This window comes from Eleutherodactylus coqui, chromosome 5 (genome assembly GCF_035609145.1).
Source record: "Eleutherodactylus coqui strain aEleCoq1 chromosome 5, aEleCoq1.hap1, whole genome shotgun sequence".
In the NCBI taxonomy this organism is placed as follows: domain Eukaryota; kingdom Metazoa; phylum Chordata; class Amphibia; order Anura; family Eleutherodactylidae; genus Eleutherodactylus; species Eleutherodactylus coqui.
The window spans coordinates 139,407,213-139,471,737 of record NC_089841.1 but is presented as its reverse complement, the minus strand read 5'-3'; the positions used below and the strand labels follow the sequence as shown (position 1 = coordinate 139,471,737).

Here is a 64,525-nt window from a genome sequence, read left to right as displayed (position 1 = left end):
TAAGCACAAAAACTTGTCAGCTCAAACCCACTGTCCAGACTGCAGGCGGCGTGTTATAGAGCAGGAGGGACTGAGCAGGCTGATATGTAGGTTTATGGGGAAAGATTCAGTTTAAGGGTGTATTCACACGGGCGCACGCGTTTTTCGGTCCATGAATATGCAGCATGTTCGTGGTCCAAATCTGCTGCTGCCTTGTATTTTTCTGCCCATCAGCAGTCTTTTTACACATGTGAATAAAATGCATGAAACCACATTTATTTTGTGCCTAAATACTCAGTGAATACACGGGTTTCCTGCATATTTACACACACACGGTGATTTAAATGGGCTATTACAAAACTACAAGTTATACTGAATCTTTCCCCATAACCTCCTCCTGCTCTATAACATGCCGCCTGCAGTTTGGACAATATATGAAGTCACACTACAGTGCTGGCCACTAGGGGTCTCCCTTCATTCAAATTTACTGTCAACTCTTGTTGTCAAGTGATGCCCTGTCTCTAGTAACCCAGAGCTGAAATTGCACTTTATCAAAAACAATCAAGCACCTAGAAGGAGTTGTCGTTTTGCTGCAAGACCCGGCATGCAGTTACATCTCAGGAAAATATGCAGATGATGAGTTGTGGTGTGATTTAGATGAACAGTCTTGCCACTTGAGGCCATAAAACTGGTTCCCCCCATCCTTGGCCTATAAAAAGGCTCTCAGGCTCCTTGTGTGTGGTGACCTCCTATTCCACTTGTGTAGAGCCTGTTGATCACTAGACGGCTCTACGACACAATTGAAGACATTTTGCCCAGTTAAGATTTTGAGAGGGGCGCGTTATTGTAATGTGAGAAGCTGGATGATTGTATTAACTCTGATCATCCGACAAGCACGAGCAGCTTCAACTGTTCCGTTATCTTCCATTCAGAGACAGGTGGCACCATCATTACAGGCCTCTGTGTGTGCTGGAACCATTTCCAGGTGCTTGGCTGAAGGACATTAGCTCTCATGATGCCCATTACATGTGTTGCCTTTGACACCCAACCATCAGCACATCTGTTTGCAGTGTTGTCATGAACAATGAAACTGGACTGCTACAAAGTGGAACCGGGTTGTCTTCAGCAATTAATCCAGGTTTAGTTTTGGCACTGACTACTGCCGTGTTCCTATCTATAGACCTAGGGGGGAGCGCCTCAATCCTGCCTTTGCTGTGGAGTGGCACACGGCCACCACTGCTGGTGTGATGGTCTAAGGGGCGATTGCATACAATAGTTGGTCACCCCTAGTAGTGGTACGAGGGACAATGACAGCTCAGTGATATGCTCTGGACATCCTGCAGCCACATGTGTTCCTCTCATGGCGGCTTCCAAGAGGCATTTACTATCAGAATAATGCTCAGCCGCACACAGCAAGGGTGTCACAGGAATGTCTCCATGACATTGTCACACTTCTGTGACCTGCCCGGTCACCAGATTCATCGCCCGTAGAACATGTATGGGACCTTCTGGGACTCCAACTTAGACATCCTGCGAGTTTACACGATCAAGACGTTCAGTTACAGCAAATGTGGAGCGATATGCCGCAAGATACCATACAGAACCTCTATACCTCCATGCCCAATCATATCACATCTTGTATCCAAGCTAGAGGCGGCCTAACAGGGTGCTAGAGCCTCCCTTCAAGTGTTCAGTTTTCTGCAATAAATTATCCCTTTGCTCTGATATTGTAAGCACTTACATCATTGTTACAATTGTACATATAAAGTTTCATTCAACTCTAACAACAACTTCTTGGTACGTGATTTTGTTTTTTTTTTTGACAATGAGTCATAAAGATGGTGGGAGACTTGTGTTGCTCATAGAAATTTTATGAAGAGAAAGGGGGTGAGAAGTAGAGACTTGCACAAACATGCCTGCTGCTGATGGTGAGTTATTTATTGTGCGACAGCCACTGAAACCGCATCCACACTGCTCAGTTCTTGTCTAGTGCCCTCTATGCCAACGTTATTCATGAACAATACAGCTCTGTGAATCAGCTCTGTTCTGTTAACAGTGGGAACTGAATTCTGTCATTGAATTGGTAACAGCTCTTTTAGTCTATTTATATGGGGGTTGAACAGTGGGTCACGGTCACTCAGACTATTCTCCCCTCCTCTTGCCTGCCTAAAGAGTGTTATTAGAACACACTTTTTAGCCTGTCTGGTGTTCTACCCTCCTCTCACTTCTCTCAGAAGCAGCAGGAGGGCAGAACAGTAAATGAAGAGCATTCCAGGAGCTAAGAGAGCTGGATTTTTTTTGGGGGGGGAAGGGGGGGGGGGGGGTCATATGATCCAAATGATCCTAGGCATGCTTTATCACCTACCCAGTAACTGATGGTAATGTCAGCATAATTTCAAGCTTATAGTTAATATCAGTTTTGGATTAAAAGGAGACCACCAATATGGCTATGACTACTGCACTAATGTCTGATTCACTAATGTGTAGCCTACATTACATTTTCACTGGAAATCATCTAACTGGTGATGTATTGCATATATTGGCTGCTACTTAATTGCTAAGTACTCCGCTGTATGCAGTGTATGTTTAGCCTTTCCCTCACACCCACGACAGCATCTATGAGAGGGCCCACCTCTCTCTGCACAGGAAATGGGAACCTCCTGGATATCTTTAAAGGCGGGAACACCCTTCACCCCCTCACTTCCTGTTTCCTGTCCATTGGACAGGTTGGAAAGGGCTGAGGTAGCTGCTTGCCTTTCTCTGCTCTTCCAAGGATTCCTCTAGCTCTCTAAAGGGGGTGGACTACAGGCCTTTCTCCCAAACTCAATGGCATGAGAGGTTACCTGTCCGGTGTGATTCTCAACAGGGAGCCACTGGGTAAGCCTGGAATCCTCCTCTTGCTCCCTAATGGATGCTGAGCTCCCCTGATCTGGAGGTCAGGAAGGGAAGATGCTTTTCTTCTGGACTCGGGGGATCTTTCTCCTGCAGGTGTGGGAGACTCCCTCAATGTGGTCTCCTGTTTTATCTTGCGCATCCATCAGCAGACTGAGTTCAGGTGTGTACTAATCTTTCTAAGAGGATCTCCAGTCAGTCCTTAGTGCAACAACCTTGCATAAGTAAGGGATTGGAATCCATCTTTGCCTTAACCCCACAAGAATGGAATTTATAAAGGATGGCTCTCTGTGCACTCAATATCCAGACTGGGGACCCGGTGTGCTTGTCTATGGCCTACAGCTGAATAGCTGCATAGCTTTGCCCGCGGGGCCTTGCCTATAGTTTCCGAGCTTGGCCAGTATAATCTTTGAGCTCTGGCTTGGCTTCCGGCTTTTGCCTGATGCCTCTATAGCCTTCAGGATTTTGCTTATGAACTCTTGCCTCTGGGCTCATCTGCTGATCTCTAGGCTTAGCCCGTGATCTTTAGAGGAAAAGTCCCTCTTTAGACCTCACCATACACTTTCAGTAATGTCCCGGGTAACCAATACCTTTTGGGTGACTGGGGTAAGAGTGTTCTGATAATTGCATATGAACAAACTGAGAAGAACACGAGGGGCAGTTTTAACAATATGGAAGTTACTTGGGGTAACACTAGATGAACGTTACCTCCCACAGAAAGTTTCCATAATAAACTTTTTTCTTCAGCCACATCTTTATGTGAAAGAGTAGTCGTTGAGTCATTAGAATACTGATAATTAGGATCAGTGTTTGGTACTTTGACTTTTGGGAATTCTAACGTGACAATCGATTTACATGAATCCTCTTACTTTTAGAGCTAGAACTAAAATCTCTGCTTCGGATTGTCCTAAGGTTATATCATCCCACATGCACTGTCTTGGTGTAATGTTCTATTCCTTTCTTGGAATCCTCCTTCTGGCGAGACACTAGGAACGATAAAAAAGCGAGTTCAATTATCTGGATGGCTGTGGTGGAGAAACCAGGGAGGACCAGTTGTATCCTGGGGACTACAAGCTGGCATATATTTCTATAGGGTTAGACTAACCATCTGGTGTTGTGGCACGGTTTCTGCATCAGCAGTAGAGTACCAATATTTTTCATCTATTAATCTGTAGGATAGCTTCCTGAGCCTCACTAGGACTTGATTAGTGGATTCTCCAATCCAATGGGCTATTAGCCATCAGCAGCATAGTACTTTAGGCTAGCAGCTCCTTAGTTATTTATCCAGTTTAGTCTATCATAGGTGCCATGAGTGTAAGGGAAACCATAAGATTACTTACCGTTAATCTGTTTTTCATGACAGCACTGCTAATTTTCCCCCTAATGTGGTATAAAAAAATGGGTGTAACATAAAATAGGGAATGGTCTCCAATAGTCCAGGGATCTTGCTACAGAACCGAGGAGGTGAAGGGTGTTTCTGCATTTAAAGCGTTCTGGGAGGTCCCTGTTTTCTCTCCGGAGGGAGGCGAGCTCTTATAGGCGCAGTCATGGGCTCATGGAAAACCGATTATCTGTAAGTAATCTTGTTTTTTGGATGCCCCTTTTATAGCAATCAGTTATTGGATTTATGAACTTTTTTTTTACATAAAACTTCTGATATTGTCCGACCCTACTGGAATCCTACCTGTGTGCTGGGACGCCCTCTCCTTTACACAGCAAACAACTTCTGACAGCAATTAAACAACCTAAATAATATTATGTCTTGTAAAGTGGTGTTTCTCCCTCCTTAAGTCATGACCTGCTAGAGGTACGCGAGAACTGCAGTTGATTACACCTGTGACCATTTCTGATGTACTGACAATAATTACATTACCTGTACAATACTAAGAAAATCCTGAAAACATGACCTTTTGGGGAGGGGGGGGGGGGGGTACATGAACACTGGACTTGAAGAAGAATTCTCTGTCCTATTGCCGTAGTGTTCAATTACACAATCCCTGAAACAGTAATGTGGCCTTCATCTATTTATACCAGGGAGAGAATTGCTTCCTTTTTGGGGCCTGTCCTGTCCTCTGGTACAAGTGTGGATTCTGCATAGCCAACAATAACCTTCTGATGCACAGCGACCATGTAGACAGAACATGCTACTCCACCCATTGTTTGAAATCTACTACACATAAAGCGCATCTTCCCATATGTTACATTGTGTTCTGTTGGCAAAATAGGTTGTAACCGTTAAGGCCCTTTTACACGTAAAGATAATCTTTAGGGGGCGTGGCCAAGCAGCCGAGGAGACGGGCCGCATGTAAGAGAAGCTCCCGGACAAGCCGACTTACCTGCCATCCTGAGCAAATCCTGAGGGCCCCAAACCCACCCAAACACCTCCTGAAGTAGAGGGAGAGCAGACGAAACCACCTGTAACACCGGCAGCAGACCCGCGACCGCTGCCGCCGTCATTTCCCCCGGCGGTCGGGACGCTCTCAAAAAGAGACCAGGGGAAGAAGCGGAGGAGACTCCCAGGCAGAGAAGACAGCGCTGAGACCTGGGTAGGGTGAACGGCAGTGCAGAGGGGAGAGTGGCTGAACCGGAGCCCCCACACAGCGCTGAGTGTAAGAGCTGCGCTCCTTCCCGCCACAAACTGCGGGGGGGCCGAGGGGGAAGCTGCACGTTTAAAACAGAAAGAGAAACTGCATACATACCCCTAAAAAGGGACATCTGCTGGCACCCTTACACTGCAGCCATCCCCAAAGCACACAGCCATTAACCCCTGATATATAAAGGGTGCAGCACAATCAATAGCCACCCCAGGGGGAAGAAGAGAGGGAGAAATAGAGCAAGGAACCTTCTGGTGTGAGCATTACACACCTAAACTAAAGGTGCTACTGAAGGCACAACAAGCACGAATAGGCAGCCACAGCAACCCATCAAGCTGTGAAACACCAGACAAAAGATACCATAATGCGCACGCTCCGAAGAGAACACACAGCAGAGCAGAACCGTTTATAGGCCCCCTACCGGGAATCCAACACCCTGCAGAGTCATCCACCATAAGGAAAACGAAACAGCACAAAGACCCATTATGGGACCCACTAGGCAGAGCTCGTCCGTTGACAAACTAAAAGTATTTGCTAGAGGGGAGACCAGCAAAGACTCTGGCCCTGAACCCGCCACAGCAGGAACATCAACGGCGAAAGACGCTAGCCCAGGCCCATCCGAGGGCACAGTCCAAACTCTACAACAGCTATCTGAGCAGCTTCTATCCGTAATACAGACATCTACGACCACGCTCACTGGGAAAATCGACGAAGTAAAAATGGACGTAAGCCTATTAAGGCAAGACCTTCAAAACCTGAGAGAACGAGTTAAAAGTACAGAAGACAGAATCTCTACACTGGATGACACCGTCCCTCCAATGTCTGCCGCAATACGTGACCTCACACAAAAAGCCGAATACTGGAGACAAAAAGCGGACGACCTCGAAAACCGCTCACGACGGAATAATTTGCGTATAGTGGGTCTACCAGAACGAGCAGAAGGACAGAGACCCGAAGAATTTATGGAAAGATGGCTCCGCGAACTTCTCCCTAATGCTGGTCTATCACAAGTCTTCGTGATCGAAAGAGCCCACCGGGTGCCTATGAGGCCGCCTATACCAGGAGCACCGCCTAGACCCTTGCTGGCAAAATTACTTAACTCACGAGACAGAGATATAATCCTACAAGCTGCCAGAAAAGGAGGCCCCCTGCGCTACGACAACGCTGCAATATCCATTTTTCCTGATTTCTCAGCAGACCTCCAAAAACAACGGGCTTCATTCACCGGAATTAAAAGGCAGCTACGAGACCTGAAACGTCCATACTCCATGATGTACCCGGCACGACTGCGGGTGATAGATGGAGATCGCACGCGTTTCTTCTCTACACCAACCGAAGCAGAAGAGTGGCTGGCTACCAGACGTCCACCAGAAGGACTGTAACGTCCTCACAGGCACCAGGACTTTAGTGTAAACAAGCAACAAAAGCTACCCCAATGCACGCTAGAAATTATACCCTAGTTGCACCCCGCCCATATACGAGACCGAGATATGGGACTAAGATCTCTACTCTACACTACTATTACCTGGCCTACCCCCTCCCCCGGAAATGATGGTGGATCACCCTCTCCCCCAGTATTAGTAACAACGCTAATAACTTCCTCCCCCTGTACTATCATATCTCCCCCTTCCTTTCCTGCTCCCTCTCACCCCCCCCCCTCTGGGGGAAAACATAACCTAATATCTATATAGAAAGACATCGAAATGGGAGTACCCAGGGAGGGAGGGAACCCTCTCCACCTCACGCCTGAAACTACAAAAGTTCTGTTGAAGCTGTGGGTACAGTGGTCCGCTCACTCATGTCACACATCCTACTCCAGGGGGGTGTCCCTGTTGATAAGGTCACTAAGATTGGAAGTAGAACAAATTAAGAGAGACCCAGAAGGTAGATACATTTTCGTAAGATCCAAAATCAATAACGACCCATATGTCCTCCTGTGCTGCTATAATCCTCCACCAGCACCACCACCACAGCTATCCTAGCAGATGGCATCCAATTTGCAGCATTCTCACCATACGCAACAATTATTTGTATGGGAGATATGAATTTGGTGATGGATCCCTTTATGGACAGATTCGGAGGTGGTGCTCGGAGGGAGGGGGACACGAGCAGGACTCGCCTGGCCTCTATTATCTCGGTGACGGGCTGGCTGGACCTATGGCGCGTATTTCGCCCACAAAGGCAGGAATTCACTTGCCACGCAGCCCACAACCATGCACTCAGCCGAATAGACTATATATTCGGGTCCCCTTCACTATTCTCCAAAATCAGCTCCATAGAGTTCCTGCCTTGAGGGATCTCGGATCATACACAATCCGCATGATCCTCAAAAACCAAGGTCTGACCAATATCAAGAGAATAAAAGTGCACCCATTCTGGCTTTCACTGCTCGGCCCCAATGACCGCATACCTGACCAGATCCAAATCTATTTTGAGGCGCACGAGGCGCATACAAGACAAAACGTTAGTGTGGGAGACATTTAAGTCCTATCTTAGAGGTTGCTTCAGATCCTCAATCTCCTTTATTAAAAAAAAGCCACTGCGCGAGGAGGAGAGCTCTTAGCAGAGCAATGCCAACTACTAGAGAGTTTATTGCTGACCCATCAGACATCAAAAGAGACAGATGGCTCCAAACTGGTAGAGATTACTTATTATATTTGAGAGAAAAAGCCCAGAGGAACCTCTTTTACACCCGACAATCCTTCTTTGAGCTGGGAAAGCAATCCAGCAAACTACTAGCCTTTATGGCCCGACAGGAGACTGCCCTCCCAACCCCCCCCCCCCCCCCATCCGTTCTGAGAATAAAATCAGCCCAAGGAGAAACACTCACAGACCCAAAAGAGATCCTAACTAGATTCTAACAATTCTACGACAACCTATACCAAACACGGACTGATTATTTACCAGAAGAACTGGAATCATACCTAACAGACATAACATTCCCAGTACTGCAGGACACCCATAAGTTCCTACTAGACTCCCCAATTACAGAAGAGGAGATTGAGGAAGCACTAAACGACATGACAAAAAACAAAACCCCGGGCACAGATGGCTTGCCGATAGAAGTCTATATGCAATACAAGAAAGAAATAATACCACACTTGCTTTCCTTATATGAACACATATTTGATAAAAACCAGCTCCCAGAATCAATGTTAGAAGCCAACATAGTTCTCATTTTAAAACCAGATAAAAACCCAGACGACTGTGGCTCATATAGGCCTATATCACTGTTAAATACAGACTATAAAATCCTTACGAAAATATTGGCCACCCGCCTAAACCAAGCTATAAAAGACATCATTCACCCCGACCAATCAGGCTTTATCCCTGGAATGTCTACATCAGACAATATTAGAAGGACACAAGTAATCACGCAGGTGGGGTGGAGGTCAGACTGGGCCCTGGCCTCACTAGACGCGGCCAAAGCATTCGACTCGGTCGAGTGGCCATATTTGATGGAGATCTTACGGAGGTTTGGGCTGGGAGACTCATTTATTAGGTGGATCTCTATACTCTATAAATCCCCGACCGCTAAAGTAGTGGTAAATGGCCTGGCCTCCACCTCCTTCCAACTACATAGGGGAACCCGACAGGGTTGCCCCCTTTCTCCCCTACTGTTTGCGATCGCAATAGAACCCCTGGCCCTGAAGATCCGACAGCATACCGCATACAGAGGCATCTTGATAGGACCCAGAGAGGACAGAATCGGGTTATAGGCGGACGACATAATACTGTATATGTCGGACCCCAAAAACACCCTCCCGTTAGCTATTTCCCTAATAGATGAATTTGGGAATTTTTCAGGACTACGTATAAACTGGCAGAAATCCGTTTTTATGCCTCTAAGAACAGAAGGATGGCAGATGGGAGACATATTTTGTAAGCTGCAAGTTACCCCCCAATTTAAATACCTAGGGATCTAGATTACCAGAGACCATACGCAAAGCCTGGACCTAAATATCACCCTCTTACTGACAACCCTACAACAAAAACTAAAATCCTGGAGCTCCCTGCCACTGTCTGTAGCAGGTAGAATTAACCTTATTAAAATGATAATACTCCCCAAGTACTTATACTGCCTAGAGCATGCAGAAACACCCATACCACAGAAATTTTTCAAAAAAACTAACTCCCTAATAATACCATTCATATGGGGGAACTCTAGAGCCAAACTTCGCATGGACACTCTACAACGGCCTAAAGAAATGGCAGGAATGGCGTTACCAGACTTCAAAATCTATTACCTAGCGGGACAAGTAAGATACATCCAACATTGGTTATCGGGCTCTCCTCTCCCAAACTCCGAGCACCACCTGATGTTCTTTCTCTCAGAGGCATCACTCTGGATCCTCCTAGAAAAACCGAGACTACTAACCAAGCAGATGCTCCCCATACATAGACTCGCAACCAATGTATGGCAGGCGTGCAAGCGTCTGACCAAACGGGAAGACACCCCCCTGGAGACCCCCCTATGGGACAAAAGAGAGTTACCACATCTGATAAATTTACCAGACAAACAATTTTGGGTAAACCTGGGGATCACTACTCTAGAACACTTATACGTTGATCAAGTATTGGTTTCCTTTGAACAACTACAGCAACTATACCAAATCCCAAGATCCGGTTTCTTCAGGTACCTACAACTCAGGCACGCCTTAACAGCACAATTCCCGGAGCCCAGACAGCCTTTCTCCCAATACCCATTAATAGGTATACTGCTCACCCAGGGACCCAAAGGCCTGATATTGGCACTATATACCCACCTACTTCGATCTAAGATCCCCGACATGCCCATGACAGTGGTAGAGAGATGGAAAAATCTCATCCCCACCCTTACTAATGAGGACTGGGAAACCGCAATGTCCACGTACACCGCGGTGTCACCAGCCGCAAATAACAAATTAACACAATTATATATACTACACCAATGTTACTTGACACCGACCAGACTCCACAAAATGCATAGGACACCTACAAACGAATGCCATCGGTGCAGAGCACCTAACGCAAACTTCAACCATCTAATATGGAACTGCCCAAATATTGTCACATACTGAGGAGAAGTTACTGAATTCTTAACTCAACTGATGGGCGTCCCGGTACCATACGACCCAGCGATATGCCTCCTGGGTATCTTGGATGAAGAACAGTGGCAATATCACGACAAAATATTTCTCACCAAGGTGCTATTTTATGCCCGTAAAACAGTGGCCCTGCGGTGGATGGATAGACGCCCCCCGACACTCTCAAAATGGCAGAATATAATCAACGCCATACTACCATATGAAAAAATAGTTTACAAAAACAGAAAGGGCCCTGAAAAGTTCAATAAGGTATGGGAAAGATGGTGTGGGTCGACAAACACAGTATTCATGCAAGACCGATTCCAAAGCCTGTTGAGAGCAACTGTACCTAGAATGAACCCGTAAAAACAAGTAAACATTACTGCCCTCTACTGAAACCACGAGCAAATGTACCGACAGAATGTTCTTAATATCTGCACATGTTAATGTAACGTATTTAGAAGCGACTGTATGACCACATGGAGCCTATGATGTAACTAAAGTTGTTTGTTCATATTTTGTATGGAATACATACTGTTCAATAAAACGAGTTTAAAAAAAAAAAAGATAATCGTTAAAACGACTAAAAGGTATAGCGATGTATTTGCATAAAGTGTTAATGGACATTAATGGCCAATAGCACTTTATCATCTTTATTTGCATGTAAAAGGACCTGCAGGAGTTGTTTGCAGACCCAGCCTGTGATTAAACACACTTCCAACTGTGTAAACATTCCCTTGTTCTTCTCATGTTACACTAGCCGCGGGAAGAACATCCTGCATTCTATTGAAAGATGAGTGAAACTCTTTTTATTGTATCCTTTTCAAAAACCAAGGAATTTAAACATTATTCACATACATTGTAATACAAAGTTTGTTAATCGGGTATCATCTACATCTCCAATACTTGAACCAGGTTAGACTCCAGTATTTTCGAAAATACGTTTCAATGTACTGTAAATGTATTACATTACGCTTCTCCAATATCATTGAAAATTGGTATTGTACTGTTTGATGTTTATATATGTAATAAGTAAAACTTGTCAACAACTGTGACAACAGACAACAAATCACAAAATAAAGGTGGATATTCAAGGTGTGTCTTCATGCATCTACTTTTGACACCCTACGCTTTAGGGCCTATTCACATGAGTGTATATCGACCGGATGTGAAAACGGCTGCTGATATACGCTACTGTATGATGTACGGGGACCCAGAGAGCCGGTGAAGGGCAGGCAAGGTTTGTCTACCCCTGCCCAATGGCAAGGGGAGGAGGACTAGTGTGCTGAGCTCCCGCCCCTTGCTACTGTTTGCAATAGGAGGGACAGAGCGGGGCTTAGCTCTGCCCCTCCCATTGCAAACAGCAGCAAGGGACGGAGAAGAGAAGGGGGCAGAGTTTAGCAGTCACGCTGCTAAACTCCCCCCACCTCCCTTCTCTAGCAGTTGTCATTCGCTCCCATAGGGGGTCAATGCAAATGCAGCTTCCGCTGCCGACATACATGCACCTGACCAGCTGCGGAGATACGCCCCTATGCACTGATGCATTGTAAACCCTACATTTTCGTGTACAGAAGGGCTGTAAATTCCTGCAATATTATACTACATTTTCCTCTAGCTGTCAGTCTTCAAGTGCAAGAGTGATTGTCTTTTTCAGAAAAGAACTGAATTTGTCCATTGCAACCAATTTCAGCACAGCTTTTGTAAACTGCTGATAAAAAATGAAAGCTGCACTGTGATTGGCTGCTATGGGCAGCAATGTAGTTTTGAAGCCCACAAGTTCTATCCAATTCATTTTCTTCAGTTAAAGTTTCCAACTTTTTCCCTTTGTTTGCTCAGAGTATGTGTGAAGAAATCAACGCAAGAACGTTTTGCACTGAAAATTCTCATTGATCGCCCCAAAGCTAGAAATGAGGTGAGTTGTTCAAGTCAGGCAGTGCTATGTACAGTACTTAATGGAGTCTGATGATTAAGGTTATTGTATTTCTATTGTTTTTGTATTTTTAGAATAGGATGTTTCTCCAGCTTTTTTAATACTATTTTACATTCTTGTGCTTTTTTTTAACAGCATTAATAGAGCAACCCAAATATTTGATTAAAACCTATCAATTTTATACAAGTATTTTATCTGAATGTGATAGACGAGAAATATTTAGTGCGGCTGTTGTATGGAAATTGATTAGTAAAGACTTCTGCAAATAAACTTGCTTGAACTGACAGATTCGGAGTAAGGGCTCCTTCTTGCAATGCAGAATTCTCGCAAGTGTGAAGGCACCCTATGGGTAAAGCGATGGTGAACGACCTGCATAGTGCAGCAATTAGGAAGGTCCCTGTGATAGTTCTAAATGGGCATCCAAATTAACTGCACCTGTAAATCACATGGAAGATTAGTGTGTTTTCTTTCATTGAAGATCACTTAAAGGGGTTGTCCCGTGATAGCGAGTGGTGTTAAGCACTTCTGTATGGCCATATTAATGCAGTTTGTAATATACATTGTGCCGGACAGAAGAGGGCAGACAGCGCAAGCGCGTCTAATCCCGGCGGAAGGCGGCTTCGGTCGGCGTCATGGAGACGGGGGACGCCAACACCGGAGGGGTAAGTGTATAACTTCTGTATGGCCAATATTTAATGCACAATGTATATTACAAACTGCATTAATATGGCCATACAGAAGTGCTTAACACCACTTGCTATCACGGGACAACCCCTTTAACACTTCCTGTTCTGCTGCTTTATTGCAGCTTATCCCCCGGACCTGCTCTCCAAGTGCTGATTTTTACCACATATTTATTGTAAAATGATGTACAGCATATTCTTTACCAACACACCGTGTAAACTGCTGCTGTAGATGCAGCCATAAGGCCTCGTTCACATGGGCGACAAAGCTGTGTGTTTTTGTAGCGTTGCTACAAAGCTACAAATCACATGTATGTGAAGCCCATGCTTCCCTATGGGGTACTTCAAACATGCAATATTATGTAGCATGCGACAACCTGACACACAAATCTTGTGGGTCCGGTCATATGTCCGCGACTCGTGAGGTTTTGTAGCCCATGTTTCCCTATGGAGCCTTCCTCTCTGTTGCATGAAAACGTGGTTTTCGTGCCGTGCAATGCAACTTTAATGGTAGGAAATCCTACTGACTAAGCCCTGGCTGCAGAAATTTTTTTTTTTTAAAATACACATACATCACCTCTCAAGCGCTCACCCGACGCCACAGCTTCTCCCCAGGTCCCGGCACTTTTTCTCTTCATCCTCTTCTGGCCGGGGATTGAAAGATCGCCGCCTTCTGGAAGCGCTGGCTGTGATTGGCTAACGCTTAGCCAGTCACAGCCAGCGCTCCATGAATGGCTGTGATTGGAAATAAAGCGATTTGTATGAGATTAGAAACCAGAAACTGGACCGCGCCTTTTCAAGAGCTGCAATACTAGATCAACTTCGTGCAGAAGCGTGGCGCTGATTCTGAAATAAAGCAGCCAGTGTTCTAATCTCTTAGAACCCCTTTGAACTAGGCAAGTCTTCGAATTTTGCTCCAAATTCAACTGTATACCAGCATTTCGTTAAAATGAGCAAGGGATGGACACAAGTTTAATATCAATAATGGCAAAAACAGCGTTTGGCATTTATAGCAGATCATTTGATAGATTTTATTTTGTTTTCATCCTCCAGTTTCAGGATAAAATTCTGTCCCTGGACTGGAGGGTGGAGAGGTATCTAACCTGTACTTTATCTTCTCTTCCTGACTCCAATGTTCTGCTGGTTCTGTGCTTGTTTTGAAAGCGGCCATGATGACTGCTGTCGTTTATCTAACAATATAAGGTAAAGTCCCCTGGTGCAAGCACCGAGCCATGACTGACTCCTAGGGTGATGGCACATTGTGACGTTTTCTTGGCAGACCGTGTTTGCGGGATGGTTTGTCACTGCCTCCCCCAGTCATCTTTACCCCCCAGCAAGCTGGGTACTCATTTTGCCGACCTCGGAAGGATAAAAGGCTGAGTCAACCTTGAAACGATATAACAGACACTGTGAATTGCTCTGTGATTGACCAGCACTGATCATGTGTTCAGCGTGGCCAATCACCGAGCAGCTAGTGTGTTGGTAGTCCTAACAATACCAATACACTATGGATGCGCTGGTAGATTAAAGATGGCATCTTGGCTGCCTAAAAATCAAGACTGGTGAAAGAAAGGGCCAAGAAGAGAAGATAAAATACAGGTGAGATCCTCCTCTGGTCCCTGGACAAAAGTTTGTTTTGAAACCAGAGGGTTGCTTTAAATACTGCAATTGCTATTTTTTTAAATCCTTTTTGTTAATTGGGGGAAAACCTTGGATATCGTACTTAGTGCAATTCTTTCTCTAATAACTGTATTTTTACATATGAAGGGAAGCTTTAGGTTGGTGATTTATTTTATCTGCCAATTGAGTTTCCAGATTCTCCAGCATGTGTTTGTAGTTATGCTTGCATGCTTTTGTTCCTTTTTGTAGTTCCATAGGTACATGTTTTTGGTTTGAAGACTGCAGTCATCATGAAGCAAACTAACTTATTCCTTTGTTTATTGCTGTGGATGCAGACTGGTGCTTGAATTAGCCTCTTTTTGGCTTTTTTTCCTTTTCATTGTTTGTACAGTTAACCGTCTTTGAGACAACCATCCAAAATTGCATTTAAAAAGTGGTCTTTTCAGAGAAGATCTCACTGGAAACCTGGTCTAGAAGAGGGAGTCGTATTCGAAGTGGTCTTTTGGAGAGGATTTTTTTTGTAACATGAAAGCCATAATGTCCAAGATTTGTCAGACTCTTAGGCTAACTTCACACCTTGATATCACACTCGCCAACATGTGCTTTCACTGCGAATGTGAGGCGTTTTTTATGTGAAAACCGCCGCACATCACTTTGGGAAAGTAGTGATCCGCCGCTGCAGAGTTTCTTCCCTTGTTTTCAATGGGGAAACCTCGTATCCTTTAACCTAGCACATTTCACGATGCTGCCGCTGGCCCATTGAAAACCATGGGAGATGAGATGCCTCCAAGATAGGACGTGCCGAGATTTGTTTCCCTCATTGCGAAAAAGAATGGGTTCGTATTCCTGCGAGCATTTCCGTGTCTCGCAACGTACAAATCTTGTGCGATTTTTCTCGCCCGTGTGAAGCCGGCCTAAAGGAGTGCATTTACCCTCAGCTGAGCTTTGGTTTGGTTGACAGCTCTTTCCTCAACTCCCCCATACATATGAATGCTTAGTTGGGCCAAGTGTTCATGTGTTTACCATAGGGAGAGTGCAGAAATCTGCAGCTTCTCTTAAAGGAACACAGAAAGATCAGACATTGAAATTGAGTGTGCCTAATCCTTTTCCCTGACCTCATCTGTCCAAGACGATTCGGGGAGGTCCTCATATATGTATGAGAGTCATCTGAAATCTGCAGGTTTAAACAACTTTTCACTAATCTGTATGGGGCCTTTACCCTTAAAGGTCAACAGACCAAAGGAATTGGCTGCAAAGCCTTGCAAGATATGTTTGACTGTAAACCTTCATAGCTGACCGTATACCATAGGTTTTTATTTGAATGTGTGGTAACAAGTTTGTCTTACTGCATGGCTTTGTGCATCTACCGGTATGTATTTACTGAAAATGGCAACATATCCTATTAGCAAAGCTTTTACTGATCATCTTCTATAGTGAAGAGGTTTCCCTCTCTTTAATGTCACTAGATGTTTGCTGTTTGTATGCAAATGTTCTGTATGTTTGCACAGCTCAGTGATGCACTGTGTGACCTAAACTGGCTTATCAACAGAAACTAGTGCTGCACACCAATAGGCTTTGGATCCGGTATACAGCTAAATACGTCATTGTTTCTTGTAAGGTGGACAGTCAGTTGTGTTAAATGAAAGCAGTTAGACATGTCCGAACATATTGGCTCCCATGCTTTCCTATTTACCTATAACATGTACCTTGGCAAAAGTGCAAATCATTAGCTACTCAGGGCTTACTTGCACTTTAATTTAAAAGGGGTTTTCCAGGGAAATACTATTTGGACCCTAGCCAAGTAGTTGATTGGCTGGGGTTCACTGCTGGGAATACAGAGCAGAAGCTGCTGCTCCAGCCTCTTTATAGTGGCCAGCACTTGTAATTGCAGGTACAGCTCATTTAAATCGGTGGGAGCTGTGCCCGCAGTTAGAAGTGTTGGCCGCTATATGGGTCAGAACAGCCACTTCGGACCCTGTGTGTAGTGGCGCTGACAGCGGTGGACCCTAGCCAATCAACTATCAATGACGTATTCTGAGGATAGTTCATCCATAGTATTTCTCTAAAAAACCCTTGGGATGGGGGGCAATTGGTTAACAAGTATAAAGCTGCCCATAGATGTTTCTTTCCCATCAGATTTCAAATCTATCCAATACTTTTTACTTATGCATAGAGTATGTTAGGCTTAAGGGAGACGACGTCCATCTAGTTCAGCCTGTTTCCACCCCCACCCCCCCACCCCCTTGTTGTTCCAGAGGAAGGCAAAAAAAAAAACAATGAGACAATATGAAATTAGAGTTGAGCAGTGCCAGAGGTGCACCTTATCTACCCCTGTTCCCACTTAGCATTGGTCTAATATTAATGGGGATCAGAGTTGATAAGTGTCGGCTAAAATAATTTTCTTTCAGGTATACCTTGAGTCCTGCTTGCCCATGTAATAACTGAGTAGACTGTGATATGGTTTATAGCACATTTTGAATGTGTATTTTTGTGAGCAGTAATCTAGTCCATCCTGCTGGGCATCGCTGTATGTACCGTCATTTATGTGTTTGCTGTAATGTTGTAAAATGTAATAACAGGGCAGAGGAAAATGGAATCATGTAATATCATTATTGTTGTTACTGCTATGTCTAGGTATCTTACATCCTATCTGATGCGTTATGCTGTAAACTGCATGTCTTAGCCGGCCATTATTCGCTTTTCTGCATGCTTCATCAAAATTGCTAGAGGCTGGAAATGCACCAAATTGATGCCCAACACTTTTCATTATAACTATGTTAATTTATCAACTAACACCGGTCCCCTTTTCTTTAAGGTACGACTACATATGTTGTGCGCATCACATCCAAACATTGTACAAATAATTGACGTTTATGCAAACAGTGTGCAGTTCCCCCACGAATCAACCCCCAGGTAAGACCAGGCAATTCTGTGCGATGGCGTTTTCCCCTTATGGCCTCAGTAACGTCTATGTATTCTGCATCTTGATTACATGTACTTTACTCTTTTGCAGAAATGTGACCTCCAATAGTTTGCCCTGTAACAAATGTAAGACCTCCAATAATAGGATGAACTAGTTCGGAAGGGTTTATCTTTGTTTTGTGTTGATTCTTAATTCCTTATGTGCTACTTTTTCTAGGTACTGGTACGACTACAATTGTGTAAATGATACAGTAACATTATGCCTTCAGTCAGCTTTGTAGTGCTGGAGAACGTGCCTGTTCTCTGACCTGTGTAGACATTAGAGGGTCAGCAGTTGTTGTCTTGGGGTAAGGCCATATGTGGTGGGATGTTTCCACCGCGGATCTCGCTGCAAAGTTCCATGCTGATTTCGATGTAGGTTGTGCAGATTTCACCCCTTCATCTCCTATCCTGTTGCAGCATTTCAGCATCATAAGGAGCATGCTGTGGACTTGCGAATCCACAATATGCTTGTTTTTTCCGCTACATGTAGATGGCGTTTCCAGAACTCCAACGCATGTATCCTGGAATTTGCTGCAGATTTCTGGTGCAGAATCCTCACCGCAAATCTGCACAAAGTATGTTACATCTGAACGCGCCCTCGGTCTCCACAAACCATTGTAGCAAAATACTGAGTTTAGTACTTTGCTAGTCACTAGCTGCTAGCTATATTTAGTGTCCCCTGTATTTAGAGCCTGCAAGCAGCTGGCTATGTGGGACACTTCTCATGAACTTTCAAGTGTCAGGGTTAACGTTGCAGTGTTTCTTAATGCAGCTGCACTGTTTTCAATCATTAATCGGAAGGCCAATCATAAGTCTTGACTTGCAGAACATTTGGTTCAAGCCCAGCCAGCTGAAACTATGCAGCAATGACCACTACATACAAAGGCATAAATATTAAAGGGAACCTGTCACCAGGCTCATGCTGTCTGAATCACGGGCAGCGTGAACCCAGGACAGGTATGTATGGTGCCCCCATGTAAGTGTTGGGCTTCCTGCACACGAACGGGTCAGATCCTGCATGCGGAGTTCGATCTGGTGCCCGGCCAGTGACCCCCAGCTTACCACTCCGCCGTCTTCCTCCTCTGCTGCGAAATGGGCCGCCGATGCACATGCGCAGTACAGAGAACACTGGGCTGTCGCTATGGCGATGGTCGCGGGAGCCGCGTCATTCTGCAATAACGATTCAATGGAAGCCGGCCGCGTGTAGCCGGCAGAAAATTGCACAAAATCGCTCATGGGCAGGAAATCGCATTTTGCCATAGCATGCTATGGGCTGGATTTGCTACTTAATCTGTCCATGTGCAGGAGGCCTTGCTACTTTTTTAAAGTTTCAGAATACCCTAAAACTATACATTTTATTAAATACAATTAAAACTGGGGTTTTAACAAAAAAAGACAAACCACATGTAGCGTACTGCTCAGACACCACGAGGTCCGGGCAACTTTTTCTTTATTTTGCCCAACCTAGTAGTGTCTCCACAATACGCTACATGTTGTTTGTCTTTGTTTTTGGTTCCAAACCACAGTTTGAATTGTATTCAATAAAATGTATAATTTTACAGTGTTCTGAAACTTTAAAAAAAACTTTATTTTGAAATGCTGAAGCATTTCAGAGTAAGGCTTCCTGCACACGGGCGGATTCCGCCTCCGGATTCTACACTGTTCTGTAACTTTATAATTGTATACTCCCTTTTACTTTCGGTGATTTTCCACTTTTAGAGTTTAACTCGGAACAGAGCTCTTTAGTCACAGAGGCGGGTTGCGCTGCCTCTCCCTGCCTGCATCATGTTGACTGACAGCTTTCTCCCTGCTGGTGTATAGGGAAGAAGCTGTCAATCTGCATAATGCGAGCAGGGAGAGGCAGCGCAACCCGCCTCTGACTCAGGAGCTTCATTCAGAGTGAAACTTTAAAAAATGTGTTTGTTCTGAAAGGACGCAGCGTTTCAGAATAACACTTACATGGGGGCAGAGTACATACCTGTCCTGTGCCCATGTTGGCCATGTTTTGGGCAGAATAAACTTGGTGACAGATTTCCTTTTTAAAGAAATGTGCTAGGCTACATACAATTAAGAATGAATGGCTATATTGTTTGCATAGTTCCATATTGAACCACTTCATTTCAGTGCATATTAATCACCTGTGAGCTATTGAATTACCAGGAGGGAGCGGTCAGGCATCTTCTAGAAAGTCTGTATTTTGACCAAAGATCCTCTTGTTTCCCATAGCTCTCACGATAGAAGTCAGATGTAGATGTTGCAGCTTATATTAATGATAGGACAGCCAGATGTTAGGTTAAAGATGGCGTTCTCAAACGGATGCTCCGACTGTTTAAACGGTAGCATTAGTGTCCTCCTCCGTGGGACTGCAAAGAATGGCAGGAAGGGTTATCACTGCTGGAAGAGAAGTGCCAGTGCTGTCAATCTGGGGCGCGACCTTCACCCAAACCAAACCAAATCTGTCAGCTAACGAATGGGGAGAGAAAGGCAAGGTTGCGCCTTCCGTTGACCAGCATCAGCATTAATTGCATACTCACTGATATTTGACCCGCTCTTTAAATTAACACTTTTGAACAGGGCACGGCTCCTAATTGTTATGGAGATGATGGAGGGGGGCGAGCTGTTTCACAGAATCAGCCAGCACCGGCACTTCACTGAGAAGCAAGCCAGCCAAGTAACAAAGCAGGCAAGTTCCAGAAGCTTCCACCAGCAGTCGTGCAACGAACCACTTAAGGGCTAAAGGCATATTAAAGCGACATAGGCTCTCACTTGACCTTATTGCCTGCTTTGTTATAATCAGATCACGTGATGCACGCTGCCACTGGCATAACTGTTTTGTTTCAGCCAGATTTGGTAATTCCTCCCTTTTTTTCTGGGGGTTACCATAAGCTTGTACTCTGCTCAAAGGACTGCGAGTCTATCATGGGCTAAATCATATGATCAACACAATAAATGGCCGTACTCTTGATTTCTGGTTGTTGATTTGCACATTGATAGAATTTTTATAGGTTAATATCATCTGAAAATTTGTAATCCTATTGAATGAAAAGTTTCAGTATTTCCCACTTCTCTCAGTGCAGATGTACAAGATTATAGCACATAAGCTTCCATATGATTCAGTTTTGGCTTCTCTAAGAAGCATTACTGCATTGTCATTAGTTCCTCGTCCATTGTAGCTTTGAGATCCTTACACACCGCTGTCTCTTACCCGGCTGTTGCCAGTCACTTTGGAACTGCAAGGTTGAGTATATCTAGGGCATTTAAATCTCTCTAGTCCGTGGTAAGAGCAGAGAGGTTCATGAGTCGGACTGCTTTGTTGTTAGCTGGATCGGACTATTATGCATTATGGCAGATCATCTCACAATAAAGCAGTTGCTAACTGTATAGTGCAGACAAATGGACTGACTTGCATTTTCTTTTTACAGATTGCTTTGGCCCTACAGCATTGTCACTCGCTAAACATTGCACACAGAGATCTGAAACCAGAGAACCTACTCTTTAAAGATAATTCATTGGTAAGCTGTTGCTAATCCTTTCTTCAGATGTTGCTTTTACTGTATTTGTATTAAGTTTTGGAATACTAAAATTTAAATATAAAAAGGTAGGACCGTTTGTAGTCAGTCATCCTGTATGAAGAGTTAAAGAGCCGCTCCAGTGACTTTTTTCATTCATTATGTAACCAGCCCCCAAGTAGTATGCATGTCAACTAGTATTACCTGGATTCGTTCTTCCCTGAAACTTTCTGGAGTCCTTCTTCTCTTCAGGTGGGTCATGTGATCTTATTCTAACCACCTGATATTTACTTGGCTCTATGCTTTCTCAAAAAGTTCCTGTGTGCTAGACCCTACCATACAAGCTTTTTAGAGGGGGACACAGCTCTAATCATCATTAGCAACTGTGAAAGAAGTTTCTGTCTTGCACACCGTTATAATGAATGAGATGATAGTTTAGCCTCCAGACTTTATACTTATGGTCTGTAGCTTATTTAGATGAATATTCAAAGTCGTGATAAGTGCAGTGTCCTCCCGGCAAGCAATGATGATGCAAGCTCTAGCTGCTCCTGTGATGTTTGTGGTGGTGCAAAACAGTGAAAGAGGAAGAAGGGGCAAATCTCAATGGTGCCTGAAAGGCAGACAGGAGACTACACTACATGGAAGTTACTGTAATATACAGGAGAAGTGCAGAGTGTGACGGGCAATCAGGTGAGGGGGCAGGGATGGAAAATGTGTTTTTACTGGAGTTGCCCTTTAAAAGAAACCCATCATCACCTTTAAACTTCAGAACATAGTTTATGGGGCTCAAAGTTGATGGAACAGAGAGTCGGATAGTCGCTGGCCACCCCGTCCCAGTGCTGTGTCCCTGTGAAGTTGGAGCTCGCACACAGAGTGACTCTTTAGCTAGCTTTGTGCACTTGCTTTCCGACATTCACTTCTGTGGGAGAGCGCATGCACTGAGTTGACTGAAAAGTCGCGCTGTGTTGTGCGTGCGTCAACTTTGCGATGCACTGTGCTGCAACAGGGCACCCTATGAGTATCAAACACTGCACTCCGGACTCTGTTCCATCAACTTTGAGCCCCATAATGTAGTTTATGGAGATCAAAGGTAGTGGCAGATTCCCTTTTTAAGTTTTTATGTAGAAAAACTGCCACTCGCTGTTTCTCAAGTAAGCAAATTGGCAAATCTATATCCTCATATTGGCATCAGATTAGTTGGTTAGACAGTATAAGTTCAAGGGAAACAAAAGTAGATTGGATTTTGAGAGTTGTCAGTTGTGGCTGTCAGATATTTCATGTTGAAAAGGTCTTTGGTCCTGGAATATCAGTCTGCTAGGGAACTGGAGGAGGCACATCGCCAAAATAATGCAGTTAGGCATTTCACGTAGGATCAGAGACAGAATCCAATAAGGTTGCATAAGGGAGTATATCCAGTAGTTCTGATAGTGACTTGTGACCGTCCTTGGCCAACAGGTTTCGGAATACTCGGGTTTAGGATATAAAGGGGGGAGGGGGGGGTGATACTAGTACTATATAATGCTTTTCAATTGGTCCTCCTTAAATAGGGTTCATAATGGCAATTTGTAAACTTTGGACAAAACTGCCTGCTGTAAAGACACGGGAAGGTGCCTATGAAAGTTTTGGAGTGTAGTGGTGCTTTACATATATATTTTGTAGGCTTGATGGCAGTATAGAGCAAATAGTTGAGTTCTAGGAGAGGAGCCTTGGCAGAGGAAGTTGGTCTAAAAAGAGCTTAATCTTGGTGAATGGTTTGGTTATAACTACTGTGACCCTAGCCGAAATTGGCCCAATGACTATACTTTCTAAGGAGTAGGGGAAACTTTTCTCCCTAGCTACAGATGTGCAGCGGTTAGGGCAAGTACAGTAAGGCATTTAGGCAATTACTGGTGCCATACACTTTGTGAACAATTACTAAAATCCATTCTTTCAGTTCTGCTCTGGCGCTGGTGTTAACACTTCATTTAGAGGACACTTTATAGTGCAGTACATTGTATTATCTTCTGTTGTGAGCGGTCTTGCATATGTTCTGCATCCTTGTACTGTACCAGTCTAGTCCTACACTTATTAAAGAGATTATGTCACTACCTTATGCTGCCCTCAGAGAGGAATCTATAAAGGATCTGACAGAATCCCTTTAATGATGGCATATTTTATACCAATAAAATTGGATGATTGTACCCAGTAAGAATTATCTGACCGTTTGTATTCCATTCTGTACCTAATATAAGCAGCCATATACTGGCACCACTAATTCCTGGTTTTTTTTTTTTGGTTTTTGGTTTTTTTAACGTTCGGCATGGTCACCATGTAAGTGTACTTTTAGGATATGTTCACACAGTGCGAATCTGATGCAGAAAATCTGTCTGGATTTTTCTGCACCAGTCCGCTGAGCATTCTGTGTTTTGGTGCAGATTTCCTTGTGGACATCATTTACTCTCATTCTCCATCCCCTTCTGCTTCCATGGACAGGCTTGCTGGCTCCCCCGCTGGTCTCCTGGCCTCCGATAGTAATGTCTCCACTTATGTGACCACTGCAGCCTGTGATAGCCTGCAGTGGGCACATATTTATATAACACCTCATCGCTGCAGGCCAAGTTACAGAGACCACAAGAGGAGCAGGCAAGCATATTCTCAGGAGCGGGGAGACTGTAACAAAGGCTGAGTTCACACTAGTGGTTTTTGGTGGATCCTGTTATGCAAAAAAAAAAAAAGAAACTGTGCAAAAGGGATTGCTGTCTGTTTTTTTTTTTCTTGTTTTCTTTTTCAGTCTCTCATTGACTGGAAAAATTGATCAGTTTTCTGTTTTTTAGTCCAGTGTTAAAAAAAAAAAAAGGAAAAAATGGACTTGAGATGGAAAATTGAAAAACAGGTTGAAACTGAGAGCTTGTTCACATGGGCATATTGTCACTGTGTATATCCCATGCGTACTACGCAGTGAATGGAGTCAATAAGTCAGTGGACTTTCATTGATCCATGCACACTGACGTGTGGACACTGCATATCGATACGCAAGAGAAATAAATTGCAGCATGTTCTATTTCTCTGCGTACGTGCGCAGCATGAGCCCTGTACACTTGTATGATACACTGTCCATACGCAATACAAAAAGAAATGTAAACCTCACACTGTGCATCTGCGTGTTATAAGTGACCATGCGCAGTGCACTCATACGCAGTCTTTGCCAATGCCTGCCGGGAGAGCGTATGGCTTCTTAACCCTTTTCAATCCACTGTCTGACGTCTGAAGACATTCTGATTGAAGGCTGTACAGGGCCGATGTCAGAAGACGTCCAGCAGGGTATTCTTACTGTATATTACTGGCCGTTCTGTTATCGGGGGCCTCTCCAGCATGTCCCATACCGCAGTGCTGGCTCTAGCCAGCAGATGGCGCCATTGTATAATGTCAAAAAGAGAAAACCCCCTAGGAAACCCTGAATCTAAAATTGGATTGCAAAGGGTTAATGTGTAAAATGCTGTGGGGAGACATGCAGCGGTTTACGCATACACTCATGTAAATGAGCATTTGTATAGGCAGGAAAACCGCAACATTCTCTTTCCATTTTGCTATTCCCACAATGGAACAGCTAGACTGAAAGCGAAGACACAAGTGTGAAATGGCCTAAGTGTGTGTGTGTGTGTGTGTGTGTGTGTGTGTTACAGTTTTCAAATTGTCCCTACCTGTGGATTTTGCTTCAGGTCTGCATGTAATCTGCAGCAAGAGCCTTAAAAAAGGGGATTTGTTGTATGTTTTGACCTCCCCATTTAATACAGTTGGGAATATCTACAACAAATTTGTGACAATCTCCAGTATTAATTCACATGCTACAGATTTAAAAATCCACACTGCCGTTCAATTTACAATGCAGATTTGTTTCTTCAGCAAGTGAAGATTTCTTGAAATCCCATCCACATTGCCTGTATGGCAATATTCTGAGGATTTTTCGCACTCAAATCTGTGGCAGACAGTAGGACGGATACACTGCCTATGTGAACATACTCTGAGGGCCACTTTCCACTGGCGAGGAACTCGCATGTTTTTCATGGGCTGCGAGAGTGAGTTAAAACGCATGATTATGAAACCAATGAATTTCAATGGTTTCATTCTCATGTGCGATGTTTTCACTCCAGCGATGTTGCGTAAAAAAAAATTGCAGCATGCCCATTCTTGGTGCAATATCGCCCATTATTTCCAATGGGGCTGGCGGCAGCAGCAGCGCCGGCCCCATTGAAAGAAATGGAAGAGGATCACTATCACCTGCTGCAGCTGTGACAGCTGCCGCAGGGGATTCCTTGGATGTGAAACCCCTGGATGCTGTCACATCCAGGGGTTTCACCTTGTTGTAGGGAGAAGATTGCGCTTCTCTGCCACTGCTGTGACAGCTGTGGCAGGGAATTCCTTCATCCCTGTAGGGAGTACCCTCATCACTGAACACCCTTCTGCTGCTGTCAGTGTTCAGTGATGATTGGACTCCCCGTGGGATTAAGCAATTCCCTGCTGCTGCTACTGTCACAGCTGTGGCAGAGGAGTGTGATCTTCTCCCATTGCTTTTAATGGGGCCAGCGCTGCTGCCACCCCATTGAAAGCAATGGGATGAAGGGAACCCCCTGAAATTTCGAGCAATGTACCATCCAATGTAGGCGAGTGAAGTTTTAGCAAATGCCATTTGCTCACAATGGAAAAAATCCACAGAGAAAGATGGTCATGCTTCAGATTTATAGGTCCGCAGCATGCTGTATTTCTGTGGTAATGCTGCTTATTTTCACTACGAAATTCATTCATTTCAATGCAATGAGTAAATTCCACGGTGGAAATCCACAGCAAAACCCACACGGTGTGTCACGGTGATGTGTGTTCGTACCCCTAATGTGCTCCTACATCTTCGATAGCTGTTGGCCAGCTGACTGCTTTTCATACACATGCACACTTACCTTGGGCGAGAGTGCATGTCTACAATGGGGAATATCCTCTGGCAGCGGCTTATCTGCTGCAGGAAGAAAAGTTCAGGCATGGTGATCCTACTTGCCCAATCTGTCTTGCTCACAACATCCCATTATCGGTGGTGGGTTTTTTTCTTGTCTGTTTTCTTTTGAGATTTTTGCTAATTTTTGTGCAAACTTGAAGTAACTTTGGATGTGACTTTTTAACCTTTGCAATTTCCTCCTAAATAAGACAAACTGTATATTAAATATGGGTATGCCTCCGCCAGTTCAAACTACTAATTTGTGTTCTATACTGACGCAGAACAGGAAAATGTGTTTTACGGACCAGTAATGTTTAGCAAAATATTTGCTTTTATTAAAGGGAGCCTGTCAGCTTGTTGCCCAATCTGCAGGCATCATATTATAAGGCCGGGTGAGCTGAGCAGATTGGTATATAGCTCTGTTGGGAACGATCCAGTATAGCTTGTGTTTTATTCATTTATAGCTCTGCTATTTCTCTATGCACACTTATACACAGCGGTCAATCACTGATGGGACTGACCACCGGACCACAAAGCCCACTGTGGGAGATAAGTCTGTGGGAAATGATTCAGTATAGATCAATCCTCGCAGCTCTTCCTGTTGTCTACAGAAAAGATTGCATTTTCAATCTGACAAGTATTTTAGATATTCAGCATTATGTCAACTATATCTAAATGTTTTGGATTTGTTACTTTATTGTTACTTTGCAATAACAAATGCAAAGCAGGTATTAGGCCGCCTGCAGACGGCCGGGTCGGATCCCGCTGCGAGAATTCTCGCAGCGGGACCCGACCCGAGCCCCTGCAGGGACCAGCGCGGCACTCACCTCTCCACGGCTCCGGCTCTTTAATGTGCCGGCAGCTGGCGCATATGGAGAGCGAAGCCGGTGGCTGGGGAGTGACATTTCTGTGTGGGGCTCTGCGAGCCCCACACAGAAATATAGCGTGCCGCGATTTGTTTTCCGCTCGTGATTTCGCATGGACAAATCGCGGCCGTCTGCCTAGGATTGCATTTTCTAACGCAATCCTATGGCAGCTTCCACGGGCAGAAATTCTGCGGGAAATCCCGCTGTGGAATTTCGCCCGTGTGCAGGGGGCCTTAAAGGGAGATAGTATTGATGACCTAGCCTCAAGATTGGTCATAAATAGCTGATCAGCTGGGGTCTGCTGCTTCAGACCCTAGCCGATCGCCTGATCAGGCGCCCTCTGTCAGCGTGGCGCAGCAATTGCTGCTACATTCCCAGTGTCGTGGCCAGTGCTTGCAGGAGCAGCTCCCGTCGCTTGTAATGAGCGCTGCGCCTGCAATTACCAGCAGCGGGCACTACAACAGAGTTGGAGCAGCAGCTTCAGCTCCGGTCGGTTTCTGTAGTGACACTGACATCGGGTGCTCAACCAGCTGACCGGCCAGAGTCCTCAGTGGCAGACTCCAGCCGATCAGCTAGTGATCGATGCAGAGATGCTTGAGCACTGTACAAAGCCAAAGGGTTTTTTTTCTTCTTGATTTAGCAGTTTGTGGAGCATTTTTTGACCGTAACAAAATAACTTTTAAAGGAGTTCCGTGTTCTGCCGATCGCCGTGTTCTGCGCCAGTTAACCCATGATTGATCAATAGATTCCCTTTTAAATTCAATAAAATACTACTTTTAACAACTGTTTATTTTCAGGATGCTCCAGTGAAATTATGTGATTTTGGTTTTGCAAAAATAGACCAGGGGGACCTAATGACGCCACAGTTTACTCCATATTATGTAGCACCTCAGGTAACTTCTGCTTTATTCTGTTGGCTGTATTATGTGAAATGTTTGTGGAAGGAACCTGACTTCTGAAGGAACGTGCATAAGGGTGCTAATGCTCGTGATTGAGGGCTAATTGCTGGACTGCGGGCAGTTATCCTCCTATCATGAACAGTATTGATGGCTGCTACTTCTTGCCATCAAAGCATTTTGGTCACTCATTTATGTTTCCATCATGAATTGGTGTGGTTCAGAAGTTGCAATGTCGCTATTGTAACCCATCCCTACAGGAGTCTACTTAAGGGGTTTTGTCATTAAAAAAAAATTATCTAAACTCGCCTATTCCTTCCCTGTCTGTCTCCTTATCATATCTTCTCCTGGTTGAGCTTCTCCAGTGCACCAGGTCAGCTCACTGCAGGCTTGGACCAGCTTGTTATGAGGGCTGGTTATCACAAACTCCTTCCTGCTGGTTCAGTGAAGGTCAGGTCCCTATGCTTGCTGTAGCTTCACTGCCTAGGAAGGAATTGTAATCTATTTCAGAGATAGCTCGCATGAGCAATCTCTAAAGAAGATGGGCAGTCCTCCTGCTGGCCTGGAAGACTGCCAACCAAATGTACCACAGGAAGCAGAAGAATCAGGCAGCTGGAGGTGAAGTGCCCCTCCAGACTGCAGGAGACAGCAGAAGATAAGGGAGGTGAAGATCTGGTAAGTAGACTGATGGGGGAGGAATAGATAAGTATAGCATTTTTCTTTTTTAGTGACAGAACCCCTTTAATGTCCTGTTAGGATATGTACCTCTGTAAAATCAAATCTAGGTTTAACGATAAAGAGTGCTATATGTTTTAGAAGGTATGTTAAGATAACGTCAATATCTTAGAAAATTACAAGATGTTTGTGTTTTGAGGAAATTGTGTGATTACAGTATAGAAGTGCAGCACGCTCTTGGAGATAATGGCCGTTTAGGAAGAAGAGAGCTGAAGATGAGCCCTGACGTATAGGATTGCATGCAGCCAGCAAACAAAACTTTTTATAAAGGGCTAAAATGTAATTTTGTAAATATTGCCAACTTGAAACTCAAAGTACTCCGTAAATTAAAAAAAAAAGTTAGATAGGCAAATAGTTTCACCTGAATCTGAGATTTGCCGATATGCCAGTCCAAAAAGGACAGCAGAATTCTCTTATTAATTCATCAAAAAGCAAATCTCAAAACTGGTATATTTTTCCGACTGATGCATCCCTGTTGCCAGTAAATTGTAAATTGTATCGTGTAACATATTCTGTCATATGTGCTACTTATGTTTTTAGCAAGATAGTATTTTCTGACACTTCTGATATTTCCCCAAACTAATTTCAGATTATGTCTCCTTGTTCTTGTTGTGGTTTTTTTTGTTGTTTTTATTTCTTATTAAAATCCCTTCCCTCCTGAATCTTATTGACCTTTTAATATACTCAGGGTGGTTTCAAACCGAGCGTTTTTAGAAAACACCACTTTTAACAGCATCTTTTTCAATTTAAGAAAAAACACTGAAGCCCAATATCAACGCAAAGCCAATAATGAAATATAAAGTGCATCATTGTGGCTTGTAAAAAATGTCCAAATAAATAAAGAAAAAATCTACCCACAAATGCTTGGGAAAATGCATGAAGCCAAAAGAGGTACAAAACACAATGGAGTAAGGCTACGGGTATGTTTACACCAGTCAGAAATACCACAGGTTCTCTGCAGCAAAAGTAACAGTGGAAAACCCACAGCATTTACAGTACAAGTTATATTAGATGGGATTTTAGAAATCCCACCTAGACCCTGCAGGGAAAATCCACAGCGGGGTCTAAAGTGTGTAAATATACACTTAGAGGGACTCTTCTCCCCCCCCCCCCCCCCCCTTTCATTTTATTATGGCAGTACTATACGAAGTACAAAATGTACTTCTATGAGCTGTCAGCACAAAATCTTGAAAGGAATGTATCGCCTACATTTTTGCTAATTTTAGCCCTTAAGGACCAGACATTTTTAGGGACTTTACACACTCACTTTTAGTTTTATTGTGGATAAAAGGCTAAAAAAGTTTTCTTTTTTTTAAACTTCTAGTTTATTTTAGACTAAATTTACAAATTTTAAAAATAAAGTATAGTAATGGGTTCCACAATTTGTTTCAAATGCTTTGATATATAATTTGCATAGTTTTAGATTACATAGAGCATATGGTGATGGTTTTGGTTGGTGTTCGCAGGGAGTCATTATCTTTTTTTATGTATATATGTATTTTCATTTTATTCTGTAATTTGTTTTCTTTTTTTTTTTTTTTTTTAGCTATTTTTGTAACTATTTTTTTTCACCATCTATGTCCCCCATGCTGTCATACAAGACCTCTGGGGAACATTCACATTGTGTTTCTTTTATTTTAATTTCACACTTTTCCACTGTAGGCGGGGCATTCATAGGAGTTACAGGAGAAAACCTCCCCCTGTTGTGACAATAGTCACTGGCAGAGCTGATCAGGGTCTGCTGGGACCCTGCAGCTCTGCTCAACCAGGGGGACCCAGTGGTCACATGATCTCTGGGTCACATAGTGGAAGGAATACGTGCACTTTCACTCTTTAGTACATAGCTTGTTAAGAGCTATGTAGCATAAAAAGGAGAAGGCAGAAGCAGTTGCAGGAGCAGAGGCTTTAATCCCGTGCCGCACTTCTGCCATATATTTATTGTGCTAGATCCTTACGGGGTTAAAATCAGATGGTGAAACATTCAATTTTTGTAATGTTTTCTTATTTGTAGTTTTTTTTTTTTTTTTGATGATTCTGTTTCATGTGCATAACTTTGGGCAGCCATCTTGCTGGAGCTGCAGTTAACGTTTAACCCCTTAATGACATGGCCTATTTTGGGCTTTAGGACGCAGTGCTTTTTGGCGGATTTTCTTCTCCATTTATCAAGTCATAACTTTTTAATTTTTCTGTCAACGCGGCCGTATAAGGGCTTGTTTTTTGCGTGGCGAACTGTCGTTTTTATCGGTGCCACTTTTGGGTACATTGACTATATTGTAAAACTTTTATATTTTTTTTTATGATAGCAGACAGAGAAAACGCATCAATTCTGCCATAGATTTAAAAAAAATTTTTTTTACAGCGTTAATCATGCAGCATAAATGACACAATCCATTTTTTCTGCGGGTCGGTACGGTTACAACGATAACAAAATTCTTACTTTTTTTTTAGTTTTTTTTCCACTTTTCTGCAATAAAAACCCTTTTTTTTGGAAATCTAAATCGCTGCATTCAAAGTCCTGTAACTTTTTTATTTGTTTATGTACGGAGCTCCGTAAAGGGTTATTTACGAGCTGTAGATTTTATTGGTACCATTTTGGGGTACATATGGCTTTTTTGATCACTTGCGTTTTTAGGGAGGCAAAATGCTAAAAATTGTGAAGTTTATTGTACGCGTCGTTACGGACGCGACAATACCAAATATGTGGGGGGTTTAATTTTTTCTTAACCTTTTTTTATGCTAATATGAGAAAGCATAAAAAAGGGTTTTTTTTCCCCTTTTTTTTAAAATTCATTTTTAAATTTTTTTATTTTTTTTACACAACTTGTGTCCCCCTTGGGGGCTTTGACCACAGTACTGCCCATCACTGTGATAAGGCATGGCAGGGCTACTGCCCTGCCATGCCTTATCGCTTATACAGTGATAATAGGCATTGCCAATACAGGACGCCAGTGTCTGACGTCCTGTTGCCATGGCGACAGGCCAGGCTCTCACAATAACATCGCGGGAGCTGGCTGAAGACAGAGGGAGCGCGCTTCCTCTCTGAACTCTTTCCCTGCCGCAATCTACTTAGATCGCGGCAGGGAAGGGGTTAACTGACAGCCAGCTCCCTCTGCGGGATAGCGCGAGATCATATGTGATCTCGCGCTATCCCCAGGACGTACGTTTACGCCCTGTTGCGGGAAGTACCAGGCTGCCAGGACGTAAACTTGCGCCCTGGAGTGGGAAGGGGTTAAAGAGTAACTAACCTTTTTTCCCCCTCCATGTGGACAGTAAATATGTTTAAGTAATCTGGTTTTAGGTTAGGTTACCCAAATCTGCCTCCATCATATAGGAAATTCCCCTAAAGTCCCTGTGAAGTAGTGCCCACTCTGCTTCCCCTTGTTGCAGGGATGCTGTGGTTGAGGAGTAGTCTGTACACTGGGTCCAAGCACTTGTGGTACAACCTGAGGCCATGCTGGGAGTATAGGTGGGCGACGCTGGTACTCCGCCATCAGCAGTGACACAGAAGGAGGCCGCTTAGGGGCTTTTATATCCTCACTGCACTAGAACTCAGCTTTCTCAGAATGCATCATCCCTGAATTTAACCCAGCTTACCCATTGCCCGGGTCTGTGCAGTAACCCAAATAATAGGAAAGCTGGTTTACATGTCCGTTATTTGGTGTAGGCTGATATTATAAGACATCTAGCAAAGTTGTGAGAGTATGGCAGAATGAGGGAACAGACTGGTGTGAGGAGTTGTGCCGGATATTGGTGCTGCGGCCATTGTCTCAAGAGCTTCTTAGTGGTGAACAGGCCGTTCATGGAGCTGGAGGTCAGAGGGGTGCAGGGTAGGCCAAATGTCCCCTCACTGGACTTGGCTGTTACAATTTGGTCTTTCTGGCACCTTTAGTGACAGGAGCCCACATGGCACTGTGGTTGCCTCTGGGTAGTGTTCAGCAGGGGCTCCTATGCTTTGTAATGAGGGTCTCTTACATTATAATAACCCTACGCATGGCACTTTGAGCAGGGTCTCTCTTACATATATATTGATGTAAGAAGCCTACAAGTGGGACAGCACCTGGGGGAGGCATGGTCACCACCTCAATACCCCCCTGCTCAAATACAGTGTGATAACAGATTCCTCTGTCCATGGTGATATGAGTGACTAGTGTATTGCTGGGGCACTATTGTGTCTGCATTACAGATAGGTGTCCTAACACAACCGCTTGTCTGCTGACCCCCAAACTCGCAACAAAGTAGGATCTACACCAGTATTTTCCAACCCCAGTCCTCGGGGACCCCCAACAGGTCATGTTTTCAGGATTTCCTCAGTATTGCACAGGTGATGTAATTAATGTTGGTGCCTCAGACATTGCCACAGGGGTTCTTGCCATAGGATATCCTGAAGACATGACCTGTTGGGGGTCCCTGAGGAATCTTTTCTTCTGTGTAGCTGGCCAAAGAGGAAGTTCTGGGTTCAGCAGAGGAACTAGTTTATAGGGAGAAGATTTTAAAACCTCTCTATCCCACATCAAAACAACCAATTTTATTTTCAGGTCTGATATCATAGTCACATATTGCTTGGTAATATGTGAAAAGAAATTGACGGAAATATCCCTTTATAGTTTTTGTGGCCCTGCTTTTCTCAATGCAAAACAAATTAAAGCCTTTTAAAGGGGTTGTCCAGGAATGCCACAAAATGGCCGACGTCCATGAAGCCTTTGGAAACTGATCCTAGGATGGGAAAATGAATCTGTAAAACGGAGGAGGAAAGAGTTGGAGTCTAACATCAAAATGTTCATTCCTTACAGACTTGCCATTCAGTCCCATCCCCTTTGGTCCACAGTTCCATTCTCCTGCCCTAGGAGTGGTTTTTATGTTGTTGTATTTCTGGACAACCCCTTTAAAAACTATGGACCCCCGGGGGAAGTGGGGGGGGGGGGGTCACTTAAATGCATGTATTTTGTGCTGTCAATCATATTTATAAGAAGGTTAAATTGCAAATTTTGCACAGCTTGTCCACTGCGACTTCTACTTATTGCTGTATATAGAACCTACAGCTTAAGGGCTCCTTCACACTGGCGAGAAAATTGCACATTTTTCCGTAATGCGGAAATAAGTGAAAATGCATGATTGTGAAAGCAATGATTTTCAATGGTTTCATTCTCATTTGCGATGTTTTCACTCCTGCGATGTTGCGTGAAAAAATTGCAGCATCTCCTTTCTTTTTGTGATTTCCCCCATTGTTTTCACTACAGCAGCGCCGGCCCCATTGAAAACAGTAAGAGAACATTGCGATCCCCTGCCGCGTCTGTGACAGCTGCAGCAGGGGATTCCTTCAGCCCCACAGGAATGCAAGGCTGTCACATCCAGGGGTTTCCACATGCTCTTAATGGGGCTGGCGGCATTGAAAACAATGGGAGAACGTTGTGATCCCCTGCCGCGGCTGTGACAACCGCAGCCGGGATGAACGGGAACCCCTGTAGGTATGCGGGGCTGTTTCCATGTGAAAACTGCTTGCATGCAGTGGTTTTCAGAAGGATTGCAAGCTGCTGCATAAACGATGGACGATGAGCAAGATTGCTGATCATTCAGTGTAAATAGCAGCCATTCAGTATTGAACGACCGCTATGCTAAGTGAATGGAGAGGGGCGGGGGAGAGCGAGAAGCAAAATCTCGTGCAGCAGCATAAGAGCGAGTATGTGCAGCGACGAGTGTTGGGCATCGTTTGCCCGACATTCATCCCGTCTAAATGGGCCTTTAGACAGCAGTTTCTAGATGAAGTGATATGCAGAAGACAAATGGCGCAACATTTTTAATGAAACCCTATTTCAAAAAATGATTGACAAACCAAAATACATGCATTTAAGTGAACAAAAATATTTGCCACCCCCCCCAAATGTGGCCATAGCCTCTAAGTCTCTACTGATAAGTTTATGCTTAGGACCTTGCACCACTTTTGTAGCTCATCTTTGGACCCATTTGCTGCGTTATGTAGATTTGTTACTACACAGTTCTGTAAGCCATTTCTGCAATACAGCTCTGAGTCGGTCAGGTTCCGCTGCCCCTACAGTGATATATTGGAAGCACAACTGCATTCGGTACGTCTCATTTCCTTTCTTGTTTGATGCTGTAACTATCAGGTTCTGGAGGCACAGAGAAGGCATCAGAAAGAGAAGTCTGGAGTTATTCCTACCTCACCAACACCATACACTTACAACAAGGTAACGCCTCATCATACATCAATGCTCTGGTTATGTGCATGGGGCAGATTTACTCATCTGGTTGATAAATTCGGCACATTTTTAGCACAGTCTATTAGTTGTATCCTATATCAGGTGACTTCTGCTAGGCGTTAGAAATAGAGTTGAGCGAACATACTCTGCCGAGCTTGATGCTCGTTCGAGTATTGGCGTACTCGATGGTGCTCGTTACAGCGTGCATCATTTGCAAATTGTTTGGCAGGCAAGCGAGAAAGAGACTGACTAACTAGAAAAAAGAAAAAGCTCGGCACTCGCCGACCCACATACAAAAGTGCTTGCGTCTCCCATTGTAGTCAATGGGGTTCGTTACTCAAGTAGAGCTCTCGAATTTTACAAAAGACTCGAATAACGTGGACCCGAGCATTTGGGTGCTCGCTCATCTATAGTTAGAAACTTTTGTCTAACTTTATACCTCCCATTAGTTGACTTTATTTGTGCTTAAACTTTACACCAAAATTGTCTGATTAGCCCCCCTCCGTTGAGCGTGGCACAGTGCTTTTTCGGCACAAAGGGGTCTAAAACAGGATTCGACATTGTGCACCAGAAATGTGCCGAATTTTGACACTTTTTTTCCCCAACAGACATAATAGATCTGCCCAGTATGTTTTAAGAGTGTATTTTGTGGAAAGACTGCATATAGATTTTGGTAGATTTCTCAATAAAATTAGATCTGTGTTGTCCTCAGTGTTGTAATGATATAAAGCAGAATTAAGGGAACGTTTAATAATATACAGTACTAGAATATGAATGTCCACAAGCCAAATACAGTATATAAGCACAAGAAGCACATTTCTCTGCATACTATATAGGCTGCTGAGCTTTTCTTTCTACAACCCTTGTGGGAAGGATAAAACTTGTGTTGGGTGGGGAATTTGATTGCATAAAAAACACCCTTAAAGGAACATGACAGGTAAAAGTTATATACTGCATTATGCTAATTAAAAGCCTGAGGGGATGGAGGATCATTTTCTCTGTGTTAGTACAAGAATTACACAGGATCATTTTCTCTGTGGTGGTACGAGAATTCTTTGCCGTTCTCCACCCAGTATATAACTAGTGTTGATGCATAATCTTCATTATTTATTAGAGATGAGCGAACCTACTCGTTTCGAGTAATTACTCGATCGAGCACCGCGATTTTCGAGTACTTCCGTACTCGGGTGAGAAGATTCGGGGGGGGGGGGGGGGATAACGGGGGAGCCCTCTCCCTCTCCTCCCCCCCCCCCCCCCCCCCCCCACTCACCCACAGTGCCCCCCGAATCTTTTCGCCCGAGTACGGAAGTACTCGAAAATCGCGGCGCTCGGGTGAAAAAGGGGCGTGGCCGAGTACGCTCGCTCATCTCTATTATTTATATAAATTACTGGAAATGAATATGAAATTGAGCATTTATTTAGAAGTCTTATGTTTGTCATTGCCTTTAAATGCAAATCAACAATGACCATTACAACTAGAATTTTTTTTGTTAATGTTTTTCAATATTTCTACATAGCCCTTTATACAGAGTAGTATATAACAGACTAAAGATGCCTTCACACAAACTGTTGGGAGCATAAGCGCCCGACAGCCGTCCCACGATTATCGCTCCTGTACTTATACTATTGGTGGCCACTTGTCCACAGGACGACTATCACCTAATTTGATGTTTCCATTGAGTATTCAGGTGATAATTGCCCTGTGTAAAGGTACCGTAACTTGTTTCAGGACTGCAATATAACCTTTTACTGACCTCACTAAGCAGCTTTAAACATGCCCATAAATCTTTTAAAGGTGGTGGCTTGACTGACTGACAGCAAGACTCCTGCTCTAACACCCAGGAATAGAGAAACCTTAGATCCTGGCAGTTTTACCTCTTAAGGCCCATTTACACGGAGCCATGATCGCTCAAACGACAGTTTGAGTGACCGTTTTGAACGATCATTTTGCATAAACTATTAAGTAGCTACTCAGCTATTTAATAGCTTATTAGTGTGCAAATGAAGCCTTTAGCTGAATGCAGTTAATAGCCAGAGGGCTCGTATCTCAATTCATCTCCTTTGTTCTCTGACGGGTAGCAATGCTATCAGCACTATCCGCGGAGAACTGAGTATGCGATCCTGATAAGACCACAGGATGATTTTTAAGCTGGCTTGAAATCAATGAGCAGTGCACGATGGCCGCGCGTTTAGACGCAATGATTATTGCTCAAAAGATTGCTTTTGAACGATCATCGCTCCGTGTAAATGGGCCTTTACATGTCAGAAACAATAGCAACTGCAGCATGTAAGCAGATGATAGAGGAGGGGGCTCTTTCCCATCGACACCCTGCAGTGTGAACGCAAGGTACCGAAGGGTCTTCATGGCAGTTGGAGGCGTAACAAAGGCTTCAATGTCTGCAATGTAATTTGGCCTACTTGTGGCCCACCTCCCGCAGAGTCTAATTGGCTACTGTCATAGGCTTAGTAGAATGCACTACATAAGTAATGCCGTGTACTATCCTAGCAATCATATGATTGCATTTTCAAGTACCCTTCAGGAAATATTTTATTTTTTTCCAATAAAAAAACGCAGTAAGTTTGAAGAAGAAATAACCTCTTTCCATATTAATAAAAAAAATTAAACTAATAAAAACTAAAAGCATATTTGGTATCGTCACGTCCATAAAAGTCAGATCTATTAAAGTAGTGTGTTATTTATCCCACACGATGAACATCAGAAAAAATACCCAATGCCGGAATTGTGCTTTCTTTTTAGTCGTCTAATCTCCAAGAAAATTAATAAAAAGCGATCTAAAAGTCAGTTGAACTCTAAAATAGTACTAGCAGACACTACAGGACATCACGCAAAAAATGAGCCCTCACACAATTATCTCGCCAGAAAAATAGTTATGGCTGTCAAAGATAGCGGCAGAAAATTATTTTGTTTTTTCCCAAAGAAATTCTATTTTCTTTTCCGTTTCATTTGGGGACACAGCTTGGACCATGGGTATAGCTACTGGCACTAGGAGGTGGGCACTAAGCAGAAAAAGTGTTAGCTCCTCCTACCAGCTATACCACTTCTGAAGGCACCAAGCTAATCTATTTTAGCTTGGTGTCCCTAGGATGCAGACGTTTTTGTTAGCAGTCTTTGGTCTTTTTTTCTTTGGCTATCTCCAGGAATATAGTGCAGGCACTAGACCATCCCTGGTACCCCATCAAGAGGGCCACCAGCATGGAGCCAACCACCTTGTTCTGTTATATGCTCAACCCTCAGAAGAAAATAAGGTACGGTCTAACACCAGTTTGACTGTGACCCACCAGCTATAGCATGCACCCTCCAATAAAAGCACAAAGGGCGGGCAAGCACTAGTGGCACGCTGAGTACAGGATTCCATCTACAGTTGGGTGAGTATACTCCACCATGAGATACGTTTTTCTCCCCCTCCTCACTCCTATTCTCTCACCCACTGATTGGGAGTCCACTCACCTCTCCTGCTAAGTTCACTACATTAACCTCCATCATACCTTCTCGAACCTCTTCAGAACTCCCCTCCTGGTGCTCCAGTGCCTATTTTCCTTTTGTCGGAGGTGATATTACTAGGATCTTAATACCTACTCTAGGGAGTGTGCCCACAGACTCTCGTCAGCCTATCACGGTGCCCTTGCAGAGAGGAGATATTTCCTGGAAAATCCTCCAATCACTGATCTGGACACCCTTTTTCTCCACTCCCATGGAGGTCGAGAACCAGGCAGCTATCTTGACCATTTCACTCACAACAATCTTCAGTGGCCTCCATAGCAACATGGAGGACCTTGTGGCTGAAATCCTGGGACACTGATGCGTCTAAAGGGTCCTTAACTCGACTTCCCTTTGTAGGTTCTCACCTCTAGGATGTTGTGAGCAGTCTGCAAATCATGTCCTATAAGGAACTGGAAATATTTATCTTGCAAAAAAGAAGGCTGAGAGGAGACTTAATAACTGTCTAAAAATATCTGAAGGGCTGTCACACTGCAGAGGGATCAGCCCTATTCTCACTTGCACAAAGAAAGACTAGAAGCAATGGGATGAAACTGAAAGGGAGGAGACACAGATTAGATATTAGAAAAAAACTTTCTGACAGTGAAGGGTGATCAATTAGTATAATAGGTTGCCACAGGAGGTTGTAAGTTCTCCTTCAATGGAAGTCCTTAAACAGAGTCTGCACAGATATCTGTCTGGGATTATTTAGTGAATCTTGCATTGAGCAGGGGGTTTGACCCGATGACCCTGGAGGTCTCTTCCAACTCTACCATTCTAGGATTCTTCAGCGCTCGACTAGAGGAAATTATTTTGGAAGCCATGGGTGATTAGAGCTCTTACCTACTTCAAAACAGATCTAGCACAACGAGGTCTTCTCAAGAGGACCCCCTGCTTTTGTTCCTTTCAGTGCTCTAATCCGCGTACCGTGGATACCAAGAGAACCACAGGAAAAAACCTTCCTTCAGACCCCAACCCTTCTGGTATCCCCGTCCACAGGCTCCCAAGCCTGCCTCCATATAATCCTCCACATGAAGGGTGGCTACCACCCTAGCTACTTAGGGTGGGGTGACGACTTTCCTGCTTCCAAGACATGTTTTGGGTTTTTTGGGGTTTTTTTTTCATGTCTCTAATGCCTTGGTCCGGGAGGTCATCTATTCATGATATGCCATAGTTTGTCAAACACCCTCTGGACCGTTTCTTCAGCTCCAGACTCTCGATGTCTTCTTCACGGATCAACTATTTGCATCCGGCAATATACCATCTACTTGTCCAGGCTTCAATTGTTCGGTTCCACTCATGGAGCATTTTACAGGTTTTTATTCAAACCTTTTCGTTGTTCCCAAGCAGGATGGGTTCGGTGGCCCCATTCTGGATTTGAATAAACTAAATCAATATGTGAACTTCGGCATTTCCACATGGAGTCTGTAAAATCGGTCATTTCATTCATGGACCAAAGCAAATTCCTGGCATCCATTGACCTGAATGATGCATACCTGCGTGTGCCTATCTGCAGAGCGCATCAACATTTTTTGCACTTCACACTTCGGTTGGTGCACTACCAGTTTGTGGCTCTCTCATTCGGCTTTGCTATGCCTCCGTGGGTATTTGCAAAAGCCTTGGGGCAGCGATGGCTCCTCTACAATCCAGGGGCATTGTCACTATCCTGTATGTTAACGACAGCTACTCCAGAGTCTTCACATCGCCCTAGGCATTCTCTCTTGTTTCAGGTTGATTATCAACTACCCCAAGTCCTCTCTTGCCTTTTCAGCATTTTGAATTTCTGTGCCTGGTTTTTGAGACGATAAGTTCCCATGCTCTGCTACCATTGTAGCAACTTTACTCAAGATACAGGTGTGCTCATTACAAATTCGGACTTCGATTCCTATTCAACATTACATCAGAGTCCTAGGGTTATTGGTTTCTTCGTTCAAGGCGATTCCATTCAACCAATTTCAAGCATGATCTCTCCAGTGGGCAATCCTTTCTCGGTGGGAAAAATCCACATACTCACTGGATCAGAGAATCCGACTTCCCTGGACACTTTGTCGCTCCCTCAACTGGTGGCTGGAATCTCCTCTGGTTCACCAAGGGCGATCTATCTTGACACTACAGTGGTTGATCCTGACCCAAAACACCAGTCTCCTCAGATAGAAAGGGACATTACACAACGCAGGGTGAGTGGACAGTACAGGAGTCGTCACTTCCAATAAATATGTTGAAACTTTAGACCATATCGCTGTGTCTCTGTCACTTTGCGTAGTAGCTGTCAGGGCTCCCAGTCCGTGTCCAAACAGAAATAAATCATTAAGGCAGAACCGGCATCTTTGCAGTCATAGAGGAAGCAGAAAAAGTGAAGAGGAAAAAAATGAATAAGAAAAAGCTATTTCCTTAAGGAGTTGAAAATGTGTTCTTATTGTGTAAAAATAGTTCCCTGCTTACCTAAAAATATGACCTACCCTGATTAATTTTTTTTTTTGGGGGGGGGCGGAGGCTTGAAACATAAGCCCTACCCCAAAAATAAGCCATAGCTGTGTTTGTATTTAAAAAAAAAGGAATACATTACCCAGCAGGCTCAGTCCAGGTCTCTTCTGCTGCTCTCAGAAGCTCTGACGTGCTTTTTGCAGTCCTTGGCCGCCCACAGAAGATCACTTCCTGGTTACGGGATTCATAAATCTCCAGAAAGCGATGGCTCTGATTGACTTAGCAGTGCTCGATGAACCAATGCGATGGCTATGATTGGTTCATCGAGTGCTGCATTGATCACATTGTGGAGGCAAGATTTATGAATTGGCCAATCAATGCCGCGGCTCAGCAAATTCATAAATCCCGCCTGCACAATATGATGGCTGTGATTAGTTCTTCAACCACTGCTCAGCCAATCTGCTGTGAGCAGCTGATGACTGCAAGAAGTGCAGTGGAGCTCTGGAGGACAGCGGGAGGGACCTAGACTGAGCCTGCTAGGTAAGTCTAATAAGACCAAGTGTCTTTTTTGGGGCAAAAATTAATATAAAACAGGGTCTTATTTTTGGAGAAACATGGTAGTAAGTAAATCTTTATAAACTTGGTATCGCAGTAATTGTGCTGATCCAGATAATAAAGTTATCGTGTAATATATAGTATTGATGGAGACTGCGGAAAAACGCACATTTTTCTGCGATCGCAAGCTAGGAATTTTTTGTGTATCCCCGCAGGATTATGGCTCTTGCGATAGGACGATAGAATCGCTTAATCCTTAAAGGTGTTTTCCGTTTAAAAATACGGATTACCTATTATTAGAATAGGTCATCAATAGTTGATCAGCTGGGGCCCATCACTCGGGACCCCGATCGATCAGCTGTGCGGGTGCAAGCTGTCTGCGCCGCAGTAACAGAGGTCGGAGTGGAAGCCTCCCATGTAGTGGCCGGCGCTGGTAACTGCAGGCACGACTCTCATTGAAATCAACACAAGCCGTGCCTGCAGTTACAGGCGACGGACACTACATGGAAGGTCGACGAGGAGGCTTCTGCACAGACCTCTGTTATTGCGGCGCTGATGGCATGTGCTCGCACAGTTGATCAATCAGCGTCCTGAGCAACGGACCCCATCCAATCAACTATTGATGGCCTATCCTGTTGATAGGTGAACAATAGTATTTCTACTATCTTTCTACTTCTCGAACTTAGGAACTTACTGTATGTGGTAATCCTCAAGCAGGTGGGAAAATGTCTTATATAACCAGTGAGGCTTTTTGGGAAGCAAAGTAAATATTTAACTTTCCTTGTTGGCTTTCTTGTTTCTAACATCAGAAGTCTACTTCATCTTAAGACTATAAAAGCCCATTTACATGTAATGATTATCACTCAAAATTCGTTCAAATGAAGGAATTTGAGGAAATCGTTCAATGTGAATGTGAACAAATCGCTCACTAGTCATTCGCGGTTACTTAAGCCGACTTTTCCATCAGCTTAATAAACCTCTTTGGCTCGCTGACTTCTCATCCTGTATAAATGCTCCCCACTCAGCGCTTACCATACAAGGTGAAGCACTAAACAAGAAGCCCGTGAGTTGGGTGCAAGACTTTCAGTTTAAATGCTCTGCAAGTGCGCTGACGACCTTAGCGGTGACGTCAGGACTCGTGCAGTCGCTTAAAAGACTGTCAGACCGTGTAAAGGGGCCTTAAGACCCGAGATTGTCGGGCGCGACTTGCATCCCACAGCACACTGACATCCGTCTATGTGCTGTGTAGGATATGGCACATTTGCATATACTACTCTTGTGTAGGAGAAAAATCACCCATGTAAATAGACCCATTGCAAACAATGGTTTCTATTTTTTTGCAAGTTGTTTGTCTCGCAGCAGACAAAACTCCTGCGATAATAGTGGCCATGCCAAAACAGTCTTTACGGGCTTGTCTGACTTCCAGCTGTTTCTTCTGCAGGAAGCAGACCGCTCTTTACATTGAAGTGAATTGGACGCCTGCAGTACCAGCCCAAGCCTCTGCACGATGTATAGAGCTGTCTGCTTTCTGCAACTGTTAGAAGTGGGACAACCCCTTTGAAAGGCTACGTCCACCTTTGCATCCTGTTTTTTGTTGCAATGTATCTAAAACTAAAAAAAACTAAGCCATATTATATAGTCAGAAGTATAGGGGACAGATGGAAAGTGGTATGATCGCAGGATCAAACTATACATTGTTGTAGTCTGTTACCATGTAGATACATAGTAGCTCTAGACACAAAATAGTGGTATGTGAATTGAGACCTATTGCAAAGATGCTTTTATTTTTCATTTTAGATGCATTAGAACAAACAAGTTTGTTGAATAAGATCTCTATAGGTGTGAAAAACAACCTTTATTTTATTTTTGGTCAGGCTGTTACCCAAAACAAGACAATGTAGCTATTTTTTAGGTTTGTTAGATTACCGATGCCCCTGTAACATGATAAGTCTGCTTACAATATGTGGTACTATGTTCTTTATGCAGCACTAAGGTACTGGGAAATTCGCAGGAATGATCGTTGCTATAACAGAGTTTATATGTGTATTCTATGGTTGTCTCTCCCAGAGCTGTGACTTGTGGTCCTTAGGTGTCATTATCTATGTGATGCTCTGTGGCTATCCTCCCTTTTACTCCAAGCATCACAGTCGGACTATCCCAAAGGACATGAGGAAGAAAATAATGACAGGAAGCTTTGAGTTCCCCGAGGAAGAATGGAGCCAGATATCTGAAATGGCAAAAGACATTGTCAGAAAGTAAGTTTTAGTGCTTGCTTCTCCTTACTGTAAATATGTGGTGGTAACGCTGATTAGAGAATAATAGAAATACAAATATCTGGATTTGACAGAGTTCTGGACTAGCTGCCCAGCTTACTCTGATTATTGTTGTCCCTCTATATCTGTACATATGAGGAGACTTGTCAATCGTGGTTAACTTCCAGAGTAGAGCTGCCCAGTGGACACCTCCGCCTGGCACATAACACGTGGCAGAGTTGAACATGGCTGGCTTTGATCATCGGACCTGTCACCACGTTATGCTCACCTCTGTTAGTTAAGCATGATCTTGATGACAAGTTCTGTTAAAATTAGACCGTTGGAGTAGCATCCCTCAGCTTTCAACACTGCTGCTTATTGGTTGGTGGACTTGTTCAGTCCTGCCCATTCTAACCAATGGATACCAAAAAGAAAAGGTCATCTGCTGCACACACTGAAAATAGTAGTTTAAGAAATCTTTACTCCAATAATGCAACTTTTGGGCTACATATGCCTTTTTAAAGCATGCCAAACAAAGTGTGTGTGTTCCTGTATGATAATTATAGCCAGGTGTGACATTAAAATGCAATGAAACATAATGGTTCATAATACACACAACATATCAGGGGGGGGCTGAACTTTTTGCCATTGTCACATACTATAGCTAATGAGGGACATGGCGAATATTTCAAACAATAATTATCTTTACGTGTAAACGCTCAAAATCTGAAAGCAAAAAGGTTGTGTCGTTCATTCGTTCAAACGAGAGTAGTTTCGTATAAATGGGCCTTGAGTCGTGATTGCTGCAACTAATCACTGTCTAAAATAATTAGCTGCAATGGTCACATGGCCCTGGTGTCGGTAACCTCATCGCTGGCTCCCTGCACCCAGAAGTAACGGGCAGCAGGGACCAAGTACCAGACGAGCAGCAGCTGCTGGGGGGGGTGGAGGGTTATTTTTTTTTATTTTAATTTTCTATAGTATACCGGGCAGCTTTATTTAGCAACAAAAAAAATAGTCCCCAGATAACACCCCTCAATGTTCTCATCTTCAATTTGCGCTTGACAAGTCTCTGCATTTCCATGCATAATAATAATTGATAAACAAATTTCCATATCCATTGTTCTGTGATAAAATCCAGGAATAGTGGAGGTATCCCTGACATTAACCTCACTGTATAGCAGTCATTCTAGGTTGTTCATATATGTGCACTTCAGTAGTAGAGGTGCTTTCTTTAATGCAGATATCTAGAAGTGGGGAAGGGCCAAAATATCAGTTTATATTAATACAGAAGGTTATTTGGGATGAGGATGGTGCTTTTTTATTTAGTTTAAAAGTCTGACAGGGATGGAAACTATGTGAAAGGGAGACCAAAGGAGTTTCTGTTTTCGCATATTGACCCCCATGGTCTGTACCTGTGCAGTTTTCTGCATAGATGACAGCCCATACTGGAGCCTGTGCTGAATAGAAGAAGCGCAGAGTGAAAGAAACCTAACTGTAATGTGGCTAGCTAGTGTGGGATCATGGCACTACACGTAGCCGGAGGTACGGTGGCCTTTAGCTCCAACCTTACAGGGGTAGTCTCACAAAATTTAAATTATGCACTAACCACAGGAAAGGGGTTAATCAGCAGATTGTTGGTGATCCAGAGCTACCCTGATAGAATGGGAGCGTTGGTCATGCATGCGCACAACCGCTTCATCCTTTTCAGTGGGTGTGCCAGAGACAGCTAAGCTAAAGTTCCTGATTATCTCTGGGTTTCCCATTGAAATCATTGGAGCACTGGTGCCAACACATGACCATTTCTCCATTCAGGGATGCTCTAGATTCCCGTTCACATAAGCTGTGGTCCTGGCGGTTGGACCCCAGTGACCAACTAGTTTTTTTTTTTTACATCCTGTAGATAGGTGATAACGTAAAGGGGTTATACCAAAATAGACTTTGTCGCCTTTCAGTAGGATAGGTGAAAAGTCTGATTGATTGGGGGGGGGGGGGAGTCTCCCACGGATACCAAGAACCAGAATTCTGCGCCCTCCCTCCTCCTCACTGCGGGCTTGCTGCACCATTTACAGTGAGGAGTAGATTGAACGGAGCAGTGGTCGCACATGCGCAGTGCCGCTCCATTCATCCTTAGTGGGACTGCAAGAGGCAGCAGAGTGCTTGTACTTGGCTGTTTCTGGCAGCCCCATTTGAAATGACTGGGGAAGCGCTGCACATATGCAACCACCTACCAGTGCGGGTGAGTGCAGCGGGCCCGTAATGACGAGATTTGGGGTTCATGGATGGGACTCCTATTCTCAGGATTGGTGGGGGTCTCAGCGGCAATGAAAGTTCATTCTGTTACAACCCCCTGTAAACTTCTAGCTAGGAAAATGTTCTATTCATGGCTTTTTATTGTTATGTATGGCAAGTTACACAAGTACTATGTATTTAGTTTTTATGAGTGCAGAAATGCTTTTCAGAGATTCAATTTGCGATGAGGATGATTGCTGAGAGTCTGGAAACTTCATGTGCTGATATGATGCAGCTGTTATGTATTCACTTGTGACACATTTGGTGCTTTCTTCCTCTCACATGTTAGTAGCGTTCTTTTTTCACATGATTGATGATCGTGTCTAAACCTGTTTCACCATCCAGGCTCTTGAAGGTTAAACCCGAGGAGCGTCTCACCATTGAAGGAGTTCTAGACCACCCTTGGCTGAACTCGACTGAAGCTCTGGACAACATTTTGCCATCTGCACAGATGATGATGGATAAGGTTGTAATTGGATTCTTTTCTCGTTGTACAGATTGTATAGTTGCTGCTATTGTCTATACTCGGCCAGCAAAGCATTTGCTATTTATCCAAACAGTAATTTTACAATGTAGTTAAATTTGTCTCCTGATCACGTTGAGTGTCTGATATAGATGGAAGGTGTAAAGGCGTTGTTCCATTGTTGACATTTATCAGCTATCTGCAGGACGGGTGACAAATATGTGATCCCTGTTGGCCCCCCACCAATCACTAGAACATGGGTCCTCCCTCCCCACCAGAAGATTCCTCCTGGCCGCATTAACAGTGAGGAGGAATGTGAATGAAGCAATCGTCACTCTGGGCTCTGCCGCTCCATTAAACGTCTGTGGGGTGGATTGTAGTAATGTAGTATATGCACAACCCTCAATTTCCATTCTAGTGTTCGATGTGGGGCCCTCACCCAACAGACCATTACTGTCCATTGTGTTTAATTTCTTAGCATGGTATTGTGCAATGCTTTAATATAATCACATGGGTAAAATGGCCTAATAAACCATTTTTGCAGAGCTTCTATTTTTAGGGATTTAACCCTCTAAGGCTCCAGGACGTACAGTTACCTCATGGAGGTTCAGGGTTTGTATGGAGGGGGATCGTGGGTTGATCCCCCTCCATACAAACCCCGAACCTCCATGACGTAACTGTACGTCCTGGAGCCTTAGAGGGTTAAATCCCTAAAAATGCGGGTGCCGCATTGCATCCTTCATACAATGCAGGTGCCGGGTGTTTCTTACAGCTGACATTTGCAGCAGTAGCTGCTATCAGAAGCACCACGGATTGGAGATGTTGACTCTTTCAATACTGATAGTGGCTTTTACCGTAAATGCCCCGATCAATGTTTGGGGGTCCCGAAAAGCTCTCCGTGATGAGATGGCGGGGTGCCATGTGTTTGCCATGGCCCCAAGGGCTGCTATTTACAGACTGCCTATCAAGCCATGCCTGTGGCATGGCTTGCTAGATTGCCTGTCAGATCACTGTATAATTTAATATTATGGCATTGCATCATACTGCAGAAGCGATCAAACCATTGCATGTTCTTGCCCTCTATGGAGACTAAAAACATAAAAAATAAAAATGGAAAAATCAGTTTTTTAATAATTAAAAAAAAGTAATGTAAAAAAAAAGAAACCTTCTTGCCATATTCATAATTTAAAAAAAAAATCTAAATAAAAAAAAACAAACCCAAAACATATCTGGTATCGCTGCATCCATAAAAGTAACGCAGGATTTATCCCTCACAGTGAACGTTGTGAAATTTAAAAAAAAAAAGTAAGAATAGTAAAAGCAATCAGTCATATGTACTCTAAATGGTATCCATAGAAAGTACAGGACGTCCCACAAAAAACAAGCTTGTGGACAACTATGTCGACGGAAAAATAAAAAAGTTACGTCAATCAGAAGATGGCGGCATTTTTTAAAGTAGTATAGCAAAACTATAAATTTGGTATCAAAGTAATCATACTGACTGTAGAATAAAGACATCATATCACTTTTGCTCCACAAACAAGATCTCCCTCCGCCCCCTCAAAGATGGGGCATTACCTTTTCAGTACACTATATAGTTTATTACATAGTACCATTGAAAAATGCTACTCCGCCTGCAAGGAAGCCGGCCTCAGACATCTACGTCGATGGATAAATAAAAGGGTTAGGATTTTTTAAAAGTGGGGAGGAAAAAACAAAATTAGGGTGAGGAGGAGGAGGGGGGGGGGAAGGGGCCACATTCTTAAGGGGTTAAAGAAGAACCTGTCACGACTCCTGACATGTTTGTTTCTAGTGAATACTTATACAGGGTGGAGCGCGGTAATTTGCTAATTTGGGAGTGAAATAAAAAAATAATGAACTTGTAAAAACTTTATTTTATATTTTATTTACATTGAACAGTAGTGGAATTTACAAATTATTTGGTTTTAAATATTGTATCTGGCAAATGTTGACCTTCGCTACGAACATCGAACGAGTTAGAGCAGCAGTATTGCAATCTCCGAAACGCTCTGCTCGGAAGCAAGCACTTGCTCTTGGCATTTCAAGACGTTCTCTCCACCGGATTCTTCATAGTGAACTGAATTTTCACCCGTATAAAATGTGCGTGGTCGAACAATTGTCAGCACGGGATTATGTTACACGACGAACATCTGTATTGCAACCGTCCCAACACCCTGGAAGACCTAAGGAACAATATTGACGCTGAGATTGCCAGAATACCAGTCGACATGCTTGAAAGAGTGCATGAGAACTTCAGAAAACGTATGCAGCAGTGTGTGGATAGCGAAGGTCAACATTTGCCAGATACAATATTTAAAACCAAATAATTTGTAAATTCCACTACTGTTCAATGTAAATAAAATATAAAATAAAGTTTTTACAAGTTCATTATTTTATTTCACTCCCAAATTAGCAAATTACAGCGCTCCACCCTGTATTTTAGAGACCCCCACAGCCGGTAATGCCGAGTTGTGAACATAATCATTCAGTTTTAGGAGTGGGAACAGCCCAATGCAGAGTTATAAGAAAAGATGCTCCAGAATTATTTCATGGGCAATAGAAGTATTTACCAAAACACGCTCTCTGAAAAAAATCAAATAAAATAAATTGTACTCCTAGAGGTAAGGCAGAGTAACAACACCTTCTGTATGCATATCCCCATATAGTCTCTGGGTAAGCGGCCATACTCCATAATCTCCTGGAGACTGTGATAGTCTGAGATTTCTCTAAATTACATCTCATTCATTTCAGTTGTCATACACGCAGATATCCAGCTGTACTATACAGACATTATAAGATGTGGAAATACTGGAAAGTTCTGAAAAAGAATCTTCATTCAACCTTTATGTCTTGAAGACCACCTGTCACCACTCCTGACTTACTTGCATTCTTCAAGTAACAACTCCTCTTTCTACATGACATTCTGTTGTGCCGCTTCTTTGTTGTTCCTCCTAGACATTGATGAATAAATTGACAACTGTGTTACCAGTTGGAGAACAGCACAACAAAAACTTATGAGGCAAGATGCTTCAGAACTGATATTTCATCAGGAATGCAAGGATTTACTAAAAACCGACACATTAGAGGTGACAGGTCGTCTTTGAAGTTCGGTCTTAATAAATTTCCTCCTAAAGGTTTTAATTTAAACGCCAGTCTTATTAGTTCCACTGGCATAGTATGCGCCTGATATGAGGCGGGCACACCTCTTCATATATTAGGCGCATTCCTGCTCCTGCGTCGTTAACAGAAAGGTTTGCCAGTCCTCCGTACATAAAAGAATACCTCCAAAAAGAAAACCTTGACTTTTAGAAGCACTTGGAGGTTTTTGTGTTCCTATTTGCATGGTGGTGTAGAAGGGACACATGTTCTGCACATGTCAGCACAATATCTCATTAAAGCCTCATCCACTGGCCTCCACTTTGGAGACTGGTTTTCGTCTTTGGAGAGTGCCAGAGGAACTAATTAAAATGTGTGACACTTTCCATTGCAGGCTATGGTTGCTGGGATACAACAAGCCCATGCCGAGCAGCTTGCCAACATGAGAATTCAAGATCTCAACGTAAACTTGAAACCATTAAATATCGTCAATAATCCCATTCTGCGGAAAAGAAAACTTTTGGGGTAAATATTCACCTACTTTATTTTGGAACTTTAAAGGGCAAATCCAACCTGCGTTCTTTTCTGATATGTCATGAATATTTAGCTCTTAAATTGTTATTTCAGCTTCTGCTTATGTGACAGCTAATATGATGACTAGCAAAAGTGAAAATGGCGTTATTTACCTAAGATGATATTTTTATGCTAAAAATGGCTTTAAAGTGTTGGACAATAGGGATCTCACTTCCTTGCAATTTGCTGTCGACTGCTTGTTTTTATGTGAAATCCATCTCTAGCAGCACAAAAACAGAGATGAATTACAGAAAGTGAGCCTGGGGTGTTACTTGACGCTGTCGAATGCTACCCAAAGAAGTCTATGAAGCTGCTAGAAGGGGACAGAAATGGGCTCAAACAGAAATGTGATTCTAGCTTTTAGTCAGTGTTTCATCTCACCTCTGTGCTGGAATCACAGCTTCACTGCTTAGTCTTGTTCTATAATGTCCTCCATGCTGCTTCTGTGTGTGATGTGTAGTGACTAGGAGCAGGATCTCCTCTTCTCTGTGTGCAGTCTGTGGGAGACCTCCTTACAGCTAGTCTCTACTCACTTGCTCAGAAAAATCTGAGAAGCACATGTAGCAGGGAAAACTGGTGTACATACTATATACACACGTGTTATAATAGTCAAATGGTGTTATGCCTCATGTACACAAACATAACAGCTTGTTCTGAAATTTCATATGAAAAGTTTTAAGCATGGACCCAAACTGATTCTACAAATAAAGACGTTTTGGTGCTCTTTTAAGTGCCCCAGCTCCTTTAGCACCAGTACAAGATTTTAGTCCCTGGTGCAAAGCCATTGAAATCAATCAGAACTGAAAAATGGCTGCAATTTGTCTTCACCGTTCAGTATTCTTATAGACATCAAGGCTAATATTAATAGCCTTGTGTGTTAGCAACGTGATGAAAGCTTTAAAGGGGTATTCTGGGCTTTTTTCCCCTGATGGCCTATCTTATGGATGGGTCATCAGTAGTTGGTGACCGGGACCTCTGTTCATCAGCTGATCATCCTGCCTGCTGTACTGACAGAATGGACATGCTTCATCAGTGGTCAGATGAAGCAGGGGCAGTGTCCGCTTCAATCCCATTTAGATCAGTGGCTGCTCTGCCCCTATACTTCCTGTTCATGGCCCTGAGCGGGATGTATCAGGGCAGTGCTGCATGATTCGGAGTGAATCTGGCACTGCCCCTCCTCCCTCTGACTACTGATAACGCATGTTCTGCCCACTGCACTGACCAGCGGGTAAGACTTTCAGCTGATGGACAGGTCCCAAGCGACCATAAAGCGGGTATTTCAGGCTTTTTTTTTTAAGTGAATATTGTTGTAGAGTATTCCCTTTTTAACCCCTTCCATCCCCATGACGTAAGGGTACGTCATGGGAGCGGAGTACTTTCCGCAAAATGACGTACCCTTACGTCATAGGGATAGCGCGAGATCATAGCAGATCTCGCGCTATGCCGCAGTGGGAGCCGGCTGTCACTAGTAGCCGGTGTCCCGCTGCAACAGCGGGAGGCATCAGAGATACGCCCACCCGCTGTTAACCCCTTCCCTGGCGCGATCTAAGTAGATCGCGGCAGGGAAAGATTCAGAGGGAGCGCGCTCCCTCTGTGACTTCAGCCAGCTCTCGCGATATAATCGTGAGAGCTCGGCTGGTTGCTATGGCAACAGGACGCCAGATACTGGCGTCCTGTATTGCCATAGCCTGTGATAGCTATAGTAAGTGAGAAGGCATGGCAGGAGAGAAGTCCTGCCATGCCTTATCGTAGCGATCTTCAGTCCTGCAGTGTAAGTCCCTCAGAGTGACACAGATGGTGTAAAAAGAAGAGCAAGATAAAGTACAGAAAATAAAAATGTTAAAAAAAAGTTAAAACCCCCTTTTTTATGCTTTCTCATATTAGCATAAAAATAAAAAATTCCACATATTTCGTATTGCCGCGTCCGTAACGGCGCGTACAACAAATTGAAAACACTTTTTATCCTGCACGGCAAAAAGCGTTTAAAAAAATAAAAAAACGCTAAAAAACTGAGGCAAAATGCTAATTAAATAAGTGATTTTTTTTTAAAAAAGTATGTACCCCAAATTGGTACCAATAAAAACTACAGCTCATCTCGCAAAAAATAAGCCCTCACAGAGCTCCGTCCATGGAAAAATAAAAAAGTTATAGGACTTTGAATGCAGTGATTTTAGAGAAAATAATTTCCAAAAAAGGGTTTTTATTGTGAAAAAACCTAAAGAAATATAAGAATTTTGGTATTGTTGTAACCGTACCGACCCGCAGAAAAAATGTAGTGTATCGTTTATGCTGCATAATTAACGCTTAAAAAAAAAAATCTATGGCAGAATTGATGCGTTTTCTCTCCCTGCGATAATAAAAAAAAAAAAATAAAAGTTTCACAATATAGTCTATGTATGCAAAAAATGGTACCAATAAAAACAGTTCGCTGCGCAAAAGACAAGCCTTTATACAGCCGCGTCGACGGAAAAATAAAGTTATGGCTTTTGAAAAATGGAGATGAAAAAATACCAAAAATCGTTTGGTCCTCAACGCCAAAATAGGCCGTGTCATTAAGGGGTTAAATAAGCATCCTGATAAATTGTATGAAAATCAAAAGCTAAATGTGTATTTACATCAGTGACATAGCTGCAGGGTTTGCAAAAGCAACAGGAGCCACCACAATAAGAGCCGTGGCCGCTTAACCCTTGATCCTCATACCGCACAGTTGCTGTCTTTCCTCCTCACCTGGCAGATGCAGCACAGCCAGCGCTTCTCACTGTAATGTAGCTTGGCTTCTTCCCCGGTGCAATCTCTGTGCAGGAAGCGCCAGGGCCGGGGGAGAACTGAGCGTTAGACAGTGAGAGGAAGCGCTGTGTGCGCCGCATTCGTGAAAGACAGTCTGGGCAGTCGGGAGCAGCACGAGATTTGGATGTGAGTTTTGTGCTGTGGGGCTTCAGGGGAAAGAGATGTCTTACTGCTTTTAAAATGTGGGGGCACAGAGGGGGCCACGGTGGCAATAATGTTTTAATACTGGGCCCTCTGAGCACTCGCACCTTTTAATAGTGACAATTTCTGTGCCCTCACTTCTTTATTGTGGCCTAGTTTTCCACATGGAATCCGCCTGTAAAACCGCGGTAGAAATTTGTGATTTTTGTGCATTTCTGCCTTGGTTTTACAGACGGATTCTGTGCGGAAAATTCCACGACTGGATTCGCCATGTAAACATACCCTAAGGGTGCAATCACACGTGGCAAATTTTGGTGGAGAACCTCATCAAAATCCACACTGTATGGTGCAGATGAAATCTGCTGTGGATTCACAAGTCTGGCACGGATCGGCATCCATAGCTGCATCGGTCATGCAGACTTTCCTTGCAGAAAATCCTCATCAATTTTTATTATGTGTGAATGTAAGCTCATAGTGGCCCAATTATTACAGAGTATCCAGGCGCAGAAGGGTTACAATTGGCACATGAAGGCACTGAATGATTACTATTTGAATTTGAGGGGTCACTTTTGGTTTGTGGGGGGCACTATGTTTGTAGAGGCACAGAGTATTACCTCGTGGGGGATGGAATACAAAGGAGAAGAGTTACTGTGTTGGGGATACAAAGAGGCACTATTACTATGGGGAGACACTGAAAAAAGGAGGTAGTGGTAAGATGGAGAGTGTGTGGATGCGCACACGTTGCAGCTAGAAGTGTTCATGGCGGTCTGGGCCCAGCTAGGAGACGTCACCTGTGATCACTGGAAGTAACGCTATGTAATGGCTATCACTGTTTTGAACTGGTATCTATTATATGGTGACCACATTATTTGAACGTACATTAGAGCTAAGCTGCTGTATTGAAGGCGGCTTCACATCTGCGGAAGTCCCGTCATAGATGCGGTGAAAATCTCGAAAGCATGCAGCACTTTTTCTTTCATCCAAAAGCCGTCTAGCTTGGCGGAAAGCGGGCAGACCCCATTATAGTCAATCTATGAGGTCTTCCTGGTGCTGTTCGGTTCCATCCAGAGACAGAACTGTTCAGCTGTGGGGTTTCCCCTTGCCTGTTCCCCGAATAGAGCAGGAAAGCTAAATCCCCAGCGCAGATGTGAGATCACCCTAAGCTCGCCATGTTACAAAAGTACTCTTAAGGCCTCCTGCACACCGGCGAGAGTGACATCGGGCTGAAAACATGTGGAAACCCCCGGATGCGACAGCCTCACATCACCACGGGGCTGAAGGAATCCCCTGGTGCAGCTGTCACAGCTGCTGCAGGGGATCGCGAACTTCTCCCACTGCTTTCAGTGGGGTCGGCGCTGCTGCCGCCAGCCCCATTGAACACAATGGGCGATATCGCAAAAAGAAAGGAGATGCTGCAGGTTTTTTTTCTACATACAGCATCGCAGGAGTGAAAGGATCACATATGAGAATGAAACCATTGGTTTCATAATCATGCGTTTTCACTCGCTCTTGCATCGCTAGAAAATCGTGCAATTTTTCTCGCAGTGTGAAGGAGCCTTAAATATATTCCACGTGTAGGGAATATATTTGGGCAGACCACAACTGGCAGCTATGAGGAGCAGTAGGAAGGGGGGGCCCAATCTGAACTTTTTGCACCTGGCCCATAGACCCTTGGGTATGCCCCTGATTCACATGTTATGTCTTGTTTTTGTTTTGTTTTTTTACAGCCAATTTGTGAATATACTTTAGGATCAAACAGCATCTGCTGAATTAGTCAATTGCTGCTAGTAGATTGCAGTGTTTGGCTCCCCTTTTTAAGCCTTGGTGGTGGTCTATCTGATTGTTAATGTCAGAATCCTCAGACCGTATCACCATCATTTTAAAACTGCAGTGGTAAGAAGCAGAATGCAAAGGCTGTCCAATTTTATCTAAATAAAACCGCCATATATATGTATACACACACTGTGGTTCAAATCGTCGTTGTTTTTAAAGGGCTTGTCTCACAAAGACAGTCCCTCTCCATATGTCCTAATAGGCACTGACGTCGCACTGAACCCTCTTCTGTGAATTAGAATGGAGAGTTGCTCTATCAGCTATCCTTGTATGATATTAGTAATCTGGCTGCCATGCAATGCCACAATTTCCCTTGGTCGTATTAGCTGTTTGGCCTGGGTGCAGGAACTGCACCTGTAGCGATCAGCTGATCGCCCCCGAGCCTGCATTTTTTTTAAAGCATCTCTACTTAATGTCAACGAATGGAAGAATTCATTGTTTATATTCAGAGACTGAAAAGCTGCCCCTGCTGTCCTGTTACAGCTTCTAGGCTTGTTACAGTTGATCAGTAGGTAGCCTGAAGCCTCAGCCGGAACAGAGATCTGTGCTTCTGCTGTGTTTGCCTGGACTGGATATATTGTATTGTACTGATCATTTATTTACCGCTTTTTGGATTCAGGACAAAGCCGAAGGATAATGTTTACATCCAAGACCCCGAGAACGGAACCGAAGATTCTAACGTTGCTCTAGAAAAGCTGCGAGATGTGATTGCACAGTGTATACTACCGCAGGCCGGTACGTCCTGTTTACACACCTAAACCTTCTTTTCTTTTAAAGAGTATCGTAAAAATATGGTACACTGTTTGAACAGTAAGTAAGTGAACCCTTTGGAATATAATTAAATCTGCCCTGATTGTATTTAAACAATAATTATAGACCAACGCAGTCGAGCTATTAACACACACCTTGTTAAATGGTTCAATGCGCTAAATAATAATTCTAGAATTGGCAGTTCAAGTGTGACATTTAATGGATAGGTTGGATACGCTACGACACATGAAAAATAGGCACAGAATTTCTTTAAAAAATGGAAAACTTTTATTGAAATGCTTTTGTCAGCACAGGAAATTTGTGTACCCAAGGGTGTCGGTAAATCCCAGAGTGGTATTGTGAAGAGCAACTCGGAGATCATTTTGGATGTTTGCCGATCAGGCATGATAGACCAGCTTGAAGAACGGCTCTGTAGTTGTAAGAAGAGGACATCAAACATTAGTGGCTGAATTGAATTACCTTGAATTGAATTCCGTTTCTCTTCAAAATTGGGTCGATGCTTTCATAAATATATAATTGGAATTGGATAATTGTTCCTTTTGTTTCACTGAATTTGAGAACTGCGCCTCCAGAAGTTAAATGTGTTGTACATGCTTAAAATGTATATAATGCATTCAAAACACATGCAGAAATAGTCGTATCATTCATGTCTGTTGTTTAGCACAGTGAGTAAAGAGTCACAGTGCAGGGAGAAGGTATGCTAATCCTTGAATAGTATAATCTGTAGATCTCGCCTCCACCAAACGACTTCTCTAGCTGCAAATAAGATTTTCACAATGTTGAGGAGGAATTTTTGGAGCATTCTTCCCTGCAAATGTGTTTCAGTTCACCAATGTTTCTGTGATCCCTTGAATGCACAGGCCTCTTCACATCATAATACAGAATTTTGATAGGGTTTAAGCCAGGACTCTGACTTAAGGCCCTTTTACACACCACAATCGCTCAAAATTCACTCAAAAGCCATCTTTTGAGCGATAATCATTTTAAGTGAATGTGCCCATCTTTCACTTTTTTGCCAAATGATGATTTTCAGTTCAGCATAAAATCCATCATTTGGCAGAGGAGCTGATAAGACGGACCGCACACTGTTCTGCGTGGGGAGCACTGATTACATTGTCTCAGCTGTCAGCCCCGCGGCAGAACAAAGGGAATTTATTCAGGGAACAGACCACCTGCTGTTATAACTCCTGGTGGCTCACACACATTAATAAGCTACTAATAGGCATTAGTACCAATTAGTAGTTTATGCAAAATCATCACTCAAAAGCCATCTTTTGAGTGATCATCTTTGTGTGTAAATGGGTCTTTAGTCATTCCAAAATGCAAATCCTTTTCAACTATTCTTTAGCTAATGTACTTGTGTACTTTGGGTCATTGTCTTGTTGCACCGCCCAATGTCTCTTCAGCTTGAGGTAATGGACTACTGTCCTTATATTCTCCTGTAAAATATTTCGAGACCCCTTAGAAATCACTGACCTGATAACTTTCTAAATGACTGTGACAGACTGCAAGCTGTAGATGGCGATCAAATAGCTTCTTCATTGTTCCCTCAATGATAGTAAGGTGACAAGGCCGTGAGGTGGCAAAAAAACCCACATGGATGATGCCCCCTCCACTCTGCTTGAGAGTTGGTATGAGGTGTTGTGTAGTAGTATTTTTTTGTTGTGTTTGTTTTTTCTTCCAAACCAAGCCTTTTGCATTTGTGCTAAAACGTTCCACTTTTGTCAATTTATTTTAGAACATTTTACCAGGGTTGCAGTGGTTTTTTTTGACAGCAGCCTTTGTGGTGTCTTTCCTTTTGAACCAAATTTTTGTTCAGTGTTTTTCTGATAGTGGACACGTGAACAGAGGTTTTTGAAGTTTGTGGTGGTCTGTAGGCATGTTGCCTTTACTCATTTGAGACTTCCTGTTGTGCTGTTGGAGTGATCTTAACAAGGTGTCCACTCCCATTAGGAGTAGCAGCAGTCCTGAATTTATTATCCTTGTAGTAATTTGTCTAACCATGGATATTTACAGACTGATCTTCATTAGTTTCTATTGTACGTTTTCTGAGAGGTATTTGTTTGAAGCATGGTTCACGGTAACTAGTCTTTCTTGAGAACAGATTTGTCAGTAACCAAACTTTGTGTGTCTTTATTTAATGTGCAAAGCAACTGTGAAACCCACAGTTCTAATCTCCTCTTTAATTTAAAACCTTTTGCCAATTAGCTCTGGGAGAACTCCTTAACACAGAGGTTCATTTACTTTTCTCCTCTACTGTGATTGTTTACTCAAAGTGCTCAATAAAAGACATGAACAGTCCAACTGGTTGCGTGTTACTCCGCATAGATTATCTCTGTCTAATTGTGACTTGTCTAACAATCAGGCCACGTTTTATTATGTAATCAATGTTAAAATCTAAGGAATTCCAAGGGGTTCATTTTTTTGTAACTATTTTTATTGAACACCCCTCATGGCAAAAAAAAGCCAATGGCATGCAAGTATTGTGAAGTCTTGTTTCCAGTTAAGCGCACTGTTTACTGCAACCTGATGTAGAATGATTCAAGCTGTCAGCACAGAGTGAAGTTTCGTACATTTTATTTATCTTTCTCGTTTTTTTTTATCATTATCTTTTTTTTAGGAGAAAATGAAGATGAAAAATTAAATGAAGTTGTGCTAGAAGCCTGGGAATACAATAGGGACTGTAAATTGCTGAGAGACGCGTTACAAACTTTTAGTTGGAATGGTAAGATTAATTAAACTTTACACGATTAGAGCTTTCCACAAAACTTTAAGAACTGCTGACCAAAAGCAAATCGGCCATCATTTACTATTCCCTATTAATACCCAGAAATGTGCATATACATGCTTTGTATAAGAAAGGACTGCCATAGAGACCTTTCACACATGTCTACAAGATGCACCTAAAGACTCTGCACCAGAATCTGCATTTATACATGCTGGTTATGAAGCAGAAAACCACAGCAGCAGATTAAGCTGCATCTTTAGAAGCGTCTTTCAGAAATATCCTGCATGTGTGAGGCCTCGTATCCACGGCTAAAATGGAATTTTAAAAACCATGCAGGTCTCCTGCGCGTTTAATCTGTGCCCATAGGTGATTAAATACCTGCGGATGTCATTTTTACCGGCGCACGGATCACACGCACAGAAAGACAAATGGAACATACTCCATTTTTGTGCGGTTTTCCTGCACAGACTGCTCCCGCAGCTTTCACTGAATCCAATGGAAGCCGCCCGGACCTGCAGTACAGACACAGCGGTCACTGCATCTGTGCCGCGGGACTGCAGGAGTTTAAAAAAAGAAAAGACCGCACAGTGCATGCATCCGGCATGCCGCTGGCGTCCCAAGCGCAGCAGCCGTGCAGAAGAAAGAAGATCCGGCCTGCACGGTGCATGCATCCGGTCAGGTGGAATCCGCTGCATGATTCTGCATGGGGAAACCGTGCGGGCCCGTGGACATGAGGCCTAAAAGGTCCCTTTACCTTCATATGCCTCCAATTTTTATATGGAAGCTTTCGGTTATGTTCACAAGTATCAGAAATGCTGCAGTATTCCTGCATAAAAGCCTTTGGTGTGGATGTAGACCAGAAGTCAGCTGTGTATCGGCTGCAGTACTCCTCCTTATCTTGTATTACACCATACAGCATTCCCGCTACGTCTGAATGTACCCTATAGATGTTTTTCTGTTCCACATGAATCTTCTATTGCAACAAAAACTGGAACGCTTTGTCAGACTCTGTATGTATTTACTAGCAGAATATCTTATTGCACATGAATTCTGACATTCCGTATGGCAGTGGAGGGAGGTTGTATGGCTCCGTACACAGAGCCTTGCCATGTGCATGCACCCTATGTGTGATCTGCTGAGCTTGTATGCCTTGCATGATGCATATGAGCTAGCTATTTATTGGGTGACACACTCATACAGTAATAAGGGGTCACTAATCCTAGAAATTATATTCTGACAATGCCTTGTGAAGTTGTCTAACAACCCCTTCGAGGAGCGAGACTATGGGGGCCTCCTTTGGTAGGCAGTTGGCGTTTGCCCATAGTCTACAGGTTCCTTGACTGAGGCTTCTTGGTTCCTCCGATGCATACGGGAGCTCATCCAGCTGTCATTTCTGCCTGCATAGAACGATTCAGGTTTCCTTAAACTGGTTGTCTAGTTATCAGACAAGCTCACTTCCATAGTAATGCCTGCATTAAAACAATAAACTGAAGTATACTTACCCCTCCCTCGGCCACTGGGATCCAGCGCTGTAGCCCGCTGCAGTCCTGGTGATTTGTGACAGATGAGGTCACCGTAAATCAGGTGACCGCTGCATCGGCACCCGCACCATGATGCAAGGAGTTCAGGCACATGATGCTGCACCCTCTCATTGGCTGCAGTGGTCACCTAATGTCCTGTGACATCATCTGTCACCACAATCCCAGGCACCTTTGGAGGGGTATGCATAATTCAATGTATTATTCTAAAGCAGGCAGTGTTACTGAAGTGGGGCCATCTGGTCACCAGACAAGACATTTATACAAACCTTGTTCTAGTCATGTGTTTCATACTGTCTTTTGTATTTTAGGCCAAGGATTTGCAGATAAAGTCGATCGCCTCAAACTTGCAGAAATAGTCAAACAAGTTATCGAGGAGCGAACAAATTCTCCAGAAGACTCGCAGTAGCTAAAGTTTTTTTTTTTTTTTCTTTTCTTTTCTTTTTACTTTTTTTTTTTTTTTAAGAAACAAAAGAAATCTTGCATCTTAAATAACTGTAAAATAGTTTTATGTAAATTATATCACTGAATTTCCACAGTGCTTGAACATATGACATAAATGTAGATAGGCATTTAAGATGAAATCATTGGTACTGTAATTTATTTAGAAAAATTCTGAACTGATTTTCGACATTTCTTTTTCACACTACTGTACTGTTAATAGGTACAATCCTGGCAGGGAATACACAGCTGCTTAAATGGCTTTGTAGTATAAAGGTATGAGCCCTCTCCATATGTGGCCCCCAGATAGTCAGCAGGCTGCTGTATACACAAGTTGCTCCATCCTTCTACTACCAGATAAGACCAGAACTTACAGCTGAGCAATATGTCGCAGGCTTGGATGGTAGTCAGTACACGAACATACTTGAAGATAGCTTTGTAGAATGTCACTGACTTGGTTACACTGGCTAGCAGTCTCCTCAGGAATACTTGGATAGAGCACATGCCTTTTGAATTGTTCACCAGCTGCCCTGCATACGTGCCAGTATAATTCACAAAGAAATAGGACTTTCAATACTACTAATCTTCAGCCTGTCCTTGTAATGGACAGTCTTCAAGTAATTAGCAAACCTGGAATTATCAAATTTATTTTTTTTCCAAGTTACCTTTTTTACTGCTAGGTGGCGCTACTGTCTCAGTAATACAGATACCGACATGTTTTAAGATCTAATAAAACCTCTTAGTTTTTTTTCTTTTAGCCCTTTTATTTTTGCATGGTGCATTTATTTTTTTTTCTCTTCATTTTCCACTTCTTTTAACTGCGCAGCTCTGAGCTTTAATAGATTGTGTTGTAGATAACTTAATTTTCTATTTTAACTTTTTTTTTTTTAATACAAAAATATGCATATGTGGCATAAACATAGTGTGCCTGAACACGCAGTGCTGAACTGCAGACTAAAGTGCCAGCTCTAGGGTTCTTTACAAACACCGTTCTTAGTAACAGTATTGGTGTCTTGTGGCACAGTTCAAGTCCTCTGCAGCTTTCATGGCCAGGGACGCCTCCCCTACTTCATACCACAGCGTACAGTTAATGTGCATTGGTGTATATTTGAGTCGCTCTTCCAGAACATTCATTCTTCATTTTTTTTAATGTTTGTTACTTTTTTCATATCCTAGTCTAAATTGTATTCCTCATTGCTGACCGTAAGATGCTTCAGAGTATTGTCCTACTGGTGGAATTTTAATTGATTAAAAACAATGTCCTAAAAGAGATTAAATGAGACAAATATATTGTATTCCAATCAGCGGAGGTCCTCTTCAGTGGTCCTATCCGCTTCATGAATATATACGTACTTTTTTGCTATGCTGGAATCAAGGACCCTTAGAGCCGCAGTTCATGGTGTGGAACCATTTATAAATTCGCAGTGTATATCAGAATGACTAACTGCTGCAGAAGTTACTTGTTGTGCGGTCTGTCTGTTCAGGGGGGTGTCACACGGGGGCTTTAAAGACTTGCGCTTTTTTCAAGCTAAAAAACCCACAGATTCTGCTTTGTGAGCATATCCTAGAAGTAGTTTGCACTCGGTGTGTAGGTCTATGTAGCCATGCCTGGCCAAACACGTTCTTGGAGAATGAAGTAATTGGTGTTAGGCGGGACCCACAACTCTGACCAATTCATGGCTTCTCTTGTGCGAAATTTGGAATTAGCAGTGATCCTTATGCAGTGACAGCAGAACGCTACAGAGTATATTGGCACTCTAATAGGATGTCTATGAATAATATCTGATGCTTCTCCTCCATATATAATCCAGTATTGATGAATGGTAATCACAAGTAACTAGAGCAGATTCAATTTCAAGTTGAAAGAGTCCTTCAGTGCCTGATAACTATATTGAATATGCCAGCACTTTACGGAAATAGCCATAGTCTTCTAAAGGCCCCGTGTGACATCGCTCACAGCTGGAAATCCCTTTTCTACACTTTTTCTACATACTTTTTATATCCTAATTATAATTGGGTGGTACACGGCACTGACTGGATTTCCTGCTATACTTTCACCTGATTGACTTTTCAGAGGTTAGAGCCAATGATGTTGTTGAACAGATTTCCGTGTACAAAGTAGAGCAAATGTGATTGGCTTGTGAAAAATTGTAAAGGATTGCCATGTAAAACATTGGTCCCATCTATATGATTATCTGTTTAGAGGAAGCAAACGAGTATTTTGCAGCATCATGAAGACACTGGTTATAATGCACCCATATTGCCGGAATAGTTTTTTGGAACTGAAGGATGTATAGTCTTGTGTTTCTATTAAAGGAGAATGCCCATCTTAGACTTTCATAGCATATTCTGTGGATGTGCCATGAAAATCTGATACATGCAGGTATACCTCTGCATCCACACCCATCGCGGGTTCTGGCCTCCATCACCCCTGGCCCAGCTACATGCTATGCCTTAGGTGGTGGGGACTTATGGAAATGGCCAAGCAGGATTAACTGTGCTATTTCTGTAACCTCCGTTTGGCTGTTTCCATAAGGTACAGCATTCTGCTTGGCCGCGGACGATGAGCGCCTGAACTAGTGACATGCAGGTACCCACATCTGCATCTGTAAGACTTCTATGGCATATCTTGTGAGTACACCATGAAAGTCTCATATGGGACTACCCCTTTAAGCCATGAGAATCAGTTAGTTTGCAAGTATGAATTATTTTTATTTTTTTAATTCTTTATAAGTTTTCTTCCAAAGCAACAAGTAAATCACTGTTAAGTAATGCAAAGAAATTGACAACCTGCAACCCAAACAGTGGTACAAAATATGAATAATTTAAAAGCATATAGATTTAGTGTTCATTTATAGGTTTGCAGTCAGATCTTTTGAAAGCTGATCGTTTCTCTTGCACATCACTTCCCTGTGTGTCGTAGTTCAGAGACTCCTGGAAATCATTCATCTGAGGCTAATTTCACACGGGCAAGTGCAATATCGGGCTGTGAATCGCGGCCCAATATCACGCTCATCAACATGCATTGTCACCGTGGATGCAGGGTGTCTTTATATCAAAACCGCCTTGCATCTCTTCAGGGAAGTAGCAATCCTTTTTCCATGGGGAGACCGCATCACATGCGGTGCAGCGCTGCCACCGGCCACATTAAAAACAATGGGCAATGCAAGGGCACACCTAAAGATAGGACGCGCTGCGACTTGTTTCCCGTGGTGCAATGCGAAAACAAATGTATGACTCCATTCAAAAGATTGGGGTTCATATTGGTGAGAGATTTGTGCGTCTCATAATGCACAAATCTCGGGTGATTTTTCTCGGTCGTGTGAAAACTGCTTTAGGCAGGTGACGCCAGCAAGTTTTGGCTGCATTTATTAGCCTATAATATGCTTAAAGTTTGCGTCAGGACGCGGCTGTAATACGCCGGTGTGTCATCTGCCTTCGGCCACTGTATGCGAGTTGTGCCTGGAAAACTCTGGTGCGACTCATCAGACAGTTGTCCGATATAGACGATCCCGCATATTGTCTCTACTATTCTTGTCCGTGAAAACTGTGAAAGAAATGGCCGAATGTCCTATTCTTTTCTCAGACCTCTGATCTGGGTAAGAAATCGTCCATCTTGCAGTGTGCTTTCTGTAAAATAAACGGACAGAAAGCAGCCTAAATATATGATTGTGTGAATTCGCCCTTAGAGCTTTAGGAAGCCCTATTGTTTTGTTCCTCATGTTTAGGAAAACTGTATTCAATACTGCACTTATTGGTGTCTTTAGTGCGACCTCTTCTTGGCAGATGATGGGGGGGGGGGGCTCTGTGAAGGTACCATGTAGATGGGGGGACAATCTGGAACAAAAAGTAGAAAACTACACCAAGTTTTTGGCAGATACTTTTTTTTATGTTTTGTCTGATTTAATTAGAGGTAGTGTAGATTTTGGGGTTTATCATTGGGTTTGTGGAACACAATGTGGCCATGGATGTGGCCATGTAGTTGGCCCCCAATGCTGCTTATAGTGATTTTATAATCCTATTTACCTTCCCCAACCTGTGCCGGCCTTGCTGGCTGTGCATCACGTGACCTGGGACAACACTGCATCCTCCTGGCTCAGTGACGTCCCGTATACAGACAATACGGGCCTGCAGCTGATGCCCATTGCTCTGTGTATGGGATGCCATTGGTGATGTCCTATTTCAGGGTGTGTATCTTT

The 64,525-nt window shown here is 43.4% G+C and overlaps 1 protein-coding gene across 1 annotated transcript; it reads left to right on the top strand.

Moving 5' to 3' along the window:
- Positions 1–8,485: 8,485 nt before the first annotated feature.
- On the top strand, positions 8,486–60,469 carry MAPKAPK5 (MAPK activated protein kinase 5). Its single transcript, XM_066604909.1, has 13 exons — positions 8,486–8,940; positions 12,368–12,443; positions 17,580–17,677; positions 20,303–20,411; positions 21,151–21,240; positions 27,864–27,959; positions 34,820–34,900; positions 43,458–43,645; positions 46,280–46,400; positions 49,909–50,039; positions 55,468–55,583; positions 58,240–58,344; positions 60,197–60,469. The coding sequence occupies exons 1-13, from the start codon at positions 8,486–8,488 to the stop codon at positions 60,292–60,294; spliced, it is 1,764 nt and encodes a 587-aa protein (XP_066461006.1). The 3' UTR covers positions 60,295–60,469.
- The last annotated feature ends 4,056 nt before the right edge of the window (positions 60,470–64,525 follow it).

What these genes read in the sequence shown, in the direction of transcription:
- MAPKAPK5 (XM_066604909.1), top strand. Translation starts at nt 8,486, where the DNA reads ATGACAAAAAACAAAACCCCGGGCACAGATGGCTTGCCGATAGAAGTC. An exon ending in TTGATGGAGATCTTACGGAG is followed by an intron (nt 8,941 to 12,367) that starts GTTTGGGCTGGG and finishes TTGTTTGCTCAG; the next exon opens with AGTATGTGTGAAGAAATCAA. An exon ending in GTGTATACTACCGCAGGCCG is followed by an intron (nt 55,584 to 58,239) that starts GTACGTCCTGTT and finishes TCTTTTTTTTAG; the next exon opens with GAGAAAATGAAGATGAAAAA.